Source organism: Rutilus rutilus (assembly GCF_951802725.1).
Source record: "Rutilus rutilus genome assembly, chromosome: 14".
In the NCBI taxonomy this organism is placed as follows: domain Eukaryota; kingdom Metazoa; phylum Chordata; class Actinopteri; order Cypriniformes; family Leuciscidae; genus Rutilus; species Rutilus rutilus.
The window spans coordinates 6,308,671-6,364,678 of NC_140219.1; the positions used below are offsets into that span (position 1 = coordinate 6,308,671).

A 56,008-nucleotide genomic window follows, 5' to 3' on the forward strand; every position below is an offset into this window, starting at 1 on the left:
TTCGGATTTTTCTTCTGAGAAAAATCTTCCAAAAATCATATACAGAGTTTCAGAAGAGACTTCGGCGGGGTCTCAAACGGTGCTCAGATTGCTAAAATACCAAAATCTGAAATCAAAGTCAGAGATCTCAAATATGAACTATATTTGTCATTATATTCTTCCAAAACCAAATTATCTGAGCTAGGCAGACTCATTTGTGTCTATTTTTATTTCTCCCTATATCTCAGGAGAAACATTATTGTGTGTACAACACTTAAACAGTGGGGTTTGTGTCTGTGAGTGTGTGGAAGCAGCCCAGACGATCATGTTTTTTCAGCTTGTTCACCTCTGACCTTGTTTTCTAAAGGCCGTGTGTGTGTCTCTGAATGAGTGTTCTCAGACATACCTCCATGTGTAACCTGTAATCTGGCGGAGGCAGACACCTCTCCGAAGGCGTTCCTGGCGGTGCACGTGTACACACCTGCATCGTTCGGGCCGACTCTTTGAATCTGGAGCCAGCCGGTCAGTTCAAACCTCCGCGGACCTCCACGGGCCTGTCATTACGGAAACACACCATTGCACATTTAACAAAACCAGAACTGTGACTAGAATGCAAACCTGGTGTGAGAATTGAATTGTGTTAGTCTGTTAAAGCTTCAATTATACAGACAATGCAATGAAAAACACTAAAGAATACGACTATCATTGTAAGCATTTCTGATGACAGTTTGTAGGATGTTGCTATAAAATGTTTTATTGTTCACTCATACGTGCACGTACCTGTACAGCCGTGCTTGAATCATCAGCAGGAAAAGAAACAACGTCCCCCTCTTTCCTCCACCGGACGGAAGCCAGTGGATACGACGACACCTCACAGGAAAAGATGACATCACTTCCTTTGGCTGTGACGATGTCACGGGGAGCGTAAGTGATAACTGGTTCTGTAAAGTTAGCAGAAGATGTAAACTTTGAACTTTAGAGGAACTAATTACATTTATATTTATTCATTTAGCAAAGGCTTTTATCTAAAGCAGCTTACAATTGAGGAATACAAGCGATTCATCATAAACACGAGAAGTGCTAGTAGTACAACATTTCAGCCATTGTTCTACATAGCACAAGCTTGAATAGGAAGGGAGGAATAATGAGAGCTTAAATTATTCAAATAAAACATAAAAATCATATTTTAAGTTAAAAAGTAAAATCTCAAAGCACATCTCTGCTAGTGGATGGTTCTTTCACACCAGCTTCTGTATTTGCGGTGGCCATTTGTGCTGTGTTTGGTTAGCTCAGTTAATTATTTTAAGGTGTGAGATTGGACACTTACGAGCTGCTAATCTTAAACATGTCGGTAAGGTAAATACAAACCTAATGGCTGAATTTTTATTCCCACAGTTGAACAAATGGGTTTTCATTTGGCCTTTTCCATGACAAAACTTTTAAATGAGGGGATTATGTTGGCACTCAGTGTATGTCCATGACAATGAGAGGACATTTACATCTATATATATATACATTTACATTAGCAGATGTATTCATACCAAAATGATGCAGCCTTTACTTTAGGTGAGGTAGCAGAGCAAACAAGTCAAGTAGCCTACTTAGACAAAAAAAAAATCTAATGGCAAAAAGTAAAGTATTTGCAGGCCTTTAGAAGGGTAAATCTCTGTCAAGAAATGTCCAGGCCACATTGTACGGCAAAAGCTAAATAAATAAATAAATATGTTTTGTTGAAATAAAAAAATGAAGCATTTTAGGACTATTCATTTTTTGCATTGTGATTTTATGTTTATGACAATGTAGTACTTCTCCTTACATTAACGCAAAAAATCATATTCTCATTATTGTCATGTGAATATATAATTTAATATAATGGCCCGGTTTCACAGACAGAGTTTAGATTAAGCCAGGATTAGGCTTTATTTTATTTAGAACATTAAGTAGCTTTTATAAACGTGCCTTAGAAAAGACATTACTGGTGCATTTTGAGACAAAACAATTGCACTGATATATTTTAAGATATGACAGAGCAAGTTGCTTTCAGTTAAAACAGCTTAACATGCATTAACATTTTAATCTGGACTATAGGTTTAAGCTTTGTCCGTGAACCCGGTGACAATATATATATATATATATATATATATAAAAAATTTATCAGTTTGTTCAGAGATACTCACTTGTCTTGCAGGGTCCGTGGTGCACCATTGTCAACGTCTGACCTTTGCCTTGTTTGTGTTGGGCTGCCCGAAACTGACATATATTCTTAAACGTCTTTCCATCAGAAGCGCAGAGTGTTTCCTGCTTGCTGCACACGCAGACGGCTCTGGGCTCACCTGTGGGGTTTCTGCGAGGAGCTCTGCAGCGCAAACTTTCAGCACATCGCCCGTAGAAAGAAGACCCGGGCTCCGGGTCACACAGTTGCCCCTCATCGTTCCCACACTCCCAGCAACACCCGCACTGGTCCCGGACCAGCCCGGCTGGACAACCCTGCAGCTGCCTAACATCTGGGCACCTCTCAGGGTGGCACTTTTTAGGGCATCCCTCACCTGGTCGAAGGCTCTTCTGCCAGTCAAAACGGCCAATGTTCTCCAGATGAAATGCCTCAGATACTGAAACTAGCATCAGTACTAGTATAACTAAATAAGCCATTGTTCCTAAGGTTAAACTGGCTAGTGTCAATAAAAATATGAAAAAGTCCTTGTCTCAGATAGCAGAAGTAGCTCTTATGTCAGTGCAGAAGGCTAAAGAAATGCACTCTTGAGGGACATGAGTGGTCCTCACCACTCACTAGGCCTGAAAATCCCAAAATACAGTGTTTCCAGGTCTCTGTGCAGTCCTCAAAGTATCCTGATAAATTGACCCGTGTGCACAAAAGTGCAACAGGCTGAATGAGCAAGAAGGTGGGTAAGAAACAGAGCTCTAACTTTGGTGACCCCCTCTTAAACTGCAGGGTGCCTCCCCCCCATTTGCCAAACAAAAGTGTAAAAAAAGGTGTGAGCTGGGAGACACAACATCCAATCAAAATGCTCAACTTTGAGTTGGGGTGGGGGTGAAACCATGGGTTGGAAATCATGGGTTTTAACCAAACTTGAGGAGTCAGCAAGAAAAGGTAATAAATTAACCTGTGGTCTCAGGTAGTTGATCTGATTTTTTGCACACCCCAAACGTTGTTGTTTCCACATAATATGCTTTTCTCCCGTCAGGTGCTGAGACTTTAATGTTTTTTAATTAATGTTTTATTCAAGTTGAATACCTATAGCTCACTGGCACAATTACTGTGTTTTAATATACCTATATCCATTAATGTTCCCAATCATCTAGCAAAAAAATCTTTTTTTGTCAATTACATGAGCTGTAAATTGATCACCCTATATGGCCCTGTTTACTGGTATTGAGGTGCGTTTTGACGGGTTAAATGAAATTGCATGTCGATAAAGCACAGAGAGATAATAAAATAAAAACAAAATAAAGATCGTAAGGAAGGGTAAAAAAAACGATGTTGCAAGCAAAATTCTGAGTTATTTTGGTTATTTGCATGTGAGAACAGAACTTAAGATTCACGTGACCTCTGTCACATTGTTGATATCATTTCAATCGGACACTCATTTAAGGCATTACAAGTAACGCGAGTTTCTTAATCAGATTACTAAGTAACTAAAGTAATTACTTTCAAATTTACAACAAAATAGCTGAGTTACTTTTTCAAATAAGTAATGCAAGTTACTTTGTTTTCCCATGTATTGACCGATAGCTCTCCTGTCCCCATTTTGAGAGAAAGCGTGAGTAAGTTCAGAGGCGTTGTGTGCTGCGGTGTGAACATGATAGGCTCGGCTACTGTAATTCTGGAAGTGAGTGTGAATTTACACATCTCACTTGCACAAAAACTGATTCAGTATTCCTCCAAATGAATAAAAACAGAGAAATACGAACTCAGAATGTTACACGAACCTGCAATAATTAAATGTTAAATTACACAAATAAAATGTAGGCTATGTATTTAATCTCACGTTATTGACCAATGTCTTTTCTGCTGACCTTGTATGATCTAATTCAATCGTACTAGTAAGCAAAAAATTACTTCAACATCAAAAAAAAATATTATTATTTTTTTTTTATTGTTAAAGGAGCCTACGTGTTGAACCTTCTCTATTCGTCGGCAATCCAGAATGTCAGCACAGCTGAAAGATTAGTTTGAGCTGCGCCCTTTACTGTACAGATGTGAATTTGCACTTGCTTTTGCATTTTCACTTTTGGTATGAAAGGGCCTTTACATTTGCCAAAAATATAATCTTTTTTTCCCAGCTCAGATGAGAAAAAATGTAATGTAACGCATATAAACCATAAAAAGTAATTAAGTAATGCAATTAGTTACTTTTTAGGGAGTAACTTTTAAAAGTAACTTTCTCCAACACTGGTAATTGGCTAAGTTTAAACCTCGTGCAGTGGTTGATTGACAGACAAGTAGAGCTGTTCAAATCCATTCGACCACATGAGCATTTAACACTAAAAACGCAATTTTACATGTTTTAACCATGCTCATGTCCTAATTGAAATTGGATTTGCTCATAAATTTAGTATTGAATTTGACGAGTGTAGTTTTCGTATTATTTCCTATCAGGAAGATTTTCCGTAAGATTTTAAAAGCATCTGATTGTCCAAAAATATATAATTTGTATCATATTACTGTCAATGTTCAACACTACAAATATGGTCTCAAGGCTAATAAATGCTACTGCAAGTTCTGAGAACTTTCTCTGTTAGCTGGGAAACTCTCGTTTTGATTTTATGGGGCTAATAAAAACATTCAGTAGTTGGTCCAGATTTGTTGTTGCAGCTCGGCATGAAAAACAAAACAGGCCTCCATTACAAATGAGCTTATCTGTGCTGTGAAAGAAAGTGAGAAGATATTTCGCTCCTCTCTCACACTAATGTCCTTAGTTTATCTGCTGCTCTCACCTCGCCACGTTAAGCCAAAACAAACAATTAGGCGGCCATTAAGGGCCCATTGTTAATTGTAAATAATCCATCATTAATATTGATTAGCTGTGGCGAGCAGATCTCATTCACTTCTTACCTCCTAATGAGTGAGTCTTAGTGGGCTAATTGCTTCAGGCTATTTCCATTCAACACCGAGGAGGCTGCAGCGAGCTCTGGAGTGTGCCTTGAGTTTTACTGTTAACTAACACAGATTGAACGTCCATGATAAGATCAGACCCCACTCCAATTAACTTTCTCTGAAAACCTTTCCCAAGGTTACAATGTGCTTTTCCGATCTGTCCAAAAAGCAGCATAAAAGTAGGTCACGTGACTCTCATAACTCAAGTCTTCTGAATACGTGCGCGTGTTTACAGATTTTCATTGTTTGATTATTGCTTTAGGGTTTTAACTGGAAAATATATGCTGTCACAGTATTTGAGTACTTTGTTATGTGTACTCAGTCTGAGACTGTAACGTCTTAAATGGTTGCTTGAAGGCAAACCAGCTGTCTGCAACTGTGTAAACTCTTTTTGAGACGACAGCAAATATGTCTCATTGTCTCCCCATTCAGTGGAACATGATGTCTGTTTGATGGGTTGAGTTTGAAATATGTTGTCAATGTCAAAATTCTAAGAAAAAAAAAAAAGGAATTTTCTTTTAAACTGTAAAACTATTTGCACTACAAACAGTGTGCTTATAATTAAGACAATATATTCACATAATATTGTATATAAAAAAAACTGTTTGCAATTTCAAGCAGCATAAAAATAACTAGAAGCAGAGTTTACAAATGGCCACTTCCACTCTTATGGGAAAAATAAGGTTGCATGTATAAAAAAAAAGTAAGCTCTTTTTAACAGATTTTTTGCATTGGTTTTCATGACAAGGACAGACATTTCTCTTTTTTTTTTTTTTTTTTGTAATTCCCATTATTCTCAGTATTGATTCTCATTAGATTCTCATTACTGTAATACTATTATTTATTCTGTAAAGCTTCTATTGTAATGTATTTATTTATTTAAATCAACTTAATAAAATTAAAGCTAGAACAGATTTTTTTTACTGTATATACTGTAATGTGACAGATGCTTTGCATTACAGTAATGCAAATGCATATAGTGAGTATACAAAATATAAAATTTAATTTCTTGCTTTCTTCTGTTTTGGACAGAAATATGATCATTTTTGGCCCATGTTTATGACTGAAGAAACTTTTTGGAGGATGCGCTGCAAAAGTATTTTATTGATTCATTCTTTAGATGAAAACAGGATTGATCAACAATGCGGAATGATCAGATTGGCTCACCCAAAGAAATGCAAATCAAATATTTTTTTTAGAAAACCTTTCATGGACATTAGTGACCCATAAAAAGAAAGCAAAACTTGATATCTAAATCATTCTTATTCATGTCAATTTCTGTTGTCTGTTTTGGAGCGTAATGGGTACTTTGCCCCAGTGATTTATTTTCATGTGGACAGGCATGTCAGATTCATGAAGATCAATTGCTTTATCCTGTCTGTCTGTCTCTCTCATGTCTATCTCTCTCACTCACACACGCACACACACACAAACAGACTGTCTCACAGTCTTCATGGAGCCTCCACAAATTTAATTCCTTTATAACAATGATGTCACTAAGCGGAGGTCACATGTGGAGCAAATGCTTGTAAATCCAAATGACAGTATAGTGTATTAAACAGGACGAGCAATGGAATTACAGGACGTGAAGCAGGGGAGAGATTCACCTCACCTCTGGGATTAGATATATTGGTTTGTGATAACACAGAAGCCATGAATCACTGCAGTGTGTCACAGGAGGTAGGGCCCTCATCATGGCTTTTAAATGATGATCAATAGGATCTTTATTTCACTAATTTACATGCTGTCATTCGATAACTTCCTCTTCAAAACTGTGAAAACACCTCATGCAAGAAGCAATCAGGGAGTGTTTAAAATTGCATATTAAATAAGTGCATTTTTTTTCTAGATAGACATAGACGGCGCTCATTCAACACATTCATAACACTTTTTTGTTTTGTTCTTCCATATAAAGATGCAATTCCATGAGAAAGCAATATAAATCCCATTCAGCACGTCACCCGCTGTGAAATCACCGTGTGATGTTTTATCGGGCTGTGTGCGCATGCTGTGTTGAAGGTATTGAGTTTAGAGTAATGGATTTCGGAAAACATTTGAATTGTATCTTAATTCACTTGCGATATGTAGCCTGTTAGCAGAGGAAACAAGAATATTAAACTAAACAAGTCAAATTCATCAGTGCAATCATTTTCTCCAGCTCATCTTTTGCAAAATATACCAATTTACATTTATGGCGCTCTCATTATCCATTATTTCCCATATTATGAAACACCTTATAACCTGTCAAGTCTTTTATCTCACCAGGCAGGTACTTAACTTCAGCGTTATTAACATGATCCAACTGCCTTAGACTCGCCACAGGACGCTTTTCCCGCGAAGTGAACTGCTTGATTTCTTTTTCAATTGTTTTAAAGTGCCTTTATTGTCCTTCGACAGACATTAGCCTCACAGCGTCAGCCACGACTTGAGAACTCGGCACTCTAGGACATCGGAATGGTCATTCAGAGCAGATAATGTTGGTCAGGGTGGTTGATTTGGTCTCTTTGCAATCTCACAGTCGACATGAATTGCTGAGACGGACCATTTAAGCAGCATAATTCCATCATTTTAATAGTTTTAATGCTCAACAGGTACACAGATCTGGGCAGCGTGTGCTGTGTTTCCCAAAAGTCACACCCTGTGCCAAGCTGGACTTGAATAATTGAAGTGGTTTTGTGTATACTCATTCATCTGAAGTGCTCTCTTAAGTCTTTCTCCTGAGACGGATTTGAGCGGGAAAAGGCGGAACTGTTCCTGCATTAATGAGAAGCTCTTTGCTGCATCCCGACTCTCTAAAGATAGGCAATATACAATCCGACATTACGCTATTTTTAAAGCCGCATGTGTGTGTGAGAGTGTACACTTCTCACAATACACGTTTTGATATTCAATTTCAGGCAAATCTGTAAAGAAGATCTATCAATATGTAGATTTGTCTTCAGTTATGTAAATATTAAACTTTTCCACTCCTGTAGGCCTCGATTCATCCACAGCCATCAATGAAAATAACACAACTTGCATTTCATGACTTTGTTGTAGCCTATCAAGAAAAGTGTGTCAAGAAACTTGTGGCCAGAGTTGAGGAAACACTCTTAATAGATGTTTTATATATCCGGGTAAACATGGCCTCATATGGGAAATCAATACCAGGGGTCATTTATTGTCTCTAAATAAAAAGGATGTCTGATGGAGGCCTTGAAGTTGGCCGAAACATCACTGTTGTTAAAGAAATAAAGTCAGCTCTATGTTTGTAGAGTGAGTATTGCACTTCTCTTCTGATTTTTGAGTCGAACCTCCTCCCCGATTGGTTGAACATCTGCCTTTTATTTTCATTTACTTTGTTGCATGAAATACCACTGTTATACCATGAAAGATGAACCAGGGCCAGAAATAAATCAATTCAGTATTTATTGTGTGATTTGACAACACTTATATGTATTCTACTAACTTAAAAGTATGTGTTTATATAATACATGTGTGTGTGTGTGTGTGTGTGTGTGTGTGTGTGTGTGTGTGTGTGTGTGTGTGTGTGTGTGTGTGTATGTGTGTGTGTGTATATATATATATATATATATATATATATATATATATATATATGAAGAGTTCAGATGCAAAAGCCTCTAAATGCCATCTGAAATTTTCTTATAGAATGATCATTTTTATCAAGCTCGTATATTTAAATTCAATAATTTCACTTAAATGGCAATGAAGATTACCTATTAATTATCATTTAAGTGAAATTACTGAACTTAAATATACAAGCTTGATAAAAATGATCATTCTATAAGAAAATTTCAAATGGCATTTAGAGGCTTTTGCATCTGAACTCTTCATATATATATATATATATATATAGGTCTATGTGTGTGTGTGTGTGTGTGTGTGTGTGTGTGTGTGTGTGTGTGTGTGTGTGTGTGTGTGTGTGTGTACATAGGCCTATATATGTCTGTGTGTGTGTATAGGCCTGTGTGTGTGTGTGTGTGTGTGTGTGTGATATACACACACATATACATGCATATATACACATGTATTTTATAAACAAACTTTTATGTTAAATGTGATTAATCACGATTAATTGATTTGACAGCGCTATTGCTTGGTTATGGCATCATTTACGTTACAACAAGTAATCTTACCATTAATAACCTTTTTTTTTAAGCTATTGTACTTGTTTACCAAGGTTTATTGAACATTCTAATATGATATAGTGAGATGATGTGTGAAGAAAATAAATATCAAGGTAAATATCCCTTGTGAACAGAATATTTTATTGAGCATCATTTTTAATCAACCTGCTATTTTGACAAAATATGTAAAATAGTTTCTTTTGAATTATTTAATTGTGTGTATAGAATAAATAAAATAAAAGTTATGCAATTAGCCAAAGTCTTTGATTTTATTCCACAAAATTCTAGTAAACACAACATCACAAAACATCATTTGGAAATGAGGGGGAAAAAATCTATTCGACATTGTTAGACATTTTTAATAATCTAGTGAATAATCTACTGTTTTAGTTTCTACTCATATATATATATATACATATATACATATATTATTCCACTAAAGGCAAAACGGACATCCGGCAAACACAGAGGACATACAGACGCAGCACAACGCCAGAACTTCTACGGTTACACAAACTTTGCTTTCGCCCCCTCTAAATCAGGCCCCTTTACCAGCATCTGCCATCTGTTCCAGGAGAATCTGTTTCACTCCCCGAGCCAAGCAAGGCCGTTATTGGTCCTAATGGCGCTATCAGCTAAGCCGCTAAACCCAATTACTGCTTAAAAAGGGAGGCCACCCCAGCTAATCATGGCCGCCTAACCTGATTTGGCTGTGATGAAGAGATGGGATAAAGATCAGTTAATGCAGGGAGAATGATCTCACAAATACAAAAAACTCAATTCATTTCTCTGGGAGGCCAATCTGTCCGATTCAGCGCTAATGGAGTGGAGTTTCATTAGACTCGAGGCGTGCTGCTCGCTCTTATCAGCCTGATGACAAATAATATCAAATAAGGGTGATCTTCATTAGCGACATGTGTCTCAAAAAGCTTCATTTTGAGAGGGATTGATACAGAATGTCTTAATATACTGATCTGGACATCATTGTGATGGCCTAACATGGAAGCTAGTGAATATAAATAATAACACACTAAAACAGCTCACTATTATTCATAGTTAGGCTTTACAAACTGGATTTGAACAAACCCTATGTTTTATGTTTTAGCATGTTTGATTGTGGCACAGACGTGAATAATATCTCAAATCATGTAACTTGTTTTTTATGGTGACTTTTTAAAGTGATCTGATTTATAATCTAAGCACAGGCCTAAAAATGATTGAGACTTGGGCCTGTATAACCACCTTCCTAGCAACTGTGTGTGTGTTTATAAGAGGATACAAATTTGTGTAATTACATGGGCATTACACTGTGGTTTATGAGGAGTCCTCGTAATTTAAATGGCTTAAAAACATACTAAACAATGTTTTATTAAAAATAGCAGAATGTTTTCTGTGTGTGTGTGTGCATACGTACGTGTGTGTTCCTGGTAAACCCTATACGTTAAAAGGGACAAAATATTCTCAAAGATGGCAATATCAGAAATCCTTGTCCTTTTGGGGAAAATCTAAAAATGGTTAGGGTTAGGGGGTAGAGTATACAGTTTGTACAGTATTAAAATAATTATGTCTATGAAAAGTCCCCATAAAACAAGCGTCCTTGTTTTGCGCTATGGTGAACTTCTTCAGACTCGTCTCTTTTGCTGTGCGCTTTTAGGCCCTAAAGTCAAGTTCTCTTAAAGGGATACTCCACTTTTTTTGGAAATAGGCTCATTTTACAACTCCCCCAGAGTTAAACAGTTGAGTTTTACCGTTTTCGAATCCATTCAGCCGAACTCCGGGTCTGGCGGTACCACTTTTAGCATAGCTTAGCATAGATCATTGAATCGGACAAGACCATTAGCATCTCTCTCAAAAAAATGACCAAAGAGTTTCGATATTTTTCCTATTTAAAACTTGACTCTTCTGTAGTTACATCGTGTACTAAGACCGACGGAAAATGTAAAGTTGCATCTCATTCTTGCGTAATAATCAAGAAACTTTGCTGCCGTACCATGAGTCCAGCAGGTGTAATGATATGACGCAGCGCCTGAAAATAGGTCTAATAGGTTAGACAAACTTAGTCCCGGTCACGTTGGAAGTTACCGAGCTGGGGACTATTTTCAGGCGCTGCGTCATATCATTACGCCTACTATACCCATTACGCAGGAATGAGAGTATAGTTCCTAGCCATATCAGCCTAGAAAATCGCAACTTTACATTTTCCGTCGGTCTTAGTACACGATGTAACTACAGAAGAGTCAAGTTTTAAATAGGAAAAATATCTAAACTCTTTGGTCATTTTTTTGAGAGAGATGCTAATGGTCCTGTCCGATTCAATGATCTATGCTAAGCTATGCTAAAAGGGGTACCGCCAGACCCGGAGTTCGGCTGAATGGATTCGAAACCGGTAAAACTCAACTGTTTAACTCTGGGGGAGTTGTAAAATGAGCCTATTTCCAAAAAAAAGTGGAGTATCCCTTTAACACACTGTTAACCACACCATCTGTTAATAGGTCTGGTTTGACAGCGTGTGTGCATGCGTGTTCACCTGAGGGTACAAATTCATTTATTCTGCCACTCTCATCTGCAACCCTGCAGTAAGAGTGAGTTGTGCATGCGGCCGCGGGCTGAAGGGCAGGTCTGGACCAACAGAGCCGGGCCAGGCCTTACAGACGGACATTAGGCCAAACCGGAGTTAAAATCCTATTAGTTTCAGCTGGGAATCAGATTATCGTCGTCGAGAATCACTCGTCTGGCAACTAGGGTCTAATTTACGCCAATCAACAGCAATTATTGAGGGGAAGGGGAGCATCTATTAGGGAAGCTCATCCACTTAGGCTAATGAATGGGGCAGATTCAATCTCTAACTGAAGAGACGTATTTGGGAACTGCAGCTGGGGGCGAATGCACTGCATTCAAGGGGCACCACTGTTATCTGACTTTGTGTGTGTTTGTGAGGAGAGAGACATTATTCGTACTGAGTTTTATTATAAATGGCAGCCGTATAGATCAGACGTTTCAGTATTTTTGTATTGTGTGGTATAGGGCCTATTACATTTGCAGTAATACTTGGATCAATATATGACAAACTGCTTTATTTGCTTACTGTCAAACTGATCATGAGGGAGATTTAGCCACCCTGCTAAACTGTGACTTATTTCCATGAAGGAACAAAGTAGAAATATTAGAGAAGTTACGGTTTTACTAATGGATTTAATGTTTTAATTTATTGAATTATAATGGTGGGCAAACAAAAAGTCACTGACACCTACAGAACTGCTGAATCGCTGTTTTCATAAAGTCTTGAGAGTTGAAAAGGTGACATTGGGAGATAAGAAAACTTGTGGTGTCCCCTAGTGTTTGAAAACAGCAAGTGCTTCCTGCACAAACTTCATTTCTTACAAAACAACATGGATTTTTATTTTCATAAGGCAAAAGGAAGAAAATGAAAGAAATAGTTAGCAGTTGTCTAAATATGTAAGAATAAAAAATAAAATAAAAATGGAAACGTTTAAACCCATTTAAAAACGTAAATAAAGGATGTCAGACTGTATTGTAGTGCATACTCCATAACGCAAGATGTCAGTCTTCAACAATAAAAATGCACGCAGAAAAGCAAGAAAATAAGATAAAGATGAAGGGTGACTTGTTTCCGTTATCATTTGAAAACTCAAGAGGAACATAGATGCTTTATTTACCAGCCCATCCACTCTTGACTATTTGGTAATGTTAACAAATGCGGCAGTAGAGGTCGCTGGACTTTTACCTCGGGGCTTAGAAATGAAATGGCATACATAATGTTAATGAAGTCACTAATTTTACAATACATACAGTTGGAAAATTGAATATCGTTCTTGTTAAGCATAAAAATCTGCATCGAACAATATTTATGTATGCTGTATTTGTGTAAAATTGCACTTCTCCAATTATTTGGCGGATATTGAGTATTATAATTTTATTTGTTGTATAAAAGCGATCCTAAACATCTAAAGACCAATCAGATGCGTTATAGCAAAGCACGTGATTCAACACGGAAGTAGCTCTGGAGTGTCTAATCTCGTTTCTTCACTGAAATTCTTTGTTCTTCATCTAGAAACATCAGCAGCTTCTCAACATGGCGAATAACAGCACAGGCTAAAAACGGGCTAGCGTCTCTCCCCCTCTCACCTTCTGTTAAACCCTGAAGAATAGTATGCAGCAGCCTTTGACAATATCCCAGAAAGAGTTTAAATAATGGAAACGCGGGGGATTGAGCAGATGTTCGACTTCCAGCGGTAACTTATTCACATTTAAAAGCTTGAAATGACAGCAGTTGCAGAGCTAACACAATTAGCCGTAGCATGTTCAACATCAAACCCTCAAAAACACAACCGTATAAAGTCTGTTAGAGATCATTGAAGGATTTTCAAATACATACATAAGAAAATAAATAGTAAACACGAATGATTTCTGGTTATTTATGCACTTACGTAATTTAATAAACTATATTTGACATATTTGCTATTGAAACAGTATAAAAAGGGAATAATTTTATTTAGCAAGGACGCATTAAATTGATCAGAGGTGACAGATATGTTTTGCAACATTAAAAACCTTTACTAGCTTACTATTTTAAATAAATGCTGTTTTTTTTTTAACAGTACTATTATGGTTTATATGATAGTTTTACAGAAAGTCTGGTTGTGTTTACAGTTAATAAAACCTGCAAAATTAATATTGTTTATATAAACACAATGAGTCTTATTATTTGTGATTATTTATGTCAGCAATAAGCCTGCTGCATGCAACAACAACAACAACAAAAAAACCTGATCTACATTTAAATCATAATGCATAATCGTATAGTAGCAGATTGTTCTCCACCAAAGCCTTAATTCATGTTTCTTAGGTAGTCTAGTAGTAATCCTGATATACTCGAGTAACTCGCACATGACAGCAGAAATGAAGTGCACTAGTTAGTAAACTGGTGGAAATCGGTCATGCAGTCTCCTGTGTACACTGCTCAGATCTCTGAAATGGAGAGATGGATGTTGAATCGTGCCAAACGGCTGTTCTCAGAAATAGATCCTGAAGCTGGTTTCTATTCCTGTCATCTGTTTTCACAGGTTACCAAATGATCGCTTCATCCTCCTGCTGTTGTTGCTGTACTCCCCTGTTGGCTTGTGCTTGATGCTTCTGAGAATATTTATTGGTGTTCATGTGTTTCTAGTGAGTTGTGCACTACCTGACAGTATTGTCAGAAGGTAAGACGCCACACTGGAGAGTTAATAGTTGTCAACATTAAGAAAGCGCACCAAAAGAGTAAGATCGGAAATAAAATCATATTTAGAAAACATCGCATTTGTGGACTAGGTTTTATGTAGATAATTGATCTTACATCGTTACAGTGTTATTTTAGTATTATTTAAATGCTATTATAGTATTTATTAATATTTTGAATTGGCTTTTATTTTTATAATTTCAGTTTTCACTTTAATTTTGTAATAATTTTTCTATGTAGCTTTAATAATTTTTTATTAACAAACTTATTTATTTCAAATCTTTTTCCAAGGCAACCTTTCTTAATGTTCTCTTCGTCATCTTTTTTTAAATGTTTTTATATTACCAGAAATACTTTTAGTTCATAATAATTAGTTAACAATAACAATACTGCTGCTGTGTGACATGCTCAAACTTTTTATTAATGTATAATTTTTACACACATTTTTTTACATTTTTACAGATTAATTTGTCACACACCTGATTAAGGTTATTATTAATAATTTGGTGATCAGTCACAAGTTTCCTAATGCTTGCATATAAATTGTAGTGTAAAATCTTTTGTCATTTTTGTTTGGCAGATTTAGTGTGTGTTCACACTTGGCAGGTTCGGTTTGAATAAAACGATCTGTGGTGCGATTGCTCTGTAAAGTGCGGTTTATTTGAATAAGTGTGAACATTGCCATCCGAACCCTAGTGTGCACCAAACAAGCAGACCCGAGATCACTGAAAAGATGGGTCTCGTCCACTTCCAAACGAACTCTGGTGCGGTTTAACAGAAATATGAACGCAAAGAACCAAAAACTGTACATGATGTCACCAGATGCAACCCTAAAAAGGACAAAATGCTCAAGCATACCTGTTTTTTCTCGTCGTCATAGTCGCGATGTTGCCCATCACAGTTCGGTACAGGCGTCAGAACCGTGTCTCCTCGCAGCAGATCTTTGTTTTTGTGCAACAGAGCAATTCCTGCCGCTGTTTTGACTCTTTTACACATTTCGGTTCTCAGCTGGTCAAAATGCCATCATATGTACACACATATAGCGAGTGCATTTAGCCCACAGCTTTGTTTTGGATAGTCTCTAAGTTCTGTTGCAAGTTTATTTTTTTTTTTTATCTTTAGGTGCGGTATTAAAAATGACTGTGAACACCAAGCGGCGGACTAAATGTATTATTTTCTTTTTTTGGTCCGGACTTAAAAAAAAACAAGTGAACCAATCTGCAAGTGTGAACACACCCTAAGTTTGTGTTTGTATGTTTGCAGAATTGATGTCAGTGTGTGTGAATTGGCATTTGTCTGTGCTGTTTCAGGTTCATAGTGAGAATAATGTGTTCAGTGCTGGGTCTGCATGTCCGGCAGAACAGCCCGCGCTTACGGGACAAAACTGCCCGACTTTACATCTCCAATCACGTTACACATTTCGACCACAATATTATCAACCTCCTGACCTCCTGTAACACGGTGAGTGTGTGTATGTGTGTCTCCCAGCATGATGTAATCTCTTTCTCTGCTCGGCCCTTGACTTCTGTGTCTTTCATTGGTTAACTCACACAATGAGGTCTAGTTCTTCTTTGGATTCTGTGCTGACTTAATGTTGGGCCAGAGGCCAGTGAATGAGGTTTAATTCTCTCTGTTTGCTCACTTCAAATGAATCACTTTGTTTGAATACGCGGCAGGAGGAGTAACTCGCATTCAGTTTCAAACATTAGGTCATGCTGCTCTGCTTGATCTAACATTTCTGTATGAGTTGACCTAGGTTTTAGTTAGAAAATAAATGTATTTATTGTAAATGTATAATACTTTAACTTATTAGTAATACATAATTGTACATTTACAATGTGTATTCAATTATAATACATCTAAATTTTATACACGTATATAATATACAAATAACGTTATATAATTTACACAACTTGCACAGTTTAAATAATAATATATTCAGTATATGTACACTTAAAATTTTATTACACATTCAAATGGTCAAAAATGACAATAAATACATTTAAAATGTGACAAAAGATTTCTATTTCAAGTAAATGTTGAACTTTATATTCACCTGTATCACAGTTTCCACAAAAATATTAAGCAGCAAATCAGCATTTACGAATGATTTCTGAAGGATCATGTGACACTGAAGACTGGCGTAATGATGCTGAAGATTCAGCTTTGCCATCACAGGGATAAATATATTCAAATAGAGAACAGTTATTTTAAATTGTACAGGGTGGGCCATTTATATGGATACACCGTAATAACATGGGAATGGTTGATGATATTAAAGTCCTGTTTGTGGCTTCTAAATGGCCACCATGGTCACCACCCATCTTGAGGAGTTTGCCCCCTCACATATACTAATATCCTAATATATATACTAATATATATATACTAATATATAACTAATACATATATAAGCATCCTCTAAAACCTCTAAAACCACTCACATATTGTAGAAATTGGCCATTCAGTGCAAAATATGTGGTCAAAATGGACGATTAAGCTAATAAAGCTAATTATGCAAATTGCTCAACATATGCAAATTAGCATCCGGTAGTTTCTGTATGCTGGGCACCCATACTTCACATTTCTGCAATAAAACTTTGGTGTACTCAACATTTCCGGGTTCACCTAGTTTGCTACTAGACTATAATGTGCCACAAACAGGACTTTAATATCACCAACCATTCCCATGTTATTACGGTGTATCCATATAAATGGCCCACCCTGTATTAATATTACTGTACTTTTGATCAAATACATTTAGCCTTGGTGAGTAGAAGAGACTTCTTTCAAAAGCATTTTAAAAACGTCGCGATCACAAACTTTCGAACGCATTGCTCAGATGCATTATACAATGTTACCTATTTGATTCAGCTTCAGTTATACAATGTTACCTATTTGATTCAGCTTCAGTTATAAAAGAATAAGACACTTTTAATTGCTATATATCCCCTTTTTATCTAATTTTGTAAGTCTGTATCTAATCAGCTTCATCTAACCATGTTTGCCTCTTTCTCTGTGTGTTTAGCCGCTGCTGGAGGGCCCCGTGGGGTTCATGTGCTGGGCGAGGGGTTTTATGGAGCTGGGTCAGGGCGTAGGGAGCAGGACGGAGCTGACAGAGACCCTCCGCAGATATTGCTCATCTCCTAACACTTTACCCCTCCTGCTCTTTCCAGAGGAGGACACCACCAACGGCCGGACCGGCCTCCTCAAGTTCAGGTTCAAAACATTATTACAAGTCAATTAAATTTTTCACAAATACACGTTGTTTCAAAGCAGCTTTACAGCAAATCATGGTGTTAAAGGGTTAGTTCACCCAAAAATGAAAATTATGTCATTAATGACTCACCCTCATGTCGTTCCAAGCCTGTAGGACCTTCGTTCATCTTCGGAACACAGTTTAAGATATTTTAGATTTAGTCCGAGAGCTTTCTGTTCCTCCATTGAAAGTCAATGGACGGCATACTGTTCACGTCCAGAAAGGCAATACAGACATCATCAAAGTAGTCCATGTGACATCAGTGGCTCGGTTGTACGTCACACGCATCACACATGACCAGCGTCGGCCAATAGTGAGCCTACGTGTGACGTACAACACAGACGCGCTACGCAGTTACACTACGTGAAATAGCTCGAGGCCCAGAGAGAAGGAAATGAATAGTGGAATAAAGTCGTTATTTTTGTTTACTTTTTGCGCACAAAAAGTATTCTCGTCGCTTGATAAACTTAAGATCGAGCCACTGATGTCACATGGACTACTTTGATGATGTCTGTATTGCCTTTCTGGACGTGAACAGTATGCCGTCCATTGACTTTCAATGGAGGAACAGAAAGCTCTCGGACTAAATCTAAAATATCTTAAACTGTGCTCCGAAGATGAACGGAGGTCCTACGGGCTTGGAACGACATGAGGGTGAGTCATTAATGACATCATTTTCATTTTTGGGTGAACTAACCCTTTAATGTGTATAATATCTTAATGCATTAGTTGCATTTGGCAGATTACAAGCAATCAGTCAGCTGAGATTTGCTATTCAGTGTATATTACCCTATGCGAGTAATACTGTATGTATGCAAATAAAGTTGGACATACTTGCATATCCAACTTTATATAAATAGCTGGGCGATAATACAGTTTACATTTCATAAAAATATTAACGATCAAGATTTGCTATATATCACCCTATGTTTATGTACGGTATGTATTCTGAAAAAGTTGGATATACTTACATAAATTTAATATAAAGAGCTAAGCGATAATATAGTTTGCATTTTTTGATATAAACAGAGTCGCGGTTGATATTTGCTTTAAAGTATAGATTGCTTTACGTGAGTATACTGTATGTATGAAGATAATCTGTAGTGTGAAGTTGGATGCTATACATAAGGTCTCAATTTGTAGGTTGGAAGAATGATGTATCTTTATTTTCCCCATAAACTAATACTATAGTGTATAATAAAATAAACTACATGAAATGTCTCTCTGATCTTTATGATGACTGTAACAGGCTGTGACAGCCAACAGCGACTGTTTATAGCGTAAATACCTGTTTATGATGTATCTGATTTGGTTTTAAATGTGACTACTGTACGTCGACAGTCAGGTGCCTGATATTAATAATGTTTGGTAAGTAAGGACTGCTTTAATGCCGAGACTTCTGTGATTAAATGTGGATCTGTTCTGGGAGGGTTGCCAGGTCCTCTCTAAGCTTCCTTGAAGGTTCCTCTCTAAGCTTTACTGATCCTCAGATTTAGCCTTTACTGCCTGTTAATCAGCTGACACCCATCTTGCCATTAGCTTTTAGATGACATTTCCTTTTCTCTTTAAGAAAGATGACATTTTTAAAAGCCCAACTTCTCTCTCCTCAGCTCTTGGCCTTTCTCTGTGTCTGACTCCGTCCAGCCTGTGGCATTGCTGGTCAAGAGGCCCTTCATAGCTTTGGTAATTGCATTTAAACCCTTTTTTTATGATCCTCTCTTGTTGAATGATTTAACCCGGTTAAATTCACACACATAGCCTAATAAGTAATATTTACCTCTCTTGCTCTGAACGTGTATGTAATGTAATCCTAGCTGTAGTTTTTATGTCAATGCTGCACTTGTTATTTCTGTAAATCACTTTGCTATGAAACCATCCACCCAGGCATTTAAATAAGACTGAATAGCTAATTGTCATTCGTTTCTAGAGTTCCCAGATCTTTTTTTCATTCTCAAGTTCCTGTTAACACACACAAGATAGTCTTTGTGTGAGCGTGGATATTTATAGCAGCAGCACTGATAATAAGTGATTCACGGTGCAATAGAAAGACGGACTGTCAAAGGTCGGCGGATCGGCTCATAGCGACCTCTTGCTCCTATTACAGCTTTGCAAAATGGTTTTATTATTATGTTTTGGTGAACACTGGATATGATCCATTCCTTCAGCTGCTGTATTACATCAGGGTTTTCAATCTGTTGAGATGTCACGGACCCCCAGATCTGATTCATTTAAATTTAAAAGGCATGGAAAGAGTATGGAAGCTTGTTTTAGCTACAGAATAAATAAATAAAGGGTAATTGCAGCTTTTTATCTCACAATTCAACCTTTTCTTCTTGCAATTGCAAGTTTACATCTTGCAATTCCTAATTGGCAGTTAAAAAATTAGAATTGTGACATTTTCACGCAACTGACATTGTAACTCGCAATTGCACATTTATATCTCGCAATTCTAACTTGTTTTTCTCCGAATATTTTTTTTTTATTAAGATATTCTTTTTATTATGCTTTCTTGCATCAAAAAAAGATTATATAATTTAGGTTTATAATTGTAATAATTTATGTTTTCAAATTATACACGCTACTGTAGCTTTAAGTCTTATTTATATGACCTCTGTTACTGTTTTGCATGTGAAAACAGCTGGTGCAGTTCACACTAGCGCTCATCAGGACGGGGCGAGTTACTGAATGCCGGATAGGTGTTTTATATAAATGTGGGCGGTCATGTTAATGATGGTAATTCCATGACGATTTTTTTTAATGACCTGCTTTTGAAACTCCAAAAATAGTCTCGGTCAACTGGGTAGGGAGAATTACATTGTGCATATGAAAGTATGTCTAGATAATAAGGATCAAGCCATCGAGATCCACGTAACTGTGTTCTGTTAAACACTAGCATCTAGGATAATATAAAAGGTCTTTCTCTGTTTCTTTTCAGAACACGCCAGAATCCTCATGGCTGAAGGAGCTGCTGTGGACCTTTTTTGTACCGTTCACAGTGTACCATGTAAGGTACTACATATTACAGTCTCTCCTTTGTCCAGTGGCAGTATTTTAAACGTACAATCCTCTATTGCTGCTCGACAGGCCAGAACTGGTAATGCAATAATGAAGCTTTTCAGTATTTACTAGCCTCAGGAGTCTTGCGAGTGAAGCTTATAAGACTAACAGTTTCAGGTTTAGTCCTGAATTTTTGTGCATACTTGCCTGTTGCCAAATATTGTACTTTTATTAACTGTCACTTTTGAATATATTTTAGTTTTATAAAATGTTGACATTTTGAAGTACAGGGTGGGCCATTTATATGGATACACCGTAATAACATGGAAATGGTTGGTGATATTAAAGTCCTGTTTGTGGCACATTAGTGGCCACCATGGTCACCACCCATCTTGAGGAGTTTGCCCCCTCACATATACTAATGTGCCACAAACAGGACTTTAATATCACCAACCATTCCCATGTTATTACGGTGTATCCATATAAATGGCCCACCCTGTAGATGCTAATGTTTAATGGTAATGTTTAATGTTGTAATTATTGAGTGAATAAAGGAAGAATCAGAAGCATATCATGGCTTTCTGAATGAATAAACTTTCTTTCTCACTCTTGTTAAGTGTCTCTGTACACAAATGTAAGGTGTGATTGTTTTGAAATGCTCTCAACTAGATGGCTCCCACCATTGTCTAAAGAAGATGGTGAATCTCATCTAGAATTTGCCAGCAAAGTCCAAGAGGTAAAACCTTTTCCCTTTTTTTTTTTTTTTTTTTTTTTGTGTGTGTTGAATTCTGTGAACTATTTTGTCCAATAGACATTGTATGTTTGCCCTTTCCTTTTTATACATTTCCGCACTTTCTGAAAAATATGTTTGCATGTGCAGTGATTATAGTCGTCGCCAAATTGTAGCCTGATTAATGACCCGAGCTACCGCAAAAATAAGCAGCAGCACAGCCGTTATCAACATTGATAATAATAAGAAATGTTTCTTGAGCAGCAAATCAACATATTAGGATCATTTCTGAATGTGACACTGGAGTAATGAAGCTAAAAAAATTCACCTTTGCATTACAGAAATACATTTTTACGTTTAAAATTGTACATTTAAAATTTAAAAAGGTTGTTTTACATTGTAATAATATTGAACAATTACTGTAATTTTTGATTAAGGAAATGCAGCATTGTTGAGCATTGAGACTCTTTCAGAAACATTAAAAAAAAATTGTAGTGACTCCAAACTTTTGAACAGCAGTGTTAGGCCGATTTCGCAAAAACTGGACTGGTATGATTCAACTGGAGCATTAAAAAAAAAAAAGAGTCATGCATGTAAATGCATGTAGCGATCCTCTGCCTATAGCCTGTTGAAAGTTTGTAAGTCATGCTTCTGTAGCAATGAATGCTCTGTGGAATGCCTTGAAATGTAAAAGATTTTAAACCATTTTCCGGTAATGTCATACTTGGTTGAATTTCCATTAAAAACATGTTCAAACAAACCATTATCTTATTGTCCACTGACATGGCTTTTCATCCGCCTAACCTTCAGATCCATTTCATGTCCGTTTCAAAGCTTCTACGTGTCGTTTGATGTAATGTTCATTGTGTCCCTCCGTCAGCTGCTGGCCACCAAGCTGGGCGTGATCTCCACACAGATCACTAAAGCAGACAAAGCCGAACACATCAAAAGGAAAAGACACACTGCCGCTCAGACTGCACATTCAAGTAAGAACGGATTCAATGGTGAGAAATGAAATTATGATGTGTATATATACATCATAACAAGTTAGATCACTGAATCAACATAGTAGATGTGTTTTGTCTGCTAGTGTAACATGAAACTGTGTTTTGTTTTTTTTGGGTCAGATTTGGGTGCCAGACCTCGCACAGTGGCACAGGGTTTCCTGGGCACAAGTGCAGGGGCCGAAGACTCACGAGTAGCACGTATGGTGCAGCAGGTGAAAGAGGTTCTGCCTGACGTCCCATTATCGGTCATCACCAGAGACCTGTGTATGTCTTCCTCCCATAATGCTTTGCTGTATGCAATTAGTCACTAACATGAAATCCCCTGAAATATTAATTCAGACTAGCTTCAATAAAAGCAACTGTGCCATTATACTCTTTTGTGGCTCCCCTATATGCGTACTAATGCAAAGCTGATTTCTTGGGTTTAAGCAATTGAGTTTCAGCCAGTATGTATTTGGTTAAAGGGATAGTTCACCAACAAATGTAAATTTGCTGTTGATTTACTTGCCCTCAGGCCATTTAAGATGTAGGTGACTTTTCTTCTTCTTTAGCTGAAACCGTGGTTCTTGGTGATTCATATAATGCAAGTTAATTGCTACTGTCACTTCAAAAAATCATATACAGGCAAAACAAAATTGATACTCGTGTCTCCTGGCAATGCATTGAGGTTTTAAGAAGCAAAAAGACCTGTGTGTGCAAGAAACTGAACATTATTCACAAGAATATTACCTGTAATCCACAGCCTCGCCAGCGGTCCTAAGCGCTGTAACGACAGTCCGGAGCGTGAGCTTCCTGTCGCATAATGACACATACGCTGGAGATCAAACGTTAAGAATCTGTGAAAAGTCAATCTTCCCGATTGAAATTGCGCATGCAAACGTAATCTTAGTTTTTTATATAGGTTGCGGCATCCAGGATAACTCGGGTATAATTTTGATGAACAATACAACACACACGTCCTCCCTTTCTGTTTTAAAAAAAAACACAGCATCAGCTCACACTTGAGTTTGCTCCAGCGCGTGCTTTATGCTGCGACAGAAGATCGCGCTCCAGACTGTTGTGAACGTGTTTCTTGCACACACCGATCGTTTAGCTTCTTAAGACCCTTAATGTATTGTCAGGAGACACGGGTATTCATTTTGTTTGGCCTTTATATGTTTTTTGACTCTCAAAGTGATGGTAGCCATTGACTTGCATTATATGAACCACCAAGGACCATGGTTTCAGCTCAAATTAAAAATTCTTTACTGTTCTACTGAATAAAAAAAGGCACCTAAATCTTGGATAGCTCGAGGATGAGTGCATTAACAGTACATTTTTATTTTTGGGTGAACTATCCCTTTAAGAAATCCCTTTCTTTCATCTCTGTACAGTACAGACCAACTGTGTGGACACAACCATAACCAACCTGCTGGAGCACGCTGACCAGTTCAGCTCGGAGGCTGCTGCGAGCACTCCTTCAGCTCCAGCCAAACCTGCAGCTTCCTCCTCTCTGTCTGTAATGGCATCCACACCCAATTTAAAGGTACCAGCGACTCTCACATCACTCGCTGAAAAGATGCAGCTGAAAATGAACCAGTTTTTTTAGCCAAAGTTTGTTTAACAAGTAGGGACGTTTGGTTCTTGAATGAATCGCTCTTTTAATCGAGTGACCGGTCGAGCCGGTTCACAGAAGTGAACTGAATTGAGCTTTAGTTCTAAGTTGATGACACAAGATCTACATCTGAAGTATGCTCAGCTCTGAATGAGCCAATAAGCATGTTATTGAACTAAGGAATCAGTTCGAAATGAAAGTCAACCTCATATTACAACCCCACATACTCATATTTGCAGTCACGCAGTAAATTCAGTGTTTGAGAGGTAAAAGGCAGCAGCTATAGCAATAGATACTATTTACACCAAGTACAAATAGTGATAGATGCTATTTATACTAAGTGTAAATAACAACTAGATTCTAGATTTCTAGATTCTAATGTGAAACACAACATTTGAGTGAAGAAGAGACTTTCATTACCTTTATAGTTCGAAATGTCCATTCAGTGTAAATTCGATAGTACAGTCGGCAATACGAGGATGCATCCAATCATTGACACTGACACCAGAAATATGCAAATAAGAATGTTAACCCAGGTTTAGGAATGTACAGTGTGAAACACTAGCTTATAAATATTATATGGATAATATGAATTAATTGTTAACCCCGGGTAAATTATGAGCAGTGTGAAGCAAGATGACTCAGGATTCCTAGAATGACCCAGGGTTAACTATTTCAAGTGTGAAAAGCACTATTAATCTGTCTGGACAAGCTTATTGACTCATTTGGTGCTGCGCAAAGAGCGTGTGTGTGTGTGTGTGTGTGTGTGTGTGTGTGTGATACCTCAGATATGCGTCTTGCTCCATCAACCCCAGAACTAACATTTCGATTCTGTGAACCGACTCAACCAGTTACCGACTTAAAAGAAGGATTTGTTAAATAATTGAACACCATTATTAACAAGACCATTTATGATTTATTACACTGTATAAATCAAATGTGCAATATTCTTCAGTGTACCACAAAAAACAAGATCTGTGTTTTGAGTTTGACCTTATTTTGTACAAACTGTACAATGGCTTTTTTCTTGCTTGGCCTACATGAGTGAATTTACCTATAAATAGCAACTTTGAAGCCTTTTGTCTGACAGGATATTTATATCCTTCTGAGACCCAGAAAAGAAATGTTTTGAATTTAGTTTTTTTCTTCATGTCATCACATTAGAGCATAAGAAACAAATGGTAAAAAAAAAAAAAAACATTTTTGAAAAATTATATTTTATTCATATGTTATGCTATGTCCTCTGTAGTGGACACCAGGACTCAGTTGTTTAAAAAAATTAAATGACATGAAATTATATGTATAGGCAAAACCAATGGGATTTTTTTTTCAGTCACCAATAAATGTTGGGGTTTCGGGACTTTATTTTAACTTAAATTTGTGATTCTCAACTATGTTATGAAAGATATAACGGAATGAATTGATGCACCATTTTTACTTTATGCAATATGTGGGTAAAATGGCCATAAATTAATATTCCCATTTAATGCAATGTATCTATACACTGTATCTAATGTGCACATTAATGTGTTCTTGGAGCAACATTTAATGAAAAAAGAAGTGTAATAATTGGAGAAATAATTAGCAACATTTTGATAATAATATCTAATATTTCATAGGAATATTGATGCATAACTTATTTCCATATTCACTTTGTTGTGTCACCCAAAATGCCTGATAAACATGATTTAAGTCCTGATGTCCTCTACAGTGGACATGTATGAAATCAACGTCCTGTTCTGTAACAGAAAGTAACTTTTTGATTTGAAACCCCGTAACGTTTTCCTGAGATGTTGGTTTATGAAATACAATTTGAAAAGTCCGATTTTAAATTATAATTACAATATATTATCATATTTCCATAAGAGTGCTACATGTGATCACTAAATTAATGTCAGACATTTTTAAAGACCAAGGATAAGTTGTTTTCAAGGTGAAACCTCCAAACATTTGGTATGGATGAAAAGTGCTCTTTACTGGACACCCAGGTTGTGACATGTGACATGTATGGAGTCAGAGAAATTCACTAAAATATAATGTCCACTACAGTGGACAAAAGTCTATTCCTGGATCCCAGGATAATATGTCTGTGTATTCATTCAACAGCCAGCTGCCAAATCTTTTGGGAGATCACCCACAGACAGACACATGACCCTACAGGAGAGAAAAGAAGCTTTATATGAATATGCAAGAAGGTAATTGTTTTATAAATACTAAAATAATGTTTGAAACAGTGTGTTTGAAAAACTGTTGTTTGCCAGTGTAAAAAATGATGGTAACAATATCACACTTGATATTTTTGAGTAGTTAAGGCTTGATTTCTTAATAAATCATGTAAAATCCCCTAAATTATTTAGTATATGGACACAATGAATTTAATATTTTTAGTGAAATCTACTTTTTTATTTTAAGTTGACTCTCAAAATTGTGTGAATTCGAGTGAATGAAAATAACCTGTTTCTATTTAACTTTGAGTTATATTTAAGGTTTGAAATTAACTTACCGGCCAATTTGGCTAAAAAAAATGAAGTTTTCGGCCATTCAGAACTTCTACTAGCCAAAAGAAATAAGCCACTATGTCACAGCTTATATATATATACAGTATAAAGGCATATATATATATATATATATATATATATATGCTGTGACATAGTAAATCTGATTTATTGCTCTTTTTTTCAATTTTTTCCACATATATATTTAAATTATTTTTCCACAATATTTTATAATTATCACCTTAAATTTTTTTTTATGAAATTTACAAGACCCTTGATGAATTTTTTACAGTGTAGAAATTGTATGCTGTACTCATTTATTTCTGTTGAGTAATCTGATTCTTTACTTTCTGTTCACCCCACCCGCAGACGATACATTGAAAAACATGGACTGAACAAAGAGGATGATCTATGACCTTGGACAAAGACACACCTGAGGAATTGTTTAGGAAAGGCCGCTGCTTAACACAAAATCCACATAGACAAAGAAGAAATTATAGAGTTGACCCAGAATGAAACATTTGTGTTTACCAAACATACAGAGAGAAGACTGGATTTTTTCCTTTCTTGGTTTTGTTTCTTTGTAAATCGTCTTGCATGGCAATCATGCATGTCTTTTTATTATTTCTCTCTGCAACAGAAAACAATTATTTTGGTAAACAATTTGTATTGAGACCCAGTGACCTTGGCACACTTCATATTATTTTTTATAAGGTCCTTGGGTAGAGAATAAGGGTTCAGAAACATATGGCAGTGAACTAAAACAACTCGAGGTTCATTATGTGGTTAATGATACATGTTGATGCAATATCAGCTTTTAAAGACATTAAAGATCATATAGAAATGCAAAGACTATTGTGATTGTGTCTCTTATTACATCATTGGAAATGTATGTATCTTCTTATTTATGCATATTTTTTGTAAATGAAAATGAAGTTGTCAGGGATAGATGAATAATTATTTCCATAGGTCTTACGTCAGTGCTATTTTTTGTCATCAGGATTTTTTTTTTTTTAAATGCTCTCAGCTTTTTCTTCATTGACACAAAATTAGGTTCAATAAGCTTTAAACCTATCAGAGTTTTGTATTACTAGTATTATAATTACTTTATTTCTGCCTTAAGTTATAAATGAATTAGCACCTTGTATGTAATGGCCATGGGAGACAAATGTAAGGGTTAAACTGTCAAAACGGCTTCGATTATGTTTTATTTGTCCTCTTTAAGCAAATAAGTTTTGGAAAATATACCTGCAGTGCAGCCCTAACTCGCTTTTTTTTTTTTTATAAATTTTTTTTAGATAAGCGTTTTGAATGTCGAAAGCCGTTATAACCGTTCTTCTAGCCAATGGTAATTCAGCCTGCCTATAATGACGCATCCGTCTGGATAAACCAATCATAACAATGAGCACACACAGGAGCCAATGAGAATGCTGGAGAGGGCGCACAGCAACCTATGAGAATGATGGAAATGTTGGTGATTTCTCCAGACTGAATAAGTAGGAGCACATCTCATTTTACGACCTCATTGTCGAGGGGTTTGAGTTAGAAGATTTTTGTTTCGGTCATATTTTGGGTTGTTAAGCAAACAAATACGCAAGAATGAGGGAGATTGTGCATTTACAGGCTGGACAGTGCGGCAACCAGATTGGTGCTAAGGTAAGAAGTGAACGAATATGTATTATTTATTGAAATCTATAATAAAGTAACGTTACCTTCTGAAGGAAAGCTAATCTTCGCGGCTTTTAGGGTCATAACGTTACATTGTTAGTTTAATCGATTGTTATTGTTAACGTTACATATTTAGTATTTTCATTTGGCTGACTTGTGTTCTGTTTATTATTAGTATTTATTATTATTATTATTATTATTGTTTAATCTTATCTTCTAACAGCTATTTTGTTTTAAATATGGCTTTGGATTAATCCGAACAGGCAACAAGTTTTTTTTTTTTTAATCTTATTTTTGAGCCCTCAACTAAGAATCGACGAAAAATGACTTCCAAAAAAAAAAAGAAAAAAGTAAGGACGTTTATTGTATGAAATCCGCACGATTTGAATGAACTAATGGTGAAACAATGCGTTAGTTTTAGGGTGTTGGCCGCGCCTGACCGGCGTAATGTCCGATGCGCAAGCGAGTCGGTTCTTTGTTGATTTGGTAGAGCCGAATCTTTCGAGATTTTGCTCATCTACTACAGTTGTCAACCGAATTTGGGGAGAGTCGTGACGCGACGCAGGCGAATAGATTTGAACAAACCGTTCGAACGAGTCGATTCGCTTAGACGAATCACGTGTCGTAATGTGGCCGGTTGAATCTAGCTCATGGAAAAGTGCGGGAACGCTAATATCATGTTGAAAATACCCCCTGGCCTCATACAAAGACCGAATCTGAATAATTTCATCTTATTGTGCAATATCCAAAGTTTAAAATTCGAGACCTTAAGTGCTGTGGTACTACGCCGCTGTTACTTTAAGCTCCCGGGTGGTGTAAAATGGCTCCGGTGACTTGGCAAACTCCATTTTAAAAGTGTGGAGCCCATGTAACGGAAAGCTCTGGCTATTCAATATTGGATTAACCTAGTTTTAATCGCTTCTATTTGCCTTTTATAAACCAATTCCATATCAATGCGTTTTGGTCATGGTCTAAAGTCTTTAGTCTAACTAAATTGAATGGGTAAAATAATAATAATTTTGTACCTTTGAATCCATCTTATTTCAGTTCTGGGAAGTCATTAGTGACGAGCATGGAATTGACCCAACAGGCAGTTACCATGGCGACAGTGACCTTCAGCTGGACAGAATTAATGTTTATTACAATGAAGCATCAGGTGAGCAGAAATTGATGCCTATTTTATTTTTACTTGACAATGATGTTTTCTATTGCATTTTGTCCAAGCATTTGTCGTAAAAGTCTGTACTTTTTGTTTTTATAGGTGGAAAGTATGTTCCACGTGCCGTACTCGTGGATTTGGAGCCTGGTACAATGGACTCCGTGAGGTCTGGTCCATTTGGTCAGATCTTCAGACCAGACAACTTTGTTTTTGGTAAATATTATTAAAAAAAAAAAAAAATGCACCCAAGAGCAATGGTTTAGTTGGGACATCTGACTTAGAAAAAAATTATCCTGCACTTGCTCTGAACAAAATTTGAATGGCAAATTGTCACCTGATATGTATCTAGTTTCCTTTTGTGTTGAAGTAACTAAACTCCTAACCATTTGTCACCTGATAGGCCAGAGTGGTGCTGGAAACAACTGGGCTAAGGGCCACTATACCGAAGGAGCTGAGCTGGTTGACTCCGTTTTGGACGTGGTTCGGAAAGAGGCGGAGAGCTGTGACTGTCTGCAGGGCTTCCAGCTCACTCACTCCTTGGGTGGAGGTACAGGGTCTGGTATGGGAACCCTCCTCATTAGCAAAATCCGTGAGGAGTACCCAGACCGTATCATGAACACCTTCAGCGTGGTGCCCTCTCCTAAAGTATCAGACACCGTGGTAGAGCCCTACAATGCCACACTGTCTGTCCATCAGCTGGTGGAAAACACAGACGAGACCTACTGCATCGACAACGAAGCCCTTTATGACATCTGCTTCCGTACTCTCAAACTCACAACACCTACATATGGTGACCTCAACCACCTAGTTTCTGCCACCATGAGCGGTGTCACTACCTGCTTGAGGTTCCCCGGTCAGTTGAACGCAGATCTCCGTAAACTGGCAGTGAACATGGTGCCCTTCCCCCGTCTGCATTTCTTCATGCCAGGCTTCGCTCCTCTGACAAGCAGAGGCAGCCAGCAGTACCGTGCCCTGACCGTTCCCGAACTCACCCAGCAGATGTTCGACGCCAAAAACATGATGGCCGCCTGCGACCCGCGTCACGGCCGCTACCTGACTGTGGCCGCTGTCTTCCGTGGCCGCATGTCCATGAAGGAGGTGGACGAGCAGATGCTCAACGTTCAGAACAAGAACAGCAGCTACTTCGTAGAATGGATCCCCAACAACGTTAAGACCGCCGTCTGCGACATTCCACCTCGTGGTCTCAAAATGGCCGCCACCTTCATCGGCAACAGCACTGCCATCCAGGAGCTTTTCAAGAGAATCTCTGAGCAGTTCACGGCCATGTTCAGGCGCAAGGCTTTCCTGCATTGGTACACGGGAGAGGGCATGGACGAGATGGAGTTCACAGAGGCTGAGAGCAACATGAACGACCTGGTGTCCGAGTACCAGCAGTACCAGGATGCCACCGCTGAGGAGGAAGGCGAGTTTGAGGAGGAGGGTGAAGAGGAGCTGGCTTAAGTTGACTACTGTTGTTTGTGTGGTCCATGTTTTGTTTTTTGTTTTCCCTTTTTTCTAAACTTGTCACCCTTTTATATTTTTTCTTACTGCATTTCCTGTCACTTAAAACCTTCAGTTGTTCCTCTTCATGTAAATGTTAATAAAACAAATACAAGAACCTAACTGGTTTACTAGTGTTTCTCTATACTTGACAAGGGGAGGTCTTTCAGGTTTAAAGAGATGTGGAAGGGTATTAAATTCTATTAAAGTTGTTTAATTGAGCTCTGAAATGGTCAGGTCTTTACCATCTTTGCAGTTCTTATACATGTGAACCACTAGATTAAGTTTTTGCTAGTAGTTTAACGGAAAATGCCCATTTAACTACCCTGATAAACTTGTGACCACTCAGAAGTGGTTGTAGAAAACTGCTAGTGTTTTAGTGGTTCTGAATTCAGTCTTAAATTCCTAGTCCATAGCCATATTTTCCAGATTAGATCTGAATGTGAGCAGAGAAGATCATTCAAATGGCATCAAGGTGTTTAAAGTGCAGATTTTAATGTTTTAGGACATTTCAGAAATATACAGATATATGGACACAAATCCTGCATGGGTTCAAAAATAAATGCACACACTGACTGAAGTATGAGAAGCATTCCATCAGCAATCAGTGTTTATAATTTCCTGATGCATGTTATAAATTCACTAAATGAAACCCGGTGCATCACGTGAATGCTGACGTCTGCTCTGAGAGGAAGTGTATAGCCACTGTTCAACCATTTGCATTGGCAAAGGTCCAGGCCACAATCACAGCTCTGTTCTGTCTCAGGCCTTTGGCTACACGATCATTTCTGATCACCTAATCTAACATCAGCACGACAACATGTGATTAGACCACAGTAACAATGGATTCAAATGAGAATAAATAGTAACGTTAAGTGATAAAAGTTTCTCTTTGTCCAGAGCCACGTGGTTATTGCAGGTCACTGGGTTTGTTCACCAAAAAAAAAAAAAGAAAAAAAATTATGAGATCTTGTTGTTGAGCTGCCCAGGATAATGCTCAAATTCTTTCTCAGCCTCCTCACTGAATGAATCACCTAGAAACACATAATACAAATTACGTTTACATTTAAAACAAAAAAAGAGGTAATAAAAATATAATTAAGCTTCATTTAGTGCTGATTTAAAAGCAAGCATGGCATTTTATTCCCCTCGAATCATGTTTAATAGAATCGGGCAGCTCTGAAGGACCCAGTGAACAACAGCACATCTCACCAAGATGACATTTATGCAACCAGACACGGTTGCCATCGTATTTGCAGTTGCACCGCATCGCGTTGTTGGTGAAGTCACTCTCAGCTACCTCAAAGTTGGGGTTTATAACGACCTGACAAAGAGAAGAAAAAATAAATGTTTGCATAATTGTAATCAAGCTAACAGCATATCCAGCTAAGTAAGTAGTGACAGCAAGATCTTTAAAATAAAAGACTGTGTTCTGGGCTTTTTGTTAGTTAATCCTAATCCGGGTGGGTCTTTTCCAGTAAAATCCTTCCTCCACCCTCCCTCTGTGTAATTAAGGTTCATTACATCATTAATCAAACCAAATCCTATTACTCTTCTAACCCTCGCATTCCTGGACATCATGTTGAACTGCACGAGATCTGACTAAACTCCACCACTAGAGGGCAGAACTGCAACAGCGCTTTGACAACTATTGACGTGCTGAAAAGCCCAGACAATGGGGTCCTACGGGACCAAAGTCTGCTCATGTAACTGCTCTTTGCTGTTAGTGTGCTATCTAGCTGATGGAAACACATTTTTAACAAATTACCCAGGTGGTTTCTCTTCCTGTGACTATAACCACTAGTGAATACCTGTAAAATGTAGTTTCCTGGTTTAACATCCGTGATGTCAATCCACTGGCAGTCGATATCATGTCTGTACAAGTCCCAGCAGCCCACTGTGATCCCCTGCTCACCAAAGTTAGCGCATTCATAGCGCTTTGACACACCTGCAACAAGGGAAGTGGCACCAGTGTATTTCTGGAGACAAGCCGAAGAACACCTTAAACCAGCCTACTATTAAACCCGTTTTTGTATTCCACTGTGCTGCTTTTTTGTTGGTTTTTTTAATGCAAACATGCACTAGACATCATTAAAATAAGTTAACTTTTTTTAACCTTGCTTTTTTTATTATTTCACTATAGATGTCACGTTTTTGCTTTCCACTGGGCTGCGTTTCTATTGTTTTTCTATGTAAACATGCTACATGCGTCTTTGATCGTTGTCCTGCCGCATGACATGGCATTGTAAAAACATGTTGCTCAAATAAAATAAGAATAAATTATTCTTCTAAATGAGACAAGCTATCTTTGGCTGGTTTAGTGTCTTTAATATTAATTGCTTTAAATCTAAAGTATGTATACCACCCCAGATGTATAGCCTAAAAGTGACAGAGCAGATTTAAAGTATTGGTCACTGTAATGTATCGGTACTGATCCATAAACAGATTTCAATAGTAGACTCACTATACCCAGTAGTCTAGAGACCCCTAGTGGATAAACAACAACCATGGCATGACGGTTACTATGAAACAAATCATTTATAGCACTGAAATAAAATGTTCCCCGATCTTTGGAAATAAAGGAGTTTATTGTAGCATAAAAACATCCCGTAACTCAAAACCTCCTGAAACCTAATTTATGAAAACTAAATTGATTATTTCTGTCACACACAAAAAAAATAACAACACAAAATGTTTTAAACGGGTTGAGAAAAGATTAAAAGTTTGGTGTTAATCGTACGGAAAAGTCCAGCATCTGACCTTTGACCTTTGTCTTACCTTCATGGCACTCGGTGTCCTCCAGACAGAAGCTCGCTTTATGTCCGTCTGCCACTTTGGTCCCGTTTAGAGACAGCAGGTCATAATAGGTGAAGATATCCATACTATGATAGTGCCTGGAGGTCATAAACACGGTCTTCTGAAGTTTAACAGGGTTAAACCATCCAAAAACCATCATTCAAAAATAACCGGCTAAAATCATTTAAAAAACCATATCAAAGTACCCGTGTATGTGTTGTGCTACAGTACAAACTCATTTAAAGTCTTTAATTGAATCAGTGTTTTCTTTTTGTATCACAGCTTGGTTTGGCAATCTTACAATAACAAATATTAGCCTTGTTAAGGTGGCAGGAAAAGTCATAGGAATAAGTCAAATCCAGCCTATTGACATTTATCATAGAAAATTTTAAGAAATTTAGATCATCCGTTATATACAAAATTTCAACTGTTGCCTTCTGGTCGTCGTTTTAGAGTGCCAGGTGGAGGAACAAAACAAATATTGTTAGTGTATTATGTATTATCTGTATGTCTGTGTTACCTTCTGTTGCAAAACTAGTTTCCCCTAAGGGGGGCAATAAAAGTATAAACAAACGAACGATAACAGAATTTAAGCTATCCCGAATCCTGTATACTATACTGCATCCTACAAATCTGTCATTTTCAAGGAAAAAAGCAAAGATTTAAAAGGGCTTGGAGAGCAGATTCAGTGCTGTAGGCCTGTAGGAGAGAAGTGAAGTCGCAGTGTCTCAGACACTGGCTCCAGTCCCAATCCTTTCAGCAAGAGCACACAACAGGTTTCCTCATCATCATTGTGTCGGACACATACACTGGGAAACCTGATGTCTGCTGGGAAGCTTGCAGTGTAAACACAGACCACCCCAAAGAGTTAATGAGACTATTCAAAGCTGCTCTTATTCATAAATCACCTGAAAAAATGCATGGTGTGAGAGTACGTCAAAAGGCTCTACAGCTTCTACACCATTGCATTCAGACTTCGCAGTGATCTACACCACTGAGAGGCTACTTTAAAGGGATAGTCAACACAAAAATCAAATTTCTGTTATGTTTTTTGGTATTCAAACCAAAGAAGTAGATCTTGAGCAGTATTTTTGAGCCAGTTCTTTTTAGTGAACAGGTTCATTTGGTTCAAAAATCAATTAAACCCACTGAATTTGGTAAGTGTAAAAATTATGAAAGTGTTTATTTACAAAATATCTCATTTTGTCTCACAGAATAACATCAAGGAGAGTAAATGGTGACAGTTTTCATTTTGGGGTGAACTATCCTTTAAGGATGGCACAGTTTACCAGAACAAAAAAAAAAACAATAAAAGTGTATAAATGTATATCTGGCATTTCAATTATTGTTATAGTTTATTTTCCATGGTTTTATCTTTCTTATGGTTGGACCAATCAACTAATTATAGTGTAACGGAGGCCAGCTAGTAGTCGCTGTGCGAGTAAACCTCACTCCTCTGATCTCAATAGGCCATCTAGCGACAGATGCTAGAGTCTGCAGTCTTTAGCCTCCTTGTTAGAGCGCCGGAGACCCGGGTTCGAGGCCCGCGCAGAGCGGGGCGAGTAGGACCCGGGTGGAGGGGTTAAAATAACAATAAGTAGCAGTGACAGGGTCATTTAGAAACCTGTTCCAAATGTTGGAGAGCCATATGACAGACCATAAATAACTATTCTGCAGGCCCCCAATAAATAGCATATGGAGCAAGCATGACATCTGGCCATGTTTTTGACCATGTTTTATGAACTTTGGCCAGTAGGTGGCACATCCACCACCGGAGGAAAATATCATTTAATATTGCAATGTTCATTTCATGCAAATATTGTAACTGGTTTGTCACACGGCTATTTGGTCCCCAATGCTTCTCAATAAGAGTGAATATTTTCATATATATGAGTTTTCAATTCATAGACTTCAATGCAGAAAGCACAGAATTAAGAACTTTTACAGATATAGTTGTTTAAACATGAAGGAGGAAAAACTGTAACCATGCAGTTGTAATGCAAAATATTAATATTTAAGCACTAAGCCAATGCATTACACTTCAGCTCAGTGTAGTTGAAGGTTATAGCATGACGAACAGAAACCACTGTGAGACTGATATAACCAGCCCTGGATCATGTCGGCACACGTGTTCATTTAAAGCAGAGACTGCCAGCTTGAACTTTCATTCACCCTGTAGGTTGTCCAGGGTCTGAAAGCCTCTGCTCTGGTTTGTAGGAAGAAATTTATATCAGATTATGACTTTTGGAATGTTGTTCAGCCGACATGACCACTAGCGCTCAGTGTTAGTAAAGCCATATGGGTCTTTGGGGATGCAGCTGGATCAGGCTGGAGCAAAAGGAGATTCGGCAAAGCTGCCAGACGCTTAAAAGAAAAACACAGTTGATAGATCTCTGTTCAAACCAAGCAAGCCAACCTATATAATCTATTCATGCATAATTCACTCTAAGTTCAAGTGGTGCTGTCATGCAAATACACAAATGCAGACACGAATGCTTGGCCAGTGCATTGCAACATAAGTTTACTTATCATGCATTCTTGAACTCAGTACTCCAAAAAACTCAGTACTCAAGGGGGTGGTAGAATGAATCTTTAAATGTCTAAGGCATTTCATTGGATGTTGACAATTTAACTAAGTTTAATTAACTTGATTGGCAAGAGTGTCTTCAAACTGTTGTCACGATAGTAGCTGACCGGAAAGACCAAGCTGACTGTAAAAGAAGACAGTTTTATGGATAATGCCTATCGTTGTGACCCGAGTGGGAATGCTAAGAATTCAATGACAATAGTCAGTGCATTAGCATCATGAACTAGCAATGAACATATTTAATAGTGTTCATTAAGTAAGGATCTAAGATTAATAAATGCTGTAAAAGTATTGTTCTTTTTTATTTCAAGCTAGTTATTGAACTAATATTGTTGAGTGTTACTTTTTGTAGGCCAAAACCCAGAAACGAGTTCGCAATTTAGCACTCCTGATTCCATCATCCTGAAGTCAGTGTGTGTGTTTGAATTGGTTTTTGGTTAAATGCCTGAAACTTAACAAGCTAAAGATGTTTTCATTCTACGACATAAAATTCATCAGTAATACCCCCCTTGTGATTTTTAAAGGGATAGTTCACCCAAAAATGAAAATTCTGTCATCATTTACTCACCCTCAAGTTGTTCCAAACCTGTATGAGTTTCTTTGTTCTGCTGAACACAAAGGAAGATATTTGGAAGAATGTTTGTAACCAAACAGATCTCGGTCCCCATTGACTTCCATAGTATATATTTTTTCCTACTATGGAAGTCAATGGGGACCGAGATCTGTTTGATTACAAACATTCTTCCAAATATCTTCCTTTGTGTTCAGCAGAACAAAGAAACTCATACAGGTTTGGAACAACTTGAGGGTGAGTAAACGATGACAGAATTTTCATTTTTGGGTGAACTATCCATTTAAGCTTTTAAAGGTAGTTGCTGAAAAGTGATTAAATGGGACTACAGAGGTTGTTGGGACATTAAATGTAATTTCATCTAATAACTAGTCTACTTTCACAGCCGTATTGTGTTAATAATTGCACTTTTGCAAACTATTCTAACTCAAACTTTCAGGGAAAATGTTTTTGAAAGAGCTGATTGTGGTGTCATTGAAATCATGCGACCGTGGTGTAGTTCACTAATTGCCTACTTTAGCTTTTTACTTCTGGCGATTGTATTTAGGGTTTTTAAAAAATTCATAAAAGCTGTGTTCATTTGTGAAGATCATGATGAATAAAACGTGTAAGAATCATTAACTTTAGTTGGTTTATTTTCTGCAATGACCCAAAAGCCAATGGAAAAATCAGAGGGAACGTGGTTTTTGCTAACTTCCATGTTGGCCAACAAAAATACGTCACTGCAGAGCTCTATTTTGTAATGAAATTGAGCTTGCATTGCTATAAGCATTTGCATACTTGTTTTTGGGTCTTAAACAAATGCTCCACCTTAAAGAGAGAACATATAGCCTGCGGGCCAGGTACGAGATTTGAAATTTAGCAACAACAAGAGCTCCTCTGTTTACCTATGGCATTCGTGCCACACCCACGAGTGGCGGCCGAGCCGTGGTCTGAAGTCAGCCTTGCCGATGTTGTGTATCTGGGAGGAGAAGCGCAGCAGGCGACGGTGGCCGTATGGCCAGTTGGCTTGAGCAGCTGATTTGGCGAGGCAGTTTTCCTCTGCTGCACAGTACAGCATGTGCAAGGGTCGGTCCTCGATGTAAACGCTCTGCTCCACCAATGGAGCGTTCAGCACCAGGTCCGAAGCCGCTAGGGATTGTGTGAGAAAGTGAAATGTATTGTTTTAAAACAAAAATATGATGGAATAACCCTTCTTTTGAAACACACACAAACAAACTTTTCTTTACGGACTTGCATATCACTCACTGTCTGAGCAAATGACGCCAGCGGAGAACTGCGCTCCCGCTCTTTTGCAGCTGATGACAGGATGGTGCTGACAGTCGGTCAGAGTCATCTCATCTCCCTTACACTTCACTCCGCTCAGAACCATCTCCGTCACGTTACTGCTGTCCCAGTACCACGTTTCCTTAACACAGGGGAGAGCTCGTCAGTAGATGAATGAATATGGCAAATTGCTGAACATGGATAAAACAAGAAACACAATACAAAGCATGGTAATGTCAGCATCAGACATTAACTAAATCTGAATCAAACCATATAGCAAAAATAATGGCAAATACTTTCATTGGTCAAACTAACATATAGCCATTGGTTGAGTTTTGGTGTTGGTGTTGCTGGTTGCCTTAGTTTGAGCCACAATGTTTCATCTTTCAGTCTAATTAATCTTCAAAAAATAAAAAAAAAAGTTGAGAAAATTATTTACTGTTGGAAAAAACTTTATATTAATAAATTATTTAAAGGGATATTTCACCACTGGAAAGATGAAGTTGTATTTAAATTGGGTCATTTATGTAGTAGAAATGTGAAATTATTTTAGAAGTTGGTGCCTGTTCTAGACTGAATTTATTTTTGGCTCATGTGGATGAAAGACAACAGCTCCCAGAATGCACTTGCTTCGCTGCCCTACGACGTCACTCCCAAGCCACGCCTACCGGTTACAGAGGGCAGTATCGGAAGAAATTATACAACTAGGCTACTAGTCGACTCGAAACTGAAAAGACGCCGTTTTATCGTGAGATCGCACCTCCTATGGGAGGGTTGAAAACAAGCTCCTCCTACCAGTCTCTCGCCTCTGGACAAAGAAGCCTCTGATGAGGTTGGTTTCAAGACACACAATACAGAAATCTCTCATCTCAGGGGGACATGAGGGAGGGAAGCACGGCCATTCGAAAACACTACTGGGTTTCTACTGATACAAAGCTTAATGCTAATCGGTGAAGTATCCCTTTAAATATAACTTTAATGTTTCAAGCATACTGAACACACTTCAGTAACCTGATCTGGACTATTTTAAAGAAAATACTGACCCCAGACTAAGGGTAGTGCATACTTCACACATGAATAGCTCACATGTCATGTTAATATGGGATTTCAAAACCAATCAAGCTGCGATGCTTGATCAGCCAGTCCCATAGCGCCTTGCTTACTCACAGTGATAGCATGCAGGCAGTATCTGAGGCCTAACTGTCTGCACGCCACCATGGCTTCTCTTGTGGTCCATTTGTCACTGCATATAGTTCCCCACCTGGACTTGACCTGAACCTCCACGCGACCCTCGTGATCCGTCCTTCCCCCCGCCATACGGATCTGCAGACAGACCCCCACTGCAAGGGCTTAGCATGCAAACTAGGCTAAATAAAGCGAAGAAGCTAAAAAATTGCCGGCGATGCTAATGCTTGAATTACAAAGTTCTATATCTGCTAGCAATGATTTGACTTAGTGGATTATTGTGATCAGTCCCAGAGGCAAAAGAGCGTGGTGCGTTTTGCTAATAAGTTCATGTATTGCAGGGTTAAGAGGTGTTAGCATTATGCTCTGTTCACACTGTCTTGAACATGTATTGTTATGGTAATCAGTTGAAACCTCTTGAAAATGAATGCACTTACACTGCAAAAAAATATGAGATTTTCTTTCTTTCTTTTTTGCAGTGTAATTCAGGGGAGGCGAACCCGTTCGGCATTATGAGTGGCCATATTTTTGTGAGACATCCCAGATTTTCAGAAAATGTGGAAAAAGTGCAAAGTTGCCTGGGTTTACTTATTTTTAATGCACTGCAGGTTTAAAACTCTGCAAAAACATACCGACATACCGTCACCACAGCTTAAAAAAATATCAGATTTCGACCAGACCTGTACTGAGCCCCCAGTGGGACAGGGTGATGAAAAATAATGTTAATGCATTTCCAAGCAAAACCTCTGCATTCCCCCAAGAAACTTTGCGTTCGCTCACAAAACTTTTGTGTTCTTTGCGGGCAAATGCAAAGTTTCTCTGGGAACGCAAAACATTTATTTCCTCCCATATTTTTCCCTTCACCATGGGCTCCATAGACCTGCAGCAAACATTGCATTATATTTGTATTATATTTTTAATTTTGCACCGCCATTTCAATAACAGCAATGACATTAGTTTTCTTGCATTGGAGTTTTTTTCATACTAAGCTGATTTTTTTGAAGGTTATTCGAGTTTTGTTGTACAGGTAAACACACCTTACGATCACACCGTTTCTGTGCATCCCCCTAACCTTCATGCTATATTCACTTAAACTACTCATCAACTCCATGTCTGTGCCTGTGTTGTATGTTATACAGTGGTTATCTTACTCTCAGGCCACTGCTGGCATGTCCCAACCCCAGCTGTCTGCACACTACCATGGCCTCCCGAGATGTCCATCCGTCCCCACAGATCAAACCCCAGTCCCTTATCTCACTGCCTGTAGAGAGCAGCAGCTCCACCCTCCCCTCCAACCGCGTCCGACCCCCTGTCAGGCGGATCTGCCACAGGTTACAAAGCAAGCATGAGAAAGAATTAAAAGACTTAAGAACCTTGACTTTAATCATTTAAACTTGATAAGCAGTGCTGCTTTAGGGCTGTGAGAACGTGTTTATACTGCACATTGCATCACCTATTTGAATAAAAGTGTGCTGATTTTACAGAATTTGGTGGTGCAATGCTTTAGTTTGGATCAGCCCTGAACAGCATTGTTAGTGTTCATAGCTGAGCTAAGACATTTTTTAACACAATACAAAAACATATAAGCGTTAGTCGTAAATGAAGACACTTTGATGAGGGCATCAAAGATTTTGAAGTCTGAGACATCAAATATGTTTATATTAAATGTTAAGCGTTAGTTCAAAAACAATTTTTTTCTCTATACACTTCATAGTGCAGAAATAAAATAACAGTAGAATCATCATGTATGTGTCTGACCATTTTCTCAAAGCCCATGTAGGGAATGTTGCAGATGACGGAGGCGTCCTCCATGTGTTTGCAGTCTTCAGCAGTGATGCTCTTATGAGGACAGTCCCACAGGCTCTTCTCATCACCACGACACTGAACCTCATTCATGTAGATGGGACCCATGCCTGTGGACAAGAGATCATAACAGGCTTTGAATGGGATATCTATCTATCTATCTATCTATCTATCTATCTATCTATCTATCTATCTATCTATCTATCTATCTATCTATCTATCTATCTATCTATCTATCTATCTATCATCTAGTGTTGCCCACCTTGGCCCATCCGTGCTCCAGTCAGAGCCTCTTTAGCGGTGCCGAAGCCCAGATCTCTACACACCACGCTGGCGGACTGCAGGTTCCAGCGGTCGTCACACACGGTACCCCACTCACTCCCCTTCAGGACCTCCACACGGCCCTCGCCTGCCTTTGCACCGCCCTTCAGACGCACCTGAGCCTGGAGAATGAGAACGAGCATGATCAATGGAAGCCATAATACAGGTGTTCTTTAAATCCTGTTGATATTACCTCCAGAAATCGTGATTAATGTTAATATCAAATCAGTCCATTGAAAATGAATTACGTTAAACTTAATGAGCTTGATCTAATCACCATTGGATTGAGCTTGACTCTACGTGCTCTGGCCTGTGTGAACAGTGGCCCGGGCACACAGTTGACTACAGCAGCTCCTCCATTGGGACAGGGGGCGCTAGAGTTTGCTTTACTGAACTCCATCGTGCATGCTGAAAGATGAGCCTCATTTCCAGTGCAGGCCACTGAGTGGATCTTGTACACACGCTGGTGACTAAACAGAAACGCAAATGATCAAATGACAAACATTGTATCCCAAAACAATAATATTCTGTCTGCTGAAAGAATAATAACTGCTGTATGAGCAAAATAACAACAATTTATTATGTACCACATACAGTAGGCTTATAATACACCAGAAGATGTCTTTGAATTCTGAACCTTGCAGTGCTCAGACAAGTAAACCCGAATGGAAAGCATGACTGATTTCTTACATTCTATCAGCTTGCTGATAAATAGTGTCCAGTCCACTGTGAGCAAATACTGCGTACTGATGTTGCTTTTCCACTGAAGGACATTCAAATGTATTTATAGAGTGTACATCTATAGTGTATATATATATATATATTCCCTCAAAATATATTATCTTATTACTTTCTCCTAACTTTGAGGTGAAATTTGACCCAGGCATGTTCTTGACAGCTTTCGAGAGAGATTCACCCGTCTAGCATGAGTAGTTCACACTGCAGTATTTGCTTTATGAAAGGCAAGATTTTACAGTGGTTCACCTGATTTATGACACGTTCCAGACTCTCACACAGGTGATGACATGACCAGGAGAGGTCTGGTAAGGAGTAATATTATTACTGTAGTGAGAGAGAAGATACTTTCCTCTTGTGTGACTTTCCAGCACAAACTTATGTATGCAATTAAATGACAGAAAATACTAGAGAATAAGATATATGTACAGAGGCCCCAAAAAAGCATTTGGATGCTTAAAAATGTCTGAATGTCGTTGCATTAGATATCAAAATATAAAACCAAGTGTCTTATGGCATATGCAAACAATTAATTTAAATTGCAAACAAATGAAAAAGAATACATTTTTGCACAATGATTCTGACATTTTTAGGTGTGACTTTAGTGTCCAAATCCAATTTTTTAAGTTATAAAAACAAGCATTTTTATTCAATTTCTGGGAAGCGCAGACATTCATACAGACAGACATCTGAGTAGTGTAGGATATCATCCACAGTCTTGTAAATGTGCAGAGTGAGCTATTTCTGAAGTGTATCTAGCCAAGCACTTCTGGCACGAACCTGATGTCAATGTCATAATTACAAAGATGAAGAGAAGTACAGTATTTTACCCATTTCCCTATCAGTAAATTATGTCAGAGCTCATGATCATTTAAAAGCAGTGGAAAGAATAAATGGCAGCTTTTTCATCCACCCAAGATTATTTGTGTTTAGTCAGCTTGTAGACTTTAATATTAAGCAACATTAAGTGTAAATTAACTGGCCTTCTGTCAAGAGAAGATATTTCATCAGTCAGACTGATGAACAGCCAGTGGGAGAGTGTTTTTGGAGCTCAACTTCAGCATGCTGAGGACTTGAGCTCATGTCTTAGGAGGTATAAGTCACTCATTCAGTTTAATACACACACAGAGAGTGCATTGGTTGAAATGATAGCCATATTCTCGCAATGCACACGTGAATTCTCCTATGCTGGCTTGTTTTTCTGTCCAGTCACAGACTGCTTACATTTCACCATCTGCTGTGAATCGGAGTAAGTGTCTGTGTTCAGACGTGGATGACTGTTTCAACACAGATGGAGGAGAGCAGCCATAAAAGCACAGCAAAACAAAGCAATGAAATCACATCGAACCTTCATTATGGCAACATCAAAAACCTGCCGCCACAAGCTGCTGTGTGTGGTTGCCAGAGCGTTGCTATGTGGTTTCTAAGGTGTTCAGAATGTATTTAGCACGTTATCTGCAGTTACTAGGGTATTCTGTGGGGTTGCAATGGTGTTGTTTGCAGCAAGAACCTTGTCTTGATTAATAAATAGATTTAAGAAAATAAAATTCAATAAAAATTCAATAAAATTATCAATAAAAGTGAATTTGTGCATGTAACGAGGTCAACTGGAGACAAGCTTTGAGAACCCAAATCCAGTTTAACGAGTTTGTTTGCCCATAAAATCTTTAAGATATTAGGTTAAACTTTTTAAGTTTGGGGAGGTGGAGGGATACTGGAACAGCTGATGCAAGAGAGAGGTAAGCGGCTGCTTATATACTCAGGCTGTTGATTGAAAGATTAGATGGGCTCACTCCTCCCTAACTTGCGTTTAGGAACTTCATTTTATTGAACCATGAACATGGACATGGAGTTTTTGATATAGCCTTGTGTGTATTTGACAGTTTAAGCGCAATAGAGAGAACTTAGTTTAATACTCAATAAGACGTGAAAGAGAACTTAGTTTAAAACTCACAGGACGCACCATCTGACATCCAGATTTCTGTGCACGCGTGCTTCTGATATGTGCACTCAGAAAACCATCATACGTTTAGACTGATAGCGCTTTAAAACACATGCAGATAATAAACTTTCATGATGATGAAGAACTGCAATGTCACGTGAGCGTGACGACGATAGAGATGATAATCAAAACCAAAACATGTTTTAGTTTTTAGCAAAGTAACCATGCACTGTAAAGGCTCCGCCCTCTTCTTGTAAGCGGGGTGGAGAGCAGCAGCTCATTTGCATTTAAAGAGACATACACAAAAACAGCATGTTTTTCCTTCCACTCAAAAATGATCTGTGGGGTATGTTGAGCTGAAACTTCACAAACACATTCTGGGGACACCTGAGATCTATATTACATCTTGCAAAAAGGGGCAAAATAGGTCCTCTTTAAAAACTGAAGTGTCGCGCTGGAATTAATTTTTGGCTTCTGTAAACATAAAGCCCGCCTTCTTTGATTTAATTGGTCATTTCGATCATTTTGTATTTGTAACTTTTACAACTTTTTGTTATCCTAACAACAAACAGCAGGATCAATATCAAACATTGGGTAGACAATTTGGACATTCATAATTATTGGGAGGGTGGGGACTTGTCCCTCTCAATGGTGGATACGGCCCTGGTTTGCAGTACAAACAGTGCAGGACCACATCAAATTACCATAACATTTACCTATCGCTATAATATTAAATCAGAATGAATCAGAGAGACAAATAACGCCGCAGCTCAGTATGAAATTTCCACTGGCACAACGATAAAACGTCCTCATCCCTCACAGTTAAAAACACGTTGGCTGGCAGCCCAGTGGTAACATATGGAATTGATTTCATTTTGCAGGATTTTGTAAGCATTCGTCATTACTTCATGTGACAATGCATAACTGCTGCATCCCCCATGACCTCACGAAACACTGGGATGTTTCTCTGACAGCTCATATATCCATCAAGATTCGTGTGTATGTGCTCACATTCGCTGCCAGGTTTCATAACAACATATCCTGACTTGCATAAGTGGATTCTTGCAAAAGTCTTTTTGGCCGCAGCATGGGAAGTGTATGATGATCTATAATGATTCATTGGCCAAAGATCATGAAATAGAGACATTTTCCATCTTTTTAAAAGTGCCTGAACACGTGCAGTAACCAGGTATATATTTAATGGTGTATATTATGAGCTCTTCATCTTGAGTATTTGAGGGAATAATGGAAACTATTTAGCCTATGTGGCTTTGCAGTAAAAAATTACAAGCAGACATCCAAATGCATTTGAAACAATGAACATTCAATCTTTTGAATGTCTAGATGCTCTGACTGAAACACAAACACTAAAAATAGGTTTCAAATAACATAAACATAAAAATGCACAATAAATTTCCATAAGAATCCAAAATAGTCTAGATCACACAGACAAGTGATCATTTAGAGGAAGGCAGCAAGCCACAAATTAGACAGTCAGCTTCGAGGAATTTGAAACCGACCATCTTGCTTTTAAAATGCTGTTTTGATCACAAAGTTCCTTCAACTGGTTGTAAAATACATATTTATTTTGTTTACAGCTATAAAATACCTGAAATTGCCTCAGAAACTACTTGGACCACCACATTATATAACAAAATATCTAGCGGTATATGTATAATAAGTGTATCAAAAAATAAGTGGTATTTAATTTATAAAGAATAAGCTAATTTTTTTGAGAAAGTGATGAGAAAACAGATACACCATTCAAAATGAATATTTTAAGAAGGCTGCATCCGATATCGCATACTTCCCTATACTACATAGCTAGTAGGCGAAAAACAATATGTGACAAAAAAGTGTGCGAATTCACAGTAGGCCTACTCATAAAAGAGTAGGCAAAAAGTACCTGGGTGACCTACTACTTCTGACGAGATTCTGAAGTGTGCATACGACGGACACTTTACTATCCCATGAGGCCACGGGAGAGGATTTATGAATGGAGGTGAAATGACGCAACTGACGCTGGTAGGTCACATGATAATGACAGCATGTCGAATGTAGTATGTTTGGAATCTTGAGTACATTCATAATTCACACATTAAAGGGGTGGTATAATGCCACTTTTTACAAGATGTAAAATAAGTCTCTGATGTCCCCAAAGTGTGTATGTGAAGTTTAAGCTCAAAATACACCACAGATCATTGTTTACAGCATGTTAAAATTGTCCCTTTTTGAGGCTAAGCAAAAACGCGTCGTTTCGTGTGTGTCCCTTTAAATGCAAATGAGCTGCTGCTCCCGGCACAGAGGGCGGAGCTTCAAGAGCTTGTGTGTTAAGCAGCTCTGATTACCTCACGCAGACAAGCACTAAAATGTCAGAAACTGTTCTGTCTTTTATGTTTAAACTGGAGTCGGACAATGATGGAGAGACTCAAGAAGAAGTGACAACATGTAGAATGCAACAGAAAGTTTCTGAATGGTTAGTTGATTAATTTATGTTGCTGATGTGGAGTTAACTAATTCACTTTTTTAGCGGTTGCGCTAAAATTGCTTATTCAAAATAAGTACCTACTCAAGAGAGCATGCGACTTCAGACACAGCCATCGAGTGTTGTGCCACTTAGTAGTTGTCAAACATTAGTTGATCATGTTCATTAAAGTGACACCTGTGGTTACACCTGTGTGAGCTTGAGGAGAACTGACATCATACGTCCACTAAAAATCATTAAAACCAAAGACTTTAGATATACAAACAAAGTGCACTCATTTTACTTATGAATTGGAGAAAGTGCAATGCAAAATGGCAACAAAAAAAAAAACGCTTTTTGAACACTATTCGAGCATAAGAAACTACATTTATGAGACAGTTTTTGTAAGATTTCATTGGTGATTTCTAATTTGAAATTTCTGTGCGTAAGATGTGTGTGTGAAATACCATCTCAAAATAATTTCAGGTAAGTTCGCCATTTGATAGACAATAGCTGTTTATTCACTAAAAGAAGACATTTTGTACTAATCATATTGAGCACCTTAAGTTATCAATCGAACATTTGATAAATACAGTTTTTTTGGACAAACATAATTAGTTTGATCCTTGTATCCTTGATAAATGCCAATTACCTGCTTGGCTTCTTGGCCGTAGTTCTCTGGGAAGGGAATCCCATCATGCCACACACCACTCGAGAGTTCTTGGTGGTCCAGCCAGTGTTGCAGATGTGACCCCATCCGTCCTTAAACTTCACCTCTATCACTCCCTCCGTCACAGGCATACGGCCGGCATGGGCACCTGAGAGCGGACGCAGACGAATCTTCTCCATACGGTTTTTATCCACCTGCATCTAAAACAAATGCAACTCTACATCAGGAGAGGTAAATGTGATATAGGGTAAATACTGGTTTCAAGACCAGTTTTATACGGTGTTTTTTCAAGTATGTGCATGTCTGTGGTGAAGATAAGTCCAGTACGTCTTTCTGATAGATATAAGCCTTATATTTGTTTAACTAGTCAGCTACAATCTCCAAATTAAATTTCATGCAGGGTTTTTAGGAAACGAGTCCGTCTGTTTGGCTCATGCTGGACACGAGTCATCTCACATGAGGGGTTTGGATCACTGTGGTAAGCGGCCAAACCACACCTTCGCTGAGCATTGGCTAGAACACAAACTCTCTCCACCATTTACACAAGCACTTCCAAATGTCTGGCCAGCACAGTCCACAAAGTCTGCTGAGCACCTTGCCATGAGACAATCAACTGAAATCTGAATTTGGAACTTGGGTCTCATTCTTAACCTAAGGCTAAACTGCACGGCAAAGTAGCAGCAAACCACATCTATACCAGTTGCAATGCATTGTGGAAGTTTAACAGAGTTTCGGCCAAAATTTCAGTCCCCATTAGGAAAAGTTCATAAATCATACTTACTGATTTTTTGTTTGTTTTTGAAAACACATAATGTTTTAAGGGTTAGGTTTAGTCAAATTTATACAGTATAAAAATCATTATTTCTATGCATAAAACTCAAAAACCCAATGTGTGTAGTTATGTCATAAGTCTACACTATATTTGATAACTGACATTTCAAATCACATTCATTTTCAAACAAGCTTGCATTTCTATGAAACAAATAGTGAGCACATTATAATTACTTTGGGATGTTCTTTGGGAAGAACATTCTTCTTGTCATTCTGTGTTTTGGAAAACATATGTACATTCTGAATGTGAAATCAGTCATTTGCAACATTCCAGTAAACTCAGACACATCTGATTGTGTGTAGTGAAGCACAAACAGCAGAGGTTTCCAGAGGTCCGTCTGACACCCACTCGTGTTCTCAGTGTTCTTTCAGCCTTCCGGACAAGAACACGGAGAAACCTGGCACATGTACTGAGCAACGGCACTTCTGCGTGCCCTCAACTCTTCCTTCTCTTTTCTTCTCTCCTGTTTTTCAGTCGCTAATTCTCCAAGCTCTTGTATCTCTACATCTGTCTCTCTTTCTCTGGTGTGGTTCCAGGCAGATCATCAGAGATGAATTTACAACTGAGCAAATGCTTTGAGTCGGAGCAGAGTGACTCTGGCTGTGGACACTCATTATGTGGATGAAGGAGAGAGAGAACATGCGGGAAAAGTCAAATGTCAAATGGAGAGAGAGATGAAAAAGTGAAGAGATAAAAGCAGTCTCCAAACAAGTGAGGGGGCCTCATGGTTGGCAACATGCAGCTCTCTATGTAATGGCGTAATTGCTATTTTTCTCTGTTTGCCAGCATCAGTGGCATGGCATTTGATGGAAGTGATCTTTTACCTCAATGATGTTGGATTCTGCAAAGCCCGTAAGTCTCTCGTCTTTACAGACAACCCCTGCGTCCTCTTGGTGCGTGCAGTCGCTGTTCCCCCAGCCTCGGGACACACATTTCTCTATGCTGTTTTCCGTTCCTCCACACATGACATTATCAAGCCAGATTTTACCTGCAGGGACATGGGTGTCTAGGTGAGGTTACAACAGGAGTTTCAGAATCTGGTTATAACTAAGCACGAACGCGACAAACTACAATAGAAATGTCATTTTGCTAATAAGGTTTATTTTTATCTCACCATTGCCCGGTCCATACTTGGCACTGTGCGACCAGCTTAGTGCCTCCACAAACCCTAGATGATGACATAGAACATGAGCGTTGGCCAAGGTGAAGTCATCATCGCAGATAGTTCCCCACTCTCCACTGTAAAACACTTCCACTCTCCCTTCATTGTGTTTGCGAGGGTATCCGGCCAGACGAAACTTCATTTTTCCATCATGAGATGGAGAGGGGGTCTGGCTGACACAGGAGGGCAGCCAGGCGGCCCATAGCACCATAGCAATCACCGAATCCCATAATTCACCTCTCAGCATGGCTTGAGCATGTGAGAGATGAAGAGAGTAAGAGAAACTAAAAGAGAGAGTGAAATACAGTATATACATTAATTTGCAAGGTGTGCATGAAATGATCCTAAAATAAAGAAAAACTCACTTAAAGCTTCAATGTTCCCTGTTTCCATGACAGGGCAGGGCAGGGCTGAAATAGCCTACTATTAAATGTATAAAATATCATCAGGTTGAGAATTCTCCAAATATCACTCGTGTTTAAAGTTATAATGTTATTTTTACTTATAAAACAGTGTTGGGTGTAATTCATTACTAAGAAATTAATTACTGTAATTGAATTACTTTTATTTTCCATTCCCTTGAAAAAGTAAGGAATTACTCCTAATTTTTCAGTAATTCAATTGCACTTACGTAATTGCATTAAGTACTGTACTGAACAATTATATATAAAACTATTTTGTCAAAATTTGACATCTAATGATAAAATGTATAGCCTAATCTTCTCCCTTTAAATACTTATGTCAGATCAAGAATAATTTATGCAATTTTATATTATTTATTTGAAAGAATTTAAAAAGCAGTTTCATGTCTGTCCGTGTATTGTTCAACTTGTCAATGTTGATATGGGATTTTATTACTTTATTAGAGTAACTTAACTAAGACTGCATGCTTATAAAATTAAAATACGCAATAGTTAACTGCACATGTGCACATGAATGACAGAGCATAGTTTGCTATTTCCAAACTTTGTTGGATTTACATGAATTACATCTGAACACCAGTTGGATACACTAGCAAATATTCCTCAACATAGCTGAATATCGTCTTAACTTTAATTATTCAATTACAGAGTCGTGTTTAAGATCACAGCACTCATTTATAAAGTCATTCGGCTTTGTGTGAAGAATATTGTAAGAATCCGAGGTTTTCCATTATAAAGAAACTTTTGTGCAATGAAAAGATTCTATGGATATTAAAGTTTCTTCATAGAATAGATGTCAATACCTGCCAATACAAATAAACAAAAAATGCATTTAAATACAATAATATTGTAGTGTCTATGCTCCACTTACCTGAATCCAGGAGACAGAAACTTGCACAGGTTTTCTGCTAAGTCAAGTGGTTGTGGGCTCAGGTCAGATCTTATCACAGTTTGATCAGTCACTGGATGTTTAAAGCATCTGGGTTAATCACAGGACGCTGTTGCTGTCTGCAGAGAGAGAGAGAGAGAGAGACAGAAAGAGAGCTGGCGGGATGCAGAGGTTGAACTGGAACTGCCGTATCTGCCCGTTTCACAGGTTTATTAAGAGGAGGCAGGTCTTATGTAGAGGTCTCTCTCAGAGTCAGAGTCAGTGAATGGAAATGTCCCGTCATCCCGTCACTTTCTCCCCATTTCTGGCAGAAGGTTTTTTTTTTTTTCATAATCAGGAAAAGACTCTCTGAGGATGCATGTGTGCAAGCAGTAGCAGGAGGAGGGATGACGAAGCATTTTCTCTACTCTCTCCTTTTAATGATATTCTATTTCACATGCATTTTATATATAATTATTCGTGCATAAACATCAAACAATTAAAGGCCAACAGCATAATCTAGACTTGAAAATTAGACACCTCATCTGTTGTCAACAATTCTCCCCTCCAACTCAATTCAGCTGACGACTAAGAAACAGCGACATCTTGTGGGCACTAGTACACAGTGCCCTAGGAGTTCATGCTTCTCAACGTAAACATTGTTTGACATTATGATGTTCATTTTGAAAGAGAGAGATTTTAATTTGGTTTAATACTTTAAAAGTCTTTAGGGCTAAGGTAGGTCTTTAGATACATTAAGACAAAAATTATCTTCAGTATTTATGATTTTGGTCTGATGGGACGGGTTCAGGAAAAGAATCGGGACTCGAACTCGGCCACCTGAAGCACAATTACAGTGCGCTATCCACAAGGACATTGGTGCCAATTTACCAGTGTAAGTTTTGTAGATATTGGATCTTAAATGTGTAAGAAACAAGGGGGGAACAGAATCCGACTGCAAAAAATAGAGCTGTCGGAATCGGTTTATTCACTGCAACTGGCAATATAATGTTTCTGGAGATGTTTTTCAAGGAAATATGTATTAGATATTAAATGTTTTTAGTGTTTCATAATTTATATATATATATATATATATATATATATATATATATATATATATATATATATATGTATGTGTGTGTGTGTGTGTGTATGTGTGTGTATATAAATATATATATGTGTGTGTGTGTGTGTGTGTGTGTGTGTGTATAATATAAATATATATATATATATATATAAACATGTATTTTATCAAAGTCCCTTTCAAGCAAGTTTTTGGAGATATTTCACTCAGCGGCCATCTTTGAAACACCTCTTGGGCAGCCAAATCAGTCATGCAAGTACAGCTTCTATCTCTTTGAATTGGGAAATTCTCCAATGCTGTTCACCACGATTACAATTAATCGTGATCACCAATTAATTCTGACAACAACTGTCTCATAAATGTTGTTTCTAAACACTCAAATCATGTTAGCTTGACGGCAGCTGCAGTGATGCAATGACGATTGACGACTGGCTCTTATATCCAGAATACACCATTATCCCGCCATAACTTTCTCCAATTCATAGTAATACGAGTGCACCGTCTTTGTATACCTAAAGTCTTAACTTGTATGTAGCTAGTTATTGCCGTGTAGCTTGTTTGTATAATAGTTTCTCTACAGCGTTTTCAGCTAAGTTTGAGCACATTTTGTGTGTAACTTATACATATATTACAATACATTTGTCCAGCCTGTTTTAACCAACGAAAACTATATGTATAAATAAATATAAAATGCTACTGAATAATTACCTTATATATGAATATTTACATGGTAGCTACTCCAACCCTTTTCTGATAAAACATGGTGCCGGTACTAAGTGAAAATTTCTTTAAATGTATTCTAGGCTGAAGGCTACTTAAAATGTTTGTCCTTTCTTGAATGATGCATTGAGGCAGTTTGATATGATCGACACCTGTTAAAGGCCTTAAGTTAAGGCAACCTTGCACTGAAATACCTGTCCTTTTTCAAAAAGTGTCCTCCCATGCTGCCTCAAAACAGTTTGACAAGTCATACTGACGACACCTTTCCTCTTCATTCATCTCACTGTGAAGTGGTGATTGCTGGTCTAGAAACAGCGGTGTAGCACCGCAGCAAGTCGTCTCACCCCGACCCGTAATTTAACTGCGGACGGGTGGGTGTTGGGGGCCAGCGGCATGCAGTGGCCTCTCTGATCGGCTTGTCTTCATTCCCCTCACACCACCAAGGGAAAAGCAAGTCTGTGATAAAGTGCTGTCATTTGCTGCTGCCAATCACTGTTCACCTTTCTATACACACCTCTTCAGGCCCTGAGATTTCTCTTGCTCTTCAGTGTTTATGCACTGAAAGTGATTGGTGCAATTTGTTTGAGCTGCTTCAAAATAATGAATAATTACTGCGTTATAATCTAGGACACACAGTAAACCGCTCAAGACAGAACTAGATTTTTGCCTTTTCTGAAAAAATGTGAGTGATCTTTGCCCATGCAAAGCTTTTCAACACATTCTATGTGTCAGACAAATTTCCTGGGCATTTCTATGCAGTTGCTAGTGTGTTCTGGGTGGTTACTAGTCGTGTAAAGCCACCTTTATTTATATAGCGCTTTATACAATACAGATTGCAAACAGAGTTAATTTCGGCTATACAGCAGCTCTAAAAGAAAATGGTGTCATTGTTCAGCTGAAATCAGTTCAGTGTTGATTCAATTTTGTTTTAAAGAACATCAATTATTAAATTAGTAAATTTTATCTATAAAGTAGTTCTGCAGAAAACAGTGACGTCATCGCCAAGCTGAGTTCAGATATCTAATAGTGTCAGTGCAGTCAAATCAATAATATTGTTGAATATGAAGGTTGTTGCTTACTGGACTGAGTGAAAAGCTGTATTTGTTTTATTGTTATTCAGCAGGAGTGTTATTTTAGTATTATTATACTATTATTGTATAATACTACGGAGCCCCTAAGGGACATGGTGAAGGAAAAAAATATGTGATGGAAGAAAAAATGCTTCTCTTGCAAATGTTTTGCTTTCCCCCAAGAAACTTTGCATTCCCTCGCAAAAAAATATTGTGTTCCGCTGAGAAACTCCGCCGAAAAACATTTTGCAAGTGAATGCAAAGTTTCTCGGGGGAACGAAAAACATTTGCAAGAGAACTCAAAAGCATTGACTTTTTATTTTTCCTCCCATCTCATATTTCTTTCCCCACCTCTATGTCCCTTCAGGGTGAGTTGGTGTTAGGCATTTGATATTGTGTAACCATGTCTAACTGTGAGTGACTTCATATGTTTGTGTTTGGTTGCATTTGATAAAATTCTGAATTTGTAGTCGGCATCATATTAAATTATGTTGTGCTGTCAAAAAAATTGATATATTTCACTGTCGGCACAGAAAACACATTTTTAAAAGAGACCAGATCAGGAAACCGTCATTATTCAAGCACATCTTCATATAAATGTGCGGTGGTGGTGTTCTTCCTCTGGTTGATAAAGCACTACATGCTGAATATGACATTGAGTGTGTCATTCACATGTACTGTGCTGCATAGTTAACAGGTGCTTTACCTCGTGAGTGTTTATTTGAGAGGGAAGGTCAATGTCACTTCTGTGCCCTCCACCATAAAATCAGCCATGCATGCTGCTATAAATGGCTGATGAACAGCTCTGTGTGCAGGTCTGGCTGGTGTCTATCTGAGTGTAATCAAGGAAGGGAGTGTGGCCGTGGAGTCTCAGTGGAGTGCGATGGGCTGATGGAGTCGGAATTAAAAAAAAAAGAGGATGGACGGTGTCATGGAGCGACACCGAGTCACTTGACAGGAAGGTGAAGAGGTGAAGACACACAAGGAGAGACATTTTCTGAAGAAAAGGTGAGTGGTTGCCAGGGTGATGCTCTGCAGTTGCTAAAGTGTTCTGAATTTTTTTTTAACATGTTGCTATGTGGTTGCTAGGGATGGTTGCTTACTGAACCAAGTCAAAAGGGCACATCCTCAAGTTTCTATGATGTTCTGGCCTCTAGATAGATGTGTGTAAGATGATAGATAGATGATCATAGATAGATGGCTCGGTGTAACTTGCATTTCAGTGCAAGTCTGTGGGGGTTTTTTGTGTTTTTTTTAGGTTTGCCTATTTTATCATCCGCCAAGCCTGATTGCTGTCATATTGTGAATTGTCATAATGAAAAGCCATAGTGATGCTTGCCTTAGCCAACAAAATACTGAGCATTTTCCAAAGAAAAAAAAGATGAAAATATCATCTTTATCATCGTGTGTAATATCTACTGTTATTCCCAATTTCAGGGGTTTTTTTGTTGTTGTTTTTTAAACCTGTGATTTCCAGCTTACTATACAATTACACAGATAGAGGGAAGCTGCAGCATTATAATTTACACCACCATGCCGCAATTACCATCCTCTTCTTGTTTTGATTGTGGGTATTTGTCTGTGTAAAGGTAAATCTCTCACCATACACTGTCAGAAGTACACCTTACATGGGAATCACATGCAAATGCTGAATATGACTGCAGATCAATTGGTCCATTCATCAACAGCAGGTAGTGTTTACTTAGACACCGCCGAGGATGCAGTCCTCAGGATCACAGTAATTACTCATTGTCAGCTCTCAGCAAGGTGATTAGCACCAAGAAACAATGGCCCTGCTTTTCAGTTTATCCCTTGAGGAAGCCTATTGTTCCTCAGGAGGGACAGTGTTCCCAGAATGACAGTGATAAATAGTACGGCACTGACATTATCGTCATCCAGATCTCCTAAAAGTCTTGTGTGCTGCTGTCCTTCAAGAAAGTGTCACCTCATGCTGGATGGGTTTTGATCCAAAGTTGCTTAAAATAGTTTTTTTTCTAAATTTTCTTCTAAATTGTCATTGAATCTTAGTCTCTAACCAACCAATACAAACAAATGGCTTATCCCCTTAAATGTCACATTTCAAGTTTCAGGAGTTGAATAATGTGGAGTAGCTGTTGGTATTTGGATATACTAGCATGCACTGGTGAAGAAAGATAATTTCTTAGATTATTTGTATGAATAATAAAAAAAAAGAAGATGACTATGTGTCCCCCTTTACGTTAACCACATTACAAGCTATTTGTAACTGCACCAATAATGCATTGTGATTGGATCGCTGAAAATGCATTTGCGATTTTAATTGCCCTTACAATTTCATATAATGGAATCTCCTTTCTCTCCTCAAAGAAAGTGCTTTAAAACTTTTTTCTCTTTTCATCCACTTCCAATCATTATTCATTTATTTGACATGACATGTTGAATCCGTCAGTGTTTTACAAATTCTGTAAATGATGGAAATGTGTCAGTTAACAGAACCTCTCAGCTAATATGTAAAATGGAGATTTGCATTTTGTGGGGATGAGTGCAATCTGATCTCTATCCAATTACAATAGACATTGGAATGAAGGTGTAAAATGCATTCTGCAAAAAAAACAAAAAAAAACAACGTACCAGGTACATAGGGGTGTAAAGGTAAGAGGTCGC

At 38.0% G+C, this 56,008-nt stretch overlaps 4 protein-coding genes across 7 annotated transcripts in view; 2 read left to right on the forward strand and 2 right to left on the reverse strand.

Moving 5' to 3' along the window:
- Window positions 1-2,604, reverse strand: part of kazald2 (Kazal-type serine peptidase inhibitor domain 2) — a 4,504-nt gene extending 1,900 nt beyond the window's left edge. Inside the window, exons 1-3 of the mRNA XM_084429481.1 lie at window positions 2,157-2,604; window positions 760-920; window positions 386-533 (exon numbers count right to left, since the gene is read on the reverse strand). Of these exons, the coding sequence (XP_084285607.1) occupies window positions 386-533; window positions 760-920; window positions 2,157-2,601 (754 nt within the window). The 5' untranslated portion in view covers window positions 2,602-2,604. The remainder of the gene's footprint in view (window positions 1-385; window positions 534-759; window positions 921-2,156) is intronic.
- A 10,659-nt stretch (window positions 2,605-13,263) lies between these two features.
- aup1 (AUP1 lipid droplet regulating VLDL assembly factor) lies at window positions 13,264-27,390 on the forward strand. Of its 2 annotated transcripts, none has more exons than XM_084430393.1 (12): window positions 13,264-13,475; window positions 14,307-14,444; window positions 15,772-15,922; window positions 17,487-17,677; window positions 19,328-19,400; window positions 20,653-20,726; window positions 21,384-21,450; window positions 22,325-22,448; window positions 22,572-22,715; window positions 23,825-23,976; window positions 26,152-26,240; window positions 26,910-27,390. In XM_084430393.1, exons 1-12 carry the CDS (start codon window positions 13,435-13,437, stop codon window positions 26,953-26,955), a joined length of 1,290 nt encoding a protein of 429 aa, XP_084286519.1. In that variant the 5' UTR covers window positions 13,264-13,434; the 3' UTR covers window positions 26,956-27,390. The 2 variants fall into 2 exon arrangements, with proteins under 2 accessions (XP_084286519.1, XP_084286520.1); XM_084430394.1 differs by having other exon boundaries at window positions 13,282-13,475; window positions 22,325-22,430.
- Window positions 27,391-27,981: 591 nt separating this feature from the next.
- tubb4b (tubulin, beta 4B class IVb) lies at window positions 27,982-30,990 on the forward strand. Its single transcript, XM_084430392.1, has 4 exons — window positions 27,982-28,196; window positions 29,256-29,364; window positions 29,470-29,580; window positions 29,768-30,990. The coding sequence occupies exons 1-4, from the start codon at window positions 28,140-28,142 to the stop codon at window positions 30,826-30,828; spliced, it is 1,338 nt and encodes a 445-aa protein (XP_084286518.1). The 5' UTR covers window positions 27,982-28,139; the 3' UTR covers window positions 30,829-30,990.
- Window positions 30,991-31,333: 343 nt separating this feature from the next.
- Window positions 31,334-50,715, reverse strand: loxl3a (lysyl oxidase-like 3a). Of its 3 annotated transcripts, XM_084430390.1 has the most exons (15): window positions 50,495-50,597; window positions 49,154-49,485; window positions 48,864-49,027; window positions 47,190-47,407; window positions 41,674-41,866; window positions 41,338-41,518; window positions 41,031-41,185; window positions 40,424-40,594; window positions 39,255-39,410; window positions 38,070-38,229; window positions 37,709-37,952; window positions 33,646-33,761; window positions 32,679-32,815; window positions 32,080-32,191; window positions 31,334-31,901 (listed from the first exon to the last, which is right to left on the reverse strand). In XM_084430390.1, exons 2-15 carry the CDS (start codon window positions 49,446-49,448, stop codon window positions 31,828-31,830), a joined length of 2,376 nt encoding a protein of 791 aa, XP_084286516.1. In that variant the 5' UTR covers window positions 49,449-49,485; window positions 50,495-50,597; the 3' UTR covers window positions 31,334-31,827. The 3 variants fall into 3 exon arrangements, with proteins under 3 accessions (XP_084286516.1, XP_084286514.1, XP_084286515.1); XM_084430388.1 differs by lacking the exon at window positions 39,255-39,410 and having other exon boundaries at window positions 50,495-50,715; XM_084430389.1 differs by lacking the exon at window positions 40,424-40,594.
- Between the last annotated feature and the right edge of the window lie 5,293 nt (window positions 50,716-56,008).

What these genes read in the sequence shown, in the direction of transcription:
- aup1 (XM_084430393.1), top strand. Translation starts at nt 13,435, where the DNA reads ATGGAAACGCGGGGGATTGAGCAGATGTTCGACTTCCAGCG. An exon ending in CAGATGTTCGACTTCCAGCG is followed by an intron (nt 13,476 to 14,306) that starts GTAACTTATTCA and finishes CTGTTTTCACAG; the next exon opens with GTTACCAAATGATCGCTTCA. An exon ending in AGAGGCCCTTCATAGCTTTG is followed by an intron (nt 19,401 to 20,652) that starts GTAATTGCATTT and finishes GTTTCTTTTCAG; the next exon opens with AACACGCCAGAATCCTCATG.
- tubb4b (XM_084430392.1), top strand. Translation starts at nt 28,140, where the DNA reads ATGAGGGAGATTGTGCATTTACAGGCTGGACAGTGCGGCAACCAGATT. An exon ending in TTATTACAATGAAGCATCAG is followed by an intron (nt 29,365 to 29,469) that starts GTGAGCAGAAAT and finishes TTGTTTTTATAG; the next exon opens with GTGGAAAGTATGTTCCACGT. An exon ending in ACCAGACAACTTTGTTTTTG is followed by an intron (nt 29,581 to 29,767) that starts GTAAATATTATT and finishes GTCACCTGATAG; the next exon opens with GCCAGAGTGGTGCTGGAAAC.
- loxl3a (XM_084430390.1), bottom strand. Translation starts at nt 49,448, where the DNA reads ATGCTGAGAGGTGAATTATGGGATTCGGTGATTGCTATGGTGCTATGG. An exon ending in ACATGGGCTTTGAGAAAATG is followed by an intron (nt 40,595 to 41,030) that starts GTCAGACACATA and finishes AACCTGTGGCAG; the next exon opens with ATCCGCCTGACAGGGGGTCG. An exon ending in TGGCGTCATTTGCTCAGACA is followed by an intron (nt 37,953 to 38,069) that starts GTGAGTGATATG and finishes CACAATCCCTAG; the next exon opens with CGGCTTCGGACCTGGTGCTG.